Source organism: Camelina sativa, chromosome 7 (genome assembly GCF_030686135.1).
Source record: "Camelina sativa cultivar CO46 ecotype springtype chromosome 7, ASM3068613v1".
In the NCBI taxonomy this organism is placed as follows: Eukaryota; Viridiplantae; Streptophyta; class Magnoliopsida; order Brassicales; family Brassicaceae; genus Camelina; species Camelina sativa.
The window spans coordinates 12,350,008-12,422,096 of record NC_141886.1 but is presented as its reverse complement, the minus strand read 5'-3'; positions in this window follow the sequence as shown (position 1 = coordinate 12,422,096).

The window sequence follows — 72,089 nt, the reverse complement described above, 5'->3', positions numbered from 1 at the left end:
GTGTGCGACCATTGCAAGAAGAAGGGACACATGAAGGACAAGTGCTGGATCCTTCACCCTCATCTCAAACCGGCTAAGTTCAAGGCGCATATCTCGCAAGAAGGACCAAGCGGCCAAGGTTTCGGTGCAGCAAACCAAGGCAACGCGGCGGCTACGGCCATGGCGGCTTCTCTTGGAGATCTTGTGAGGAAATCAGACCTGGAGGCCCTCATCAAGTCCATCGCAGCCCTAAAGGAATCTGGTATCACCTTCTTCGCTTCACAACCTAGTAAAACGCTTGTTGTAGACTCGGGTGCTTCTCATCACATGATAAGTAACCCGAGCCTTATACACAACATAAAGCCGACTGTGGGAAATGTGATTATTGCAAATGGGGATAGGATACCAGTTAAAGGTGTAGGAGATTTAAAGTTGTTTGATAAGAACTCAAAGGCCTTCTTTATGCCTACTTTTACTTCTAACCTATTATCGGTTAAGAGAGCTACAACCGATTTGAATTGTTATACCATATTTGGTCCTAACAGTGTGCATTTTCAGGATATTGAGACTGGCAAGATTCTTGGAGGTGGAGATGCTAAGGGAGATCTCTATGTCCTAGAGAAAAACTCATCAAGTTCACCTAATATGTTTTCTTTTAAATCGGACCTTAGTAGTATTTCAAGTGAAGTGTGGCATGCTAGACTAGGCCACCCTCACTCTAGAGCTTTTCAATTAATGTTGCCTAAATTTTCTTTTGATAGTTCAAGTTGTGAACCTTGTATTCTTGGCAAACATTGCAAATCGGTTTTCCCTAAATCTACTACCATTTATGAACATTGTTTTGACTTAGTACATTCTGATGTTTGGACCTCACCATGCCTATCTAGAGACAATAACAAGTATTTTGTGACTTTTATTGATGAAAAATCAAAATATACTTGGCTCACATTGTTACCATCTAAAGATAGGGTTTATGATGCATTTGTTAATTTTCAGAATTATGTTACTAATCATTTCAATGCAAAAATAAAGGTACTAAGATCAGATAATGGGGGAGAGTACATCAGTCATAGACTCAAAGATCATTTGTCCAAACACGGCATTCTACAACAAACGAGTTGTCCATATACGCCCCAACAGAATGGCGTGGCCGAGAGGAAGAACCGGCACCTTATGGAAGTGGCGAGGTCGATGATGTTCCAAACCAATGTCACCAAACGATTCTGGGGAGATGCTGTCATGACGGCTTGCTACTTGATTAATAGGACTCCTACCAAAGTTCTACAAGACAAATCTCCATATGAGGTACTCAATCAATTTAAACCATCTTTGGATCACTTACGCGTTTTCGGGTGTGTATGCTTTGTTTTGGTTCCAGGGGAACAAAGGACTAAGCTCGACGCCAAAAGCACCAAATGTATGTTCATTGGTTACTCGACAAGTCAGAAGGGCTATAAGTGCTATGATCCAGCTGCTGGCCGCCTACATATCTCTCGAGAAGTGCGGTTCCTTGAACACCAAGGATACTATGCGACAAAGGATTGGGACAGTCTCAAGGATCTCTCTCGGTCCAACTCTGATCGTTCGGCCAACCTACGGTTCCTCCTCGATCACCTCGGCATCACCACTCCATCAAGCCCGTCGAGCCATGCTCAGCCTACTCCGACCTCACATGAACCGGATGTACCCGCTATCTCACCCGTAGAAGAAGAAGTTCAAGAAAATGCCTCCGTGCCGCTTGTTCCTCCTCCGGCTGAACCATGTGCCGAGCCTACTCATGAGGACAATGATCATCTCGTGACCTCAACCGATGCTCTCCCACGGGAATCTATGGTTGCTCTTCCCCGGCGAAGTCAACGTCTAAAGTTTCATCCTTCGACATGGAAAGATAAGCGGGTCTACTACAACAATCAGGCCGTGGCCCATCCTATCCAAGCGGTGTGTTCACTTGACCTGGTTCCTCAGGAACACGCTGCCTTCCTCACCAAGATTGATGCTCAATTCGTTCCTCAAACCTATGATGAAGCCAAAGAGCACAAAGAGTGGTTAGCGGCGGTTGATGCTGAGACCGATGCTATGATCCGGAACCACACTTGGGACGAAGCGGATCTTCCCAAGGGAAAGAAGGTGGTCAGCTCAAAATGGGTCTTCACAATTAAGTACCTGAGCAATGGCGACGTGGAGCGCTATAAGGCTCGCCTTGTGGCTCGCGGTTTCACACAAACATACGGTACCGACTATACGGACACGTTTGCCCCGGTCGCCAAGCTGCACACCGTTCGTGTCGTTCTCTCCTTGGCTACAAACCTCTCGTGGGACCTTTGGCAGATGGACGTCAAGAATGCCTTCCTTCAGGGGGAGCTTGAAGAAGAAGTGTATATGCACCCACCTCCGGGCTTCGAACATCTTGTGGCTCCGGGCAAAGTTCTCCGCCTTCGCAAGGCCATCTACGGCCTCAAACAATCCCCTCGGGCGTGGTACCACAAACTCAGCTCGACACTTCGCACCAATGGTTTTCGACGCTCGGAAGCCGACCACACATTGTTCACTCTACGGACTGCCGGCGGTCGCGTCGTGGTGCTCGTCTATGTCGATGATATAATCATCACTGGCGATGACAAGGAAGGTATTTCCACTACCAAGACTCTCCTTCACTCAGCCTTTGACATCAAGGACCTCGGCGAACTGAAATATTTTCTTGGGATTGAAATCTCCCGATCGCCGGAAGGACTCTTTCTCTCCCAACGGAAGTACACGCTGGACTTGCTCAAGGAAACTGGTAAGCTGGGGGCTAAACCGGTCTCTACGCCACTAGAAGAAGGCTACCAGGTCAAGCGAAAGGGGGAGATGAAGACGTTACCGAACAAGTTGGCTGAGCCATATGAGGACGTGGGCAGATATAGGCGGCTGGTTGGGAAGCTGATTTACCTCACCATCACACGGCCGGATCTGTGCTATGCTGTGAACCAAGTAAGCCAGCACATGAAAGCACCAACAAACTTTGATTGGAACACTGTTGAGAGGATCCTATGCTATCTAAAGGGAAGCCCTGGCCGCGGCATTTGGATGGGAACGAACAACAATACCGAGCTTGTTGGCTATTGCGACGCGGATTATGCGGGCGACACAACCGATAGAAGGTCTACAACAGGATACTGTACGTTTGTTGGTGGGAACCTAGTCACTTGGAAGTCGAAGAAACAGAAGGTGGTGTCTCAATCAAGTGCCGAGTCAGAATATAGGGCCATGAAGAAGCTCACAAACGAGCTAACTTGGCTCAAAGGTCTTCTCAAGGACCTTGGAGTGGAGATAGATGAACCCATCACTATGCACTGTGACAACAAGGCTGCAATACATATAGCAACCAACTCTGTTTTCCATGAGAGGACCAAGCATATCGAAGTAGACTGCCACACAGTGCGAGAGAAGATTGAAGAAGGGGTTGTCTTACCGTGTCACACGCCGAGCAAGGACCAACTGGCCGATATTTTCACAAAAGCCACTAGTCCACAGATTTGCGAGTATATCTCTAGCAAACTTGGACTAGTCGATCCTACACATCCATGAGAAGACTCCTCTAACCCGTGGAGAGCACACTCTTTTCCTTGATATGGTTTTGTCCCATGTGGTTTTCCATATTAAGGTTTTTAACGAGGTGGTCTTGTGCGGGTTCCAAGCTTAGCCGTTTCACTTGGCTAAGCTTGAGGGGGAGTATTGACCATGTTACTTAAGACTTGGAGGCTGTCCGTACGGACGTCCGTACGATCGTCCTAATGGCCACCCTTAAGGTTGAGGCCTATTGAGAGAAATGAGAAGGCTTGGGGTTGGAAACAATACCAAGCCCATTAGAAGGATCTCGAAGAAGAATGTGACCGTTGGAGGATAAGAGTCACGAGATAGCTTCCCTTAGGGAGACAAGGTCACGTCGCTTTCTATCTTGGGATCGCTCCCTTCTCTCTCTTCATGTCTCTATCTACAAGTTGTCGAGTTGGTGGGATTGTTAACCTAGTTTTCATTCTATTTAAGGCCTTTGGCCGACATTGTAAAAGCTATTCTAATACAAGCTCTCATTTTATCTCACATTCTCTCTAATTTGCTTCCGCATACTCAATTTAAACCAACATACGTGTTGTCTAAACACTCCAAATTAAACCCGAACACTTATAATTAGTCAAACGCATTAGATTGTTGAATATTTTCACCCTAGAAAGAGTAACATAGCTGTTTACTGCTTTAAATCAATGTTTTCTCGGGTTTAGCCTGTTTTGGGACAAAATGGGTATAATTGTTGTCTAAACACTCCAAATTCCTCCCGAACTCTTACAATTAGTTAAATTCATTGGATTGTCACACATTTTGACACTAGAAACACAAACAAAACTGTTTACTGCTTCGAAATAATGTTTTCTCGGTTTTAGCCTGTTTTCTCGTTTTAAGCCTATTTTGGAACAAAATAGGTATAAGTGTTGTCTAAACACTCCAAATTAAACCCAAACTCTTATAATTAGTCAAACGCATTAGATTGTTGCATACTTTCACCCTAGAAAGAGCAACATAGCTGTTTACTGCTTTAAATCAATGTTTTCTCTGGTTTAGCCTGTTTTGGGACAAAATGGGTATAATTGTTGTCTAAACACTCCAAATTCCTTCCGAACTCTTACAAATAGTGAAATGCATTGGATTGTCACACATTTTGACACTAGAAACAAAAACAAAACTGTTTACTGCTTCGAAATAATGTTTTCTCGGTTTTAGCCTGTTTTCTCGTTTTAAGCCTATTCTGGAACAAAATAGGTATAAGTGTTGTCTAAACACTCCAAATTAAACCCGACCTCTTATAATTAGTCAAACACATTAGATTGTTACATACTTTCACCCTAGAAAGAGTAACATAGCTGTTTACTGCTTTAAATCAATGTTTTCTCAGTTTTAGCTTGTTTTGGGATAAAATGGGTATAATTGTTGTCTAAACACTCCAAATTCCTCCCGAACCTTTACAATTAGTTAAATGCATTGGATTGTCACACATTTTGACACTAGAAACACAAACAAAGCTTTTTTCTGCTTTGAATTAATGTTTTCTCGATTTTAGCCTGTTTTCTCGTTTTAAGCCTATTTTGGAACAAAATAGGTATAAGTGTTGTCTAAACACTCCAAATTAAACCTGAACTCTTATAATTAGTCAAACGTATTAGATTGTTGCATACTTTCACCCTAGAAAGAGCAACATAGCTGTTTACTGCTTTAAATCAATGTTTTCTCTTGTTTAGCCTGTTTTGGGACAAAATGGGTATAACTGTTGTCTAAACACTCCAAATTCCTTCCGAACTCTTACAAATAGTTCAATGCATTGGATTGTCACACATTTTTACACTAGAAACACAAACAAATCTGTTTACTACTTCGAATTAATGTTTACTCGGTTTTAGCCTGTTTTCTCGTTTTATGCCTGTTTTGGAACAAAATAGGTATAAGTGTTGTCTAAACACTCCAAATTAAACCTGAACACTTATAATTAGTCAAACGCATTAGATTGTTGCATATTTTCACCCTAGAAAGAGTAACATAACTGTTTACTGCTTTAAATCAATGTTTTCTTGGGTTTAGCCTGTTTCGGGACAAAATGAGTATAATTGTTGTCTAAACACTCCAAATTCATCCCGAACTCTTACAATTAGTCAAATGCATTCGATTGTCACACATGTTGACCCCAGAAACACAAACAAAGCTGTTTACTGCTTTTAATCAATGTTTTCGCGGTTTTAGCCTGCTTTCTCGTTTTCAGCCTGTTTTGGAACAAAATAGGTATACGTGTTGTCTAAACACTCCAAATTAAACCCGAACACTTATAATTAGTCAAACGCATTAGATTGTTGAATATTTTCACCCTAGAAAGAGTAACATAGCTGTTTACTGCTTTAAATCAATGTTTTCTCGGGTTTAGCCTGTTTTGGGACAAAATGGGTATAATTGTTGTCTAAACACTCCAAATTCCTCCCGAACTCTTACAATTAGTTAAATTCATTGGATTGTCACACATTTTGACACTAGAAACACAAACAAAACTGTTTACTGCTTCGAAATAATGTTTTCTCGGTTTTAGCCTGTTTTCTCGTTTTAAGCCTATTTTGGAACAAAATAGGTATAAGTGTTGTCTAAACACTCCAAATTAAACCCAAACTCTTATAATTAGTCAAACGCATTAGATTGTTGCATACTTTCACCCTAGAAAGAGCAACATAGCTGTTTACTGCTTTAAATCAATGTTTTCTCTGGTTTAGCCTGTTTTGGGACAAAATGGGTATAATTGTTGTCTAAACACTCCAAATTCCTTCCGAACTCTTACAAATAGTGAAATGCATTGGATTGTCACACATTTTGACACTAGAAACAAAAACAAAACTGTTTACTGCTTCGAAATAATGTTTTCTCGGTTTTAGCCTGTTTTCTCGTTTTAAGCCTATTCTGGAACAAAATAGGTATAAGTGTTGTCTAAACACTCCAAATTAAACCCGACCTCTTATAATTAGTCAAACACATTAGATTGTTACATACTTTCACCCTAGAAAGAGTAACATAGCTGTTTACTGCTTTAAATCAATGTTTTCTCAGTTTTAGCTTGTTTTGGGATAAAATGGGTATAATTGTTGTCTAAACACTCCAAATTCCTCCCGAACCTTTACAATTAGTTAAATGCATTGGATTGTCACACATTTTGACACTAGAAACACAAACAAAGCTTTTTTCTGCTTTGAATTAATGTTTTCTCGATTTTAGCCTGTTTTCTCGTTTTAAGCCTATTTTGGAACAAAATAGGTATAAGTGTTGTCTAAACACTCCAAATTAAACCTGAACTCTTATAATTAGTCAAACGTATTAGATTGTTGCATACTTTCACCCTAGAAAGAGCAACATAGCTGTTTACTGCTTTAAATCAATGTTTTCTCTTGTTTAGCCTGTTTTGGGACAAAATGGGTATAACTGTTGTCTAAACACTCCAAATTCCTTCCGAACTCTTACAAATAGTTCAATGCATTGGATTGTCACACATTTTTACACTAGAAACACAAACAAATCTGTTTACTACTTCGAATTAATGTTTACTCGGTTTTAGCCTGTTTTCTCGTTTTATGCCTGTTTTGGAACAAAATAGGTATAAGTGTTGTCTAAACACTCCAAATTAAACCTGAACACTTATAATTAGTCAAACGCATTAGATTGTTGCATATTTTCACCCTAGAAAGAGTAACATAACTGTTTACTGCTTTAAATCAATGTTTTCTTGGGTTTAGCCTGTTTCGGGACAAAATGAGTATAATTGTTGTCTAAACACTCCAAATTCATCCCGAACTCTTACAATTAGTCAAATGCATTCGATTGTCACACATGTTGACCCCAGAAACACAAACAAAGCTGTTTACTGCTTTTAATCAATGTTTTCGCGGTTTTAGCCTGCTTTCTCGTTTTAAGCCTGTTTTGGAACAAAATAGGTATAAGTGTTGTCTAAACACTCCAAATTAAACCCGAACACTTATAATTAGTCAAACGCATTAGATTGTTGAATATTTTCACCCTAGAAAGAGTAACATAGCTGTTTACTGCTTTAAATCAATGTTTTCTCGGGTTTAGCCTGTTTTGGGACAAAATGGGTATAATTGTTGTCTAAACACTCCAAATTCCTCCCGAACTCTTACAATTAGTTAAATTCATTGGATTGTCACACATTTTGACACTAGAAACACAAACAAAACTGTTTACTGCTTCGAAATAATGTTTTCTCGGTTTTAGCCTGTTTTCTCGTTTTAAGCCTATTTTGGAACAAAATAGGTATAAGTGTTGTCTAAACACTCCAAATTAAACCCGAACACTTATAATTAGTCAAACGCATTAGATTGTTGCATATTTTCACCCTAGAAAGAGTAACATAACTGTTTACTGCTTTAAATCAATGTTTTCTTGGGTTTAGCCTGTTTCGGGACAAAATGAGTATAATTGTTGTCTAAACACTCCAAATTCATCCCGAACTCTTACAATTAGTCAAATGCATTCGATTGTCACACATGTTGACCCCAGAAACACAAACAAAGCTGTTTACTGCTTTTAATCAATGTTTTCGCGGTTTTAGCCTGCTTTCTCGTTTTCAGCCTGTTTTGGAACAAAATAGGTATAAGTGTTGTCTAAACACTCCAAATTAAACCCGAACACTTATAATTAGTCAAACGCATTAGATTGTTGAATATTTTCACCCTAGAAAGAGTAACATAGCTGTTTACTGCTTTAAATCAATGTTTTCTCGGGTTTAGCCTGTTTTGGGACAAAATGGGTATAATTGTTGTCTAAACACTCCAAATTCCTCCCGAACTCTTACAATTAGTTAAATTCATTGGATTGTCACACATTTTGACACTAGAAACACAAACAAAACTGTTTACTGCTTCGAAATAATGTTTTCTCGGTTTTAGCCTGTTTTCTCGTTTTAAGCCTATTTTGGAACAAAATAGGTATAAGTGTTGTCTAAACACTCCAAATTAAACCCAAACTCTTATAATTAGTCAAACGCATTAGATTGTTGCATACTTTCACCCTAGAAAGAGCAACATAGCTGTTTACTGCTTTAAATCAATGTTTTCTCTGGTTTAGCCTGTTTTGGGACAAAATGGGTATAATTGTTGTCTAAACACTCCAAATTCCTTCCGAACTCTTACAAATAGTGAAATGCATTGGATTGTCACACATTTTGACACTAGAAACACAAACAAAACTGTTTACTGCTTCGAAATAATGTTTTCTCGGTTTTAGCCTGTTTTCTCGTTTTAAGCCTATTCTGGAACAAAATAGGTATAAGTGTTGTCTAAACACTCTCAAATTAAACCCGACCTCTTATAATTAGTCAAACACATTAGATTGTTACATACTTTCACCCTAGAAAGAGTAACATAGCTGTTTACTGCTTTAAATCAATGTTTTCTCAGTTTTAGCTTGTTTTGGGATAAAATGGGTATAATTGTTGTCTAAACACTCCAAATTCCTCCCGAACCTTTACAATTAGTTAAATGCATTGGATTGTCACACATTTTGACACTAGAAACACAAACAAAGCTTTTTTCTGCTTTGAATTAATGTTTTCTCGATTTTAGCCTGTTTTCTCGTTTTAAGCCTATTTTGGAACAAAATAGGTATAAGTGTTGTCTAAACACTCCAAATTAAACCTGAACTCTTATAATTAGTCAAACGTATTAGATTGTTGCATACTTTCACCCTAGAAAGAGCAACATAGCTGTTTACTGCTTTAAATCAATGTTTTCTCTGGTTTAGCCTGTTTTGGGACAAAATGGGTATAACTGTTGTCTAAACACTCCAAATTCCTTCCGAACTCTTACAAATAGTTAAATGCATTGGATTGTCACACATTTTTACACTAGAAACACAAACAAATCTGTTTACTACTTCGAATTAATGTTTACTCGGTTTTAGCCTGTTTTCTCGTTTTATGCCTGTTTTGGAACAAAATAGGTATAAGTGTTGTCTAAACACTCCAAATTAAACCTGAACACTTATAATTAGTCAAACGCATTAGATTGTTGCATATTTTCACCCTAGAAAGAGTAACATAACTGTTTACTGCTTTAAATCAATGTTTTCTTGGGTTTAGCCTGTTTCGGGACAAAATGAGTATAATTGTTGTCTAAACACTCCAAACTCATCCCGAACTCTTACAATTAGTCAAATGCATTCGATTGTCACACATGTTGACCCCAGAAACACAAACAAAGCTGTTTACTGCTTTTAATCAATGTTTTCGCGGTTTTAGCCTGCTTTCTCGTTTTAAGCCTGTTTTGGAACAAAATAGGTATAAGTGTTGTCTAAACACTCCAAATTAAACCCGAACACTTATAATTAGTCAAACGCATTAGATTGTTGAATATTTTCACCCTAGAAAGAGTAACATAGCTGTTTACTGCTTTAAATCAATGTTTTCTCGGGTTTAGCCTGTTTTGGGACAAAATGGGTATAATTGTTGTCTAAACACTCCAAATTCCTCCCGAACTCTTACAATTAGTTAAATTCATTGGATTGTCACACATTTTGACACTAGAAACACAAACAAAACTGTTTACTGCTTCGAAATAATGTTTTCTCGGTTTTAGCCTGTTTTCTCGTTTTAAGCCTATTTTGGAACAAAATAGGTATAAGTGTTGTCTAAACACTCCAAATTAAACCCGAACACTTATAATTAGTCAAACGCATTAGATTGTTGCATATTTTCACCCTAGAAAGAGTAACATAACTGTTTACTGCTTTAAATCAATGTTTTCTTGGGTTTAGCCTGTTTCGGGACAAAATGAGTATAATTGTTGTCTAAACACTCCAAATTCATCCCGAACTCTTACAATTAGTCAAATGCATTCGATTGTCACACATGTTGACCCCAGAAACACAAACAAAGCTGTTTACTGCTTTTAATCAATGTTTTCGCGGTTTTAGCCTGCTTTCTCGTTTTCAGCCTGTTTTGGAACAAAATAGGTATAAGTGTTGTCTAAACACTCCAAATTAAACCCGAACACTTATAATTAGTCAAACGCATTAGATTGTTGAATATTTTCACCCTAGAAAGAGTAACATAGCTGTTTACTGCTTTAAATCAATGTTTTCTCGGGTTTAGCCTGTTTTGGGACAAAATGGGTATAATTGTTGTCTAAACACTCCAAATTCCTCCCGAACTCTTACAATTAGTTAAATTCATTGGATTGTCACACATTTTGACACTAGAAACACAAACAAAACTGTTTACTGCTTCGAAATAATGTTTTCTCGGTTTTAGCCTGTTTTCTCGTTTTAAGCCTATTTTGGAACAAAATAGGTATAAGTGTTGTCTAAACACTCCAAATTAAACCCAAACTCTTATAATTAGTCAAACGCATTAGATTGTTGCATACTTTCACCCTAGAAAGAGCAACATAGCTGTTTACTGCTTTAAATCAATGTTTTCTCCGGTTTAGCCTGTTTTGGGACAAAATGGGTATAATTGTTGTCTAAACACTCCAAATTCCTTCCGAACTCTTACAAATAGTGAAATGCATTGGATTGTCACACATTTTGACACTAGAAACACAAACAAAGCTTTTTTCTGCTTTGAATTAATGTTTTCTCGATTTTAGCCTGTTTTCTCGTTTTAAGCCTATTTTGGAACAAAATAGGTATAAGTGTTGTCTAAACACTCCAAATTAAACCTGAACTCTTATAATTAGTCAAACGCATTAGATTGTTGCATACTTTCACCCTAGAAAGAGCAACATAGCTGTTTACTGCTTTAAATCAATGTTTTCTCTGGTTTAGCCTGTTTTGGGACAAAATGGGTATAATTGTTGTCTAAACACTCCAAATTCCTTCCGAACTCTTACAAATAGTGAAATGCATTGGATTGTCACACATTTTGACACTAGAAACACAAACAAAGCTTTTTTCTGCTTTGAATTAATGTTTTCTCGATTTTAGCCTGTTTTCTCGTTTTAAGCCTATTTTGGAACAAAATAGGTATAAGTGTTGTCTAAACACTCCAAATTAAACCTGAACTCTTATAATTAGTCAAACGCATTAGATTGTTGCATACTTTCACCCTAGAAAGAGCATTATAGCTGTTTACTGCTTTAAATCAATGTTTTCTCTGGTTTAGCCTGTTTTGGGACAAAATGGGTATAACTGTTGTCTAAACACTCCAAGTTCCTTCCGAACTCTTACAAATAGTTAAATGCATTGGATTGTCACACATTTTTACACTAGAAACACAAACAAATCTGTTTACTACTTCGAATTAATGTTTACTCGGTTTTAGCCTGTTTTCTCGTTTTATGCCTGTTTTGGAACAAAATAGGTATAAGTGTTGTCTAAACACTCCAAATTAAACCCGAACACTTATAATTAGTCAAACGCATTAGATTGTTGCATATTTTCACCCTAGAAAGAGTAACATAACTGTTTACTGCTTTAAATCAATGTTTTCTTGGGTTTAGCCTGTTTCGGGACAAAATGAGTATAATTGTTGTCTAAACACTCCAAATTCATCCGGAACTCTTACAATTAGTCAAATGCATTCGATTGTCACACATGTTGACCCCAGAAACACAAACAAAGCTGTTTACTGCTTTTAATCAATGTTTTCGCGGTTTTAGCCTGCTTTCTCGTTTTAAGCCTGTTTTGGAACAAAATAGGTATAAGTGTTGTCTAAACACTCCAAATTAAACCCGAACACTTATAATTAGTCAAACGCATTAGATTGTTGAATATTTTCACCCTAGAAAGAGTAACATAGCTGTTTACTGCTTTAAATCAATGTTTTCTCGGGTTTAGCCTGTTTTGGGACAAAATGGGTATAATTGTTGTCTAAACACTCCAAATTCCTCCCGAACTCTTACAATTAGTTAAATTCATTGGATTGTCACACATTTTGACACTAGAAACACAAACAAAACTGTTTACTGCTTCGAAATAATGTTTTCTCGGTTTTAGCCTGTTTTCTCGTTTTAAGCCTATTTTGGAACAAAATAGGTATAAGTGTTGTCTAAACACTCCAAATTAAACCCGAACACTTATAATTAGTCAAACGCATTAGATTGTTGCATATTTTCACCCTAGAAAGAGTAACATAACTGTTTACTGCTTTAAATCAATGTTTTCTTGGGTTTAGCCTGTTTCGGGACAAAATGAGTATAATTGTTGTCTAAACACTCCAAATTCATCCCGAACTCTTACAATTAGTCAAATGCATTCGATTGTCACACATGTTGACCCCAGAAACACAAACAAAGCTGTTTACTGCTTTTAATCAATGTTTTCGCGGTTTTAGCCTGCTTTCTCGTTTTCAGCCTGTTTTGGAACAAAATAGGTATAAGTGTTGTCTAAACACTCCAAATTAAACCCGAACACTTATAATTAGTCAAACGCATTAGATTGTTGAATATTTTCACCCTAGAAAGAGTAACATAGCTGTTTACTGCTTTAAATCAATGTTTTCTCGGGTTTAGCCTGTTTTGGGACAAAATGGGTATAATTGTTGTCTAAACACTCCAAATTCCTCCCGAACTCTTACAATTAGTTAAATTCATTGGATTGTCACACATTTTGACACTAGAAACACAAACAAAACTGTTTACTGCTTCGAAATAATGTTTTCTCGGTTTTAGCCTGTTTTCTCGTTTTAAGCCTATTTTGGAACAAAATAGGTATAAGTGTTGTCTAAACACTCCAAATTAAACCCAAACTCTTATAATTAGTCAAACGCATTAGATTGTTGCATACTTTCACCCTAGAAAGAGCAACATAGCTGTTTACTGCTTTAAATCAATGTTTTCTCCGGTTTAGCCTGTTTTGGGACAAAATGGGTATAATTGTTGTCTAAACACTCCAAATTCCTTCCGAACTCTTACAAATAGTGAAATGAATTGGATTGTCACACATTTTGACACTAGAAACACAAACAAAGCTTTTTTCTGCTTTGAATTAATGTTTTCTCGATTTTAGCCTGTTTTCTCGTTTTAAGCCTATTTTGGAACAAAATAGGTATAAGTGTTGTCTAAACACTCCAAATTAAACCTGAACTCTTATAATTAGTCAAACGCATTAGATTGTTGCATACTTTCACCCTAGAAAGAGTAACATAGCTGTTTACTGCTTTAAATCAATGTTTTCTCTGGTTTAGCCTGTTTTGGGACAAAATGGGTATAATTGTTGTCTAAACACTCCAAATTCCTTCCGAACTCTTACAAATAGTGAAATGCATTGGATTGTCACACATTTTGACACTAGAAACACAAACAAAGCTTTTTTCTGCTTTGAATTAATGTTTTCTCGATTTTAGCCTGTTTTCTCGTTTTAAGCCTATTTTGGAACAAAATAGGTATAAGTGTTGTCTAAACACTCCAAATTAAACCTGAACTCTTATAATTAGTCAAACGCATTAGATTGTTGCATACTTTCACCCTAGAAAGAGCAACATAGCTGTTTACTGCTTTAAATCAATGTTTTCTCTGGTTTAGCCTGTTTTGGGACAAAATGGGTATAACTGTTGTCTAAACACTCCAAGTTCCTTCCGAACTCTTACAAATAGTTAAATGCATTGGATTGTCACACATTTTTACACTAGAAACACAAACAAATCTGTTTACTACTTCGAATTAATGTTTACTCGGTTTTAGCCTGTTTTCTCGTTTTATGCCTGTTTTGGAACAAAATAGGTATAAGTGTTGTCTAAACACTCCAAATTAAACCCGAACACTTATAATTAGTCAAACGCATTAGATTGTTGCATATTTTCACCCTAGAAAGAGTAACATAACTGTTTACTGCTTTAAATCAATGTTTTCTTGGGTTTAGCCTGTTTCGGGACAAAATGAGTATAATTGTTGTCTAAACACTCCAAATTCATCCCGAACTCTTACAATTAGTCAAATGCATTCGATTGTCACACATGTTGACCCCAGAAACACAAACAAAGCTGTTTACTGCTTTTAATCAATGTTTTCGCGGTTTTAGCCTGCTTTCTCGTTTTAAGCCTGTTTTGGAACAAAATAGGTATAAGTGTTGTCTAAACACTCCAAATTAAACCCGAACACTTATAATTAGTCAAACGCATTAGATTGTTGAATATTTTCACCCTAGAAAGAGTAACATAGCTGTTTACTGCTTTAAATCAATGTTTTCTCGGGTTTAGCCTGTTTTGGGACAAAATGGGTATAATTGTTGTCTAAACACTCCAAATTCCTCCCGAACTCTTACAATTAGTTAAATTCATTGGATTGTCACACATTTTGACACTAGAAACACAAACAAAACTGTTTACTGCTTCGAAATAATGTTTTCTCGGTTTTAGCCTGTTTTCTCGTTTTAAGCCTATTTTGGAACAAAATAGGTATAAGTGTTGTCTAAACACTCCAAATTAAACCCAAACTCTTATAATTAGTCAAACGCATTAGATTGTTGCATACTTTCACCCTAGAAAGAGCAACATAGCTGTTTACTGCTTTAAATCAATGTTTTCTCTGGTTTAGCCTGTTTTGGGACAAAATGGGTATAATTGTTGTCTAAACACTCCAAATTCCTTCCGAACTCTTACAAATAGTGAAATGCATTGGATTGTCACACATTTTTACACTAGAAACACAAACAAATCTGTTTACTACTTCGAATTACTGTTTACTCGGTTTTAGCCTGGTTTCTTGTTTTATGCCTGTTTTGGAACAAAATAGGTATAAGTGTTGTCTAAACACTCCAAATTAAACCCGAACACTTATAATTAGTCAAACGCATTAGATTGTTGCATATTTTCACCCTAGAAAGAGTAACATAGCTGTTTACTGCTTTAAATCAATGTTTTCTCGGGTTTAGCCTGTTTTGGGACAAAATGGGTATAATTGTTGTCTAAACACTCCAAATTCCTCCCGAACTCTTACAATTAGTTAAATTCATTGGATTGTCACACATTTTGACACTAGAAACACAAACAAAACTGTTTACTGCTTCGAAATAATGTTTTCTCGGTTTTAGCCTGTTTTCTCGTTTTAAGCCTATTTTGGAACAAAATAGGTATAAGTGTTGTCTAAACACTCCAAATTAAACCCAAACTCTTATAATTAGTCAAACGCATTAGATTGTTGCATACTTTCACCCTAGAAAGAGCTACATAGCTGTTTACTGCTTTAAATCAATGTTTTCTCTGGTTTAGCCTGTTTTGGGACAAAATGGGTATAATTGTTGTCTAAACACTCCAAATTCCTTCCGAACTCTTACAAATAGTGAAATGCATTGGATTGTCACACATTTTTACACTAGAAACACAAACAAAGCTGTTTACTGCTTTTAATCAATGTTTTCGCGGTTTTAGCCTGTTTTCTCGTTTTAAGCTTGTTTTGGAACAAAATAGGTATAAGTGTTGTCTAAACACTCCAAATTAAACCCGAACACTTATAATTAGTCAAACGCATTAGATTGTTGCATACTTTCACCCTAGAAAGAGTAACATAGCTATTTACTGCTTTAAATCAATGTTTTCTCAGTTTTAGCTTGTTTTGGGATAAAATGGGTATAATTGTTGTCTAAACACTCCAAATTCCTCCCGAACCTTTACAATTAGTTAAATGCATTGGATTGTCACACATTTTGACACTATAAACACAAACAAAGCTTTTTTCTGCTTTGAATTAATGTTTTCTCGATTTTAGCCTGTTTTCTCGTTTTAAGCCTATTTTGGAACAAAATAGGTATAAGTGTTGTCTAAACACTCCAAATTAAACCCGAACTCTTATAATTAGTCAAACGCATTAGATTGTTGCATACTTTCACCCAAGAAAGAGTAACATAGCTGTTTACTGCATTAAATCAATGTTTTCTCAGTTTTATAATTGTTGTCTAAACACTCCAAATTCCTTCCGAACTCTTACAAATAGTGAAATGCATTCGATTGTCACACATGTTGACCCCAGAAATACAAACAAAGCTGTTTACTGCTTTTAATCAATGTTTTCGCGGTTTTAGCCTGTTTTCTCGTTTTATGCCTGTTTTGGAACAAAATAGGTATAAGTGTTGTCTAAACACTCCAAATTAAACCCGAACACTTATAATTAGTCAAACGCATTAGATTGTTGCATATTTTCACCCTAGAAAGAGTAACATAGCTGTTTACTGCTTTAAATCAATGTTTTCTCGGGTTTAGCCTGTTTTGGGACAAAATGGGTATAATTGTTGTCTAAACACTCCAAATTCCTCCCGAACTCTTACAGTTAGTTAAATTCATTGGATTGTCACACATTTTGACACTAGAAACACAAACAAAACTGTTTACTGCTTCGAAATAATGTTTTCTCGGTTTTAGCCTGTTTTCTCGTTTTAAGCCTATTTTGGAACAAAATAGGTATAAGTGTTGTCTAAACACTCCAAATTAAACCCAAACTCTTATAATTAGTCAAACGCATTAGATTGTTGCATACTTTCACCCTAGAAAGAGCAACATAGCTGTTTACTGCTTTAAATCAATGTTTTCTCTGGTTTAGCCTGTTTTGGGACAAAATGGGTATAATTGTTGTCTAAACACTCCAAATTCCTTCCGAACTCTTACAAATAGTGAAATGCATTGGATTGTCACACATTTTTACACTAGAAACACAAACAAATCTGTTTACTACTTCGAATTACTGTTTACTCGGTTTTAGCCTGTTTTCTTGTTTTATGCCTGTTTTGGAACAAAATAGGTATAAGTGTTGTCTAAACACTCCAAATTAAACCCGAACACTTATAATTAGTCAAACGCATTAGATTGTTGCATATTTTCACCCTAGAAAGAGTAACATAGCTGTTTACTGCTTTAAATCAATGTTTTCTCGGGTTTAGCCTGTTTTGGGACAAAATGGGTATAATTGTTGTCTAAACACTCCAAATTCCTCCCAAACTCTTACAATTAGTTAAATTCATTGGATTGTCACACATTTTGACACTAGAAACACAAACAAAACTGTTTACTGCTTCGAAATAATGTTTTCTCGGTTTTAGCCTGTTTTCTCGTTTTAAGCCTATTTTGGAACAAAATAGGTATAAGTGTTGTCTAAACACTCCAAATTAAACCCAAACTCTTATAATTAGTCAAACGCATTAGATTGTTGCATACTTTCACCCTAGAAAGAGCAACATAGCTGTTTACTGCTTTAAATCAATGTTTTCTCTGGTTTAGCCTGTTTTGGGACAAAATGGGTATAATTGTTGTCTAAACACTCCAAATTCCTTCCGAACTCTTACAAATAGTGAAATGCATTGGATTGTCACACATTTTTACACTAGAAACACAAACAAATCTGTTTACTACTTCGAATTAATGTTTACTCGGTTTTAGCCTGTTTTCTCGTTTTAGGCCTGTTTTGGAACAAAATAGGTATAAGTGTTGTCTAAACACTCCAAATTAAACCCGACCTCTTATAATTAGTCAAACACATTAGATTGTTACATACTTTCACCCTAGAAAGAGTAACATAGCTGTTTACTGCTTTAAATCAATGTTTTCTCAGTTTTAGCTTGTTTTGGGATAAAATGGGTATAATTGTTGTCTAAACACTCCAAATTCATCCCGAACTCTTACAATTAGTCAAATGCATTGGATTGTCACACATGTTGACCCCAGAAACACAAACAAAGCTGTTTACTGCTTTTAATCAATGTTTTCGCGGTTTTAGCCTGTTTTCTCGTTTTAAGCCTATTTTGGAACAAAATAGGTATAAGTGTTGTCTAAACACTCCAAATTAAACCCGAACACTTATAATTAGTCAAACGCATTAGATTGTTGCATATTTTCACCCTAGAAAGAGTAACATAGCTGTTTACTGCTTTAAATCAATGTTTTCTCGGGTTTAGCCTGTTTTGGGACAAAATGGGTATAATTGTTGTCTAAACACTCCAAATTCCTCCCGAACTCTTACAATTAGTTAAATTCATTGGATTGTCACACATTTTGACACTAGAAACACAAACAAAACTGTTTACTGCTTCGAAATAATGTTTTCTCGGTTTTAGCCTGTTTTCTCGTTTTAAGCCTATTTTGGAACAAAATAGGTATAAGTGTTGTCTAAACACTCCAAATTAAACCCAAACTCTTATAATTAGTCAAACGCATTAGATTGTTGCATACTTTCACCCTAGAAAGAGCAACATAGCTGTTTACTGCTTTAAATCAATGTTTTCTCTGGTTTAGCCTGTTTTGGGACAAAATGGGTATAATTGTTGTCTAAACACTCCAAATTCCTTCCGAACTCTTACAAATAGTGAAATGCATTGGATTGTCACACATTTTTACACTAGAAACACAAACAAATCTGTTTACTACTTCGAATTACTGTTTACTCGGTTTTAGCCTGGTTTCTTGTTTTATGCCTGTTTTGGAACAAAATAGGTATAAGTGTTGTCTAAACACTCCAAATTAAACCCGAACACTTATAATTAGTCAAACGCATTAGATTGTTGCATATTTTCACCCTAGAAAGAGTAACATAGCTGTTTACTGCTTTAAATCAATGTTTTCTCGGGTTTAGCCTGTTTTGGGACAAAATGGGTATAATTGTTGTCTAAACACTCCAAATTCCTCCCGAACTCTTACAATTAGTTAAATTCATTGGATTGTCACACATTTTGACACTAGAAACACAAACAAAACTGTTTACTGCTTCGAAATAATGTTTTCTCGGTTTTAGCCTGTTTTCTCGTTTTAAGCCTATTTTGGAACAAAATAGGTATAAGTGTTGTCTAAACACTCCAAATTAAACCCAAACTCTTATAATTAGTCAAACGCATTAGATTGTTGCATACTTTCACCCTAGAAAGAGCAACATAGCTGTTTACTGCTTTAAATCAATGTTTTCTCTGGTTTAGCCTGTTTTGGGACAAAATGGGTATAATTGTTGTCTAAACACTCCAAATTCCTTCCGAACTCTTACAAATAGTGAAATGCATTGGATTGTCACACATTTTTACACTAGAAACACAAACAAAGCTGTTTACTGCTTTTAATCAATGTTTTCGCGGTTTTAGCCTGTTTTCTCGTTTTAAGCTTGTTTTGGAACAAAATAGGTATAAGTGTTGTCTAAACACTCCAAATTAAACCCGAACACTTATAATTAGTCAAACGCATTAGATTGTTGCATACTTTCACCCTAGAAAGAGTAACATAGCTGTTTACTGCTTTAAATCAATGTTTTCTCAGTTTTAGCTTGTTTTGGGATAAAATGGGTATAATTGTTGTCTAAACACTCCAAATTCCTCCCGAACCTTTACAATTAGTTAAATGCATTGGATTGTCACACATTTTGACACTAGAAACACAAACAAAGCTTTTTTCTGCTTTGAATTAATGTTTTCTCGATTTTAGCCTGTTTTCTCGTTTTAAGCCTATTTTGGAACAAAATAGGTATAAGTGTTGTCTAAACACTCCAAATTAAACCCGAACTCTTATAATTAGTCAAACGTATTAGATTGTTGCATACTTTCACCCAAGAAAGAGTAACATAGCTGTTTACTGCATTAAATCAATGTTTTCTCAGTTTTATAATTGTTGTCTAAACACTCCAAATTCCTTCCGAACTCTTACAAATAGTGAAATGCATTCGATTGTCACACATGTTGACCCCAGAAACACAAACAAAGCTGTTTACTGCTTTTAATCAATGTTTTCGCGGTTTTAGCCTGTTTTCTCGTTTTATGCCTGTTTTGGAACAAAATAGGTATAAGTGTTGTCTAAACACTCCAAATTAAACCCGAACACTTATAATTAGTCAAACGCATTAGATTGTTGCATATTTTCACCCTAGAAAGAGTAACATAGCTGTTTACTGCTTTAAATCAATGTTTTCTCGGGTTTAGCCTGTTTTGGGACAAAATGGGTATAATTGTTGTCTAAACACTCCAAATTCCTTCCGAACTCTTACAAATAGTGAAATGCATTGGATTGTCACACATTTTTACACTAGAAACACAAACAAATCTGTTTACTACTTCGAATTAATGTTTACTCGGTTTTAGCCTGTTTTCTCGTTTTATGCCTGTTTTGGAACAAAATAGGTATAAGTGTTGTCTAAACACTCCAAATTAAACCCGACCTCTTATAATTAGTCAAACACATTAGATTGTTACATACTTTCACCCTAGAAAGAGTAACATAGCTGTTTACTGCTTTAAATCAATGTTTTCTCAGTTTTAGCTTGTTTTGGGATAAAATGGGTATAATTGTTGTCTAAACACTCCAAATTCATCCCGAACTCTTACAATTAGTCAAATGCATTGGATTGTCACACATGTTGACCCCAGAAACACAAACAAAGCTGTTTACTGCTTTTAATCAATGTTTTCGCGGTTTTAGCCTGTTTTCTCGTTTTAAGCCTATTTTGGAACAAAATAGGTATAAGTGTTGTCTAAACACTCCAAATTAAACCCGAACACTTATAATTAGTCAAACGCATTAGATTGTTGCATATTTTCACCCTAGAAAGAGTAACATAGCTGTTTACTGCTTTAAATCAATGTTTTCTCGGGTTTAGCCTGTTTTGGGACAAAATGGGTATAATTGTTGTCTAAACACTCCAAATTCCTCCCGAACTCTTACAATTGTTGGGATTTATGAGACAAAGCTCACAAGAGAGGGTAGACAAACACTTGGTGAATGAATCCCCCTTTACCCACAACAAACTAACTCATTCTCAAGGGGGAGGAGAGAACATCAACTTGTGATGAACTCCCCATAAACCAGCTAGATAGAACCCAAATACTAGAGAGTAAGCGGATCCTAACTAGGAGAAGCACTAGTTTGAGACTTATCCTCTTCTAGTATCACAACACTTAGAGTTTGTGTACTTAGGAGAAGGAGGATTAAGAATCAGTAATCTAGGCTAAGTAAAGCAGTAAATAAGAAGAGTTTAGGTGGATTTGAGAAGAGAATAGGCTGCCTTAAGGGCAGCCTCTAACCGCTAATCTCCTAAACACTCTACATTGTTGATATGAACAAGAACACAAGTAGAGAGGGAAAACGGTTTCTCTTCTATTAGATAATGTTGTGATTGTATACCATATGAGAGTGTATACAAAGCTTAATATAGAGATACAAATGCCATATGACCGTTGGAGAGAAGAAGAGAGTGATGAAAGTGACATTCTCGATTTGGTGTTGGTGAGAGTGACCTTTCCTTCCTTCACCAACCAAGGGCACATGTGATCTTCCCATAAGCCTCTCTCTCTTGTAGGGCCTCGCTTTCCTCCTCTCAAACTCGGCCTCTCTATCTACTGGACCGAGCGCAGGCCTAAGGGCCGAGACCGTACGGACGGGCCTTCTCTTCATTGTACGGACGGGCCTTCTCTTCATCGTACGGACGGGCCTGTACGGACGGGCCTGTACGGATGGGCCTGTACGGACGGGCCTTCTCTTCAATGTGTTCACGGCCTAACTGGCCGCTCACCGGACATGGGTCCGTTCACGGACACGGTACATGGTACCGGACACGGTACATGGTCGCTCACGGACACGGACATGGCCTTACCGGCCTTTACATGGCCTTTCCGGCCTTTCTTCTCTTCTTCCAAGGCTCGGCCTTACCGGCCTCTCCTCTCTCCTCCTTGGTACATTCTAATACTCCCCCGCACGCTTGATCGGTGGGACACCATGGGGACCAAAGATCAAGGGTGGAGTAGTGTAGTCTACCTCATTAAAAACCTCAACAAAGAAAACCTCTTGGGATAAAACTTTGTTAAAGGGAAAAAGAGTATAGCCTCCACTATCCATGATGTCCCTTGACCTTGGTTTAAAAAGAACCAGCTCTCTTCTCTTCATTATTTGAACCGCTACTTCTCCTTAGCCCACCTTGCCTTTGGCACCTTCCTTATGATCTCCATCCTTGCACCTTTAGAATTTCTTTGAGGCTCTCATAGTCTCCTTTACCCTTTAAACAAGTGATAAAGAAGAAAAGTGTAAGTGTATGCTATGAGGAATATCAAAGACAATTTCTATAAGTGTGACAATTTAAGAAAAATCATATGGAAGTGTAAAGACTAGCAATGGAACTAAAAATAATTAGGAATTTAAAGAGAGTAGGGTTTAGAGCACAGCCTTTTGGTGTTTTTATGAATAGGAGGGAGAGAGTGTTGATCATTGTTGCGGTTTTGACCTCTCTTCTTGAGACCGCTACTGACTGATATATGCCCACTGAATCGGGCATAACTTTTGATCGGCTACTCGGAATGGTATGATTTCACTTCCACTGGCAAGATAATTCTGTGGTCTAGAACTTTGGTGAAGAACGCGGAAGCTGAATCGCAGTGGAAGGGTTTCGTCCGAGTCGATCTTTGAGACGTCTCGGCAGAGATTTGCTTGTTGCCGAGAACAGAGAATGTGAGGGGCGGTGAGTATAATGTCTATCTCCCCCGTACCCTTGACTTGATGATGAGCTGACATCTCATCATTTTCCTTGAAACCTTGTGCTTGACCTTCCTCAAAGTCTGGTGCACATCCGATCAACTACTTGGCGCTAACACACATGCTCTTGGGCTGATTCATCACCTTCCACCAGCTTAACAAAGACTTGGTGGCCCTTGGTTCTAACTCCAGGCATTGTGCTGCGCCTTCTCATGGCTTCTTTGTAGCCTTCAACCTCGCCATTTCTTCTTGAGATAGCAAGTGAGCTCCACACAATCTTCAAGGTTGAAACTGAAACCAAATTCAATGGAACAGATTCTAAACAAGAGATTGTTAGAGATTAGAGTATAGAGTGTAGAGTGTAGAGTGTAAATGGAGAATAGAGAATAAGTAACCAAGAGTATAAGAGAGTATGGGGGGGTAGTATAAGATGAGTGTAGAGTAGAATTGGGCTCAAGAGTTCCAATGGACAGAGTTATACTCTGTTTTCTTGAGTTTGAGACATCTTTGACAGCCAAGAACAACCAAGAAGACAATCTCTTTTGGTGCTTTAATGGCTGAAACACAATGGACCTTATGGAAAATTAGTTTCTCCAAAGGTTTAACAACAAAACTCCTTGTAGAATCACTTAAACAAGTGTTCTTCAAGAGATTAAGGCTTGAAGATCCACGAAGATAACATATAGAAGATGTTTTTCGTGGTCCCAAGCAAAGAAGAAACAACAAAAGCCTTTGGAACAACCTATTGTCCAACGGTTAAAAGAATGCATCTTGGACCAACTTGAATCTATTTGACCAAGCGGGCTCTACATGCTAAAATAAAGTCTCTCTCTTCCTCAAACTCGAACCTGGACACACCATATGACCAGAAACAAAGCTTTCTCAACCTTGAGAAGAAGAAGAAGAAGCGATTTAGTAATTAAGCCTTTAAAGGAAATTTAACAAAAGCAAAATTAAACCTTTAGAGGAAAATTAACTAAATCCTAAGAGAACTAAATCCTAAGAATTTCGTGGCTCATACAAGCACACAAGAACCGTGAATCCTCACCATGAACAACACAATTTGCTCAATGGTTCATCACTTCCCACACATCCCAAAATAAACAAAGCTATTACCAAATCGGTAAAGCTTAAGGATGGGGCTTGTAAAATCGATTTCTTTCCACACACTTGGTCTACAAATTCTAACAAGATAAGAGACCAAGCTTACTCAACAATGAGCTGCTAGAGAATCGATTTAATCAACAAAAGCAAAATTAAAGCTTTAAAGAAACTAAGCTAAGCGATTTAACACCTAAGCAAAGTCTAAACTTTAACTAAGCTAACTCCTAAGAAAACGACTTTGAGAATGAGTTTAAAACACCAAGAACAGAACCTGCTCTGATACCATGTTGGGATTTATGAGACAAAGCTCACAAGAGAGGGTAGACAAACACTTGGTGAATGAATCCCCCTTTACCCACAACAAACTAACTCATTCTCAAGGGGGAGGAGAGAACATCAACTTGTGATGAACTCCCCATAAACCAGCTAGATAGAACCCAAATACTAGAGAGTAAGCGGATCCTAACTAGGAGAAGCACTAGTTTGAGACTTATCCTCTTCTAGTATCACAACACTTAGAGTTTGTGTACTTAGGAGAAGGAGGATTAAGAATCAGTAATCTAGGCTAAGTAAAGCAGTAAATAAGAAGAGTTTAGGTGGATTTGAGAAGAGAATAGGCTGCCTTAAGGGCAGCCTCTAACCGCTAATCTCCTAAACACTCTACATTGTTGATATGAACAAGAACACAAGTAGAGAGGGAAAACGGTTTCTCTTCTATTAGATAATGTTGTGATTGTATACCATATGAGAGTGTATACAAAGCTTAATATAGAGATACAAATGCCATATGACCGTTGGAGAGAAGAAGAGAGTGATGAAAGTGACATTCTCGATTTGGTGTTGGTGAGAGTGACCTTTCCTTCCTTCACCAACCAAGGGCACATGTGATCTTCCCATAAGCCTCTCTCTCTTGTAGGGCCTCGCTTTCCTCCTCTCAAACTCGGCCTCTCTATCTACTGGACCGAGCGCAGGCCTAAGGGCCGAGACCGTACGGACGGGCCTTCTCTTCATTGTACGGACGGGCCTTCTCTTCATCGTACGGACGGGCCTGTACGGACGGGCCTGTACGGATGGGCCTGTACGGACGGGCCTTCTCTTCAATGTGTTCACGGCCTAACTGGCCGCTCACCGGACATGGGTCCGTTCACGGACACGGTACATGGTACCGGACACGGTACATGGTCGCTCACGGACACGGACATGGCCTTACCGGCCTTTACATGGCCTTTCCGGCCTTTCTTCTCTTCTTCCAAGGCTCGGCCTTACCGGCCTCTCCTCTCTCCTCCTTGGTACATTCTAATAACAATTAGTTAAATTCATTGGATTGTCACACATTTTGACACTAGAAACACAAACAAAACTGTTTACTGCTTCGAAATAATGTTTTCTCGGTTTTAGCATGTTTTCTCGTTTTAAGCCTATTTTGGAACAAAATAGGTATAAGTGTTGTCTAAACACTCCAAATTAAACCCAAACTCTTATAATTAGTCAAACGCATTAGATTGTTGCATACTTTCACCCTAGAAAGAGCAACATAGCTGTTTACTGCTTTAAATCAATGTTTTCTCTGGTTTAGCCTGTTTTGGGACAAAATGGGTATAATTGTTGTCTAAACACTCCAAATTCCTTCCGAACTCTTACAAATAGTGAAATGCATTGGATTGTCACACATTTTTACACTAGAAACACAAACAAATCTGTTTACTACTTCGAATTACTGTTTACTCGGTTTTAGCCTGGTTTCTTGTTTTATGCCTGTTTTGGAACAAAATAGGTATAAGTGTTGTCTAAACACTCCAAATTAAACCCGAACACTTATAATTAGTCAAACGCATTAGATTGTTGCATATTTTCACCCTAGAAAGAGTAACATAGCTGTTTACTGCTTTAAATCAATGTTTTCTCGGGTTTAGCCTGTTTTGGGACAAAATGGGTATAATTGTTGTCTAAACACTCCAAATTCCTCCCGAACTCTTACAATTAGTTAAATTCATTGGATTGTCACACATTTTGACACTAGAAACACAAACAAAACTGTTTACTGCTTCGAAATAATGTTTTCTCGGTTTTAGCCTGTTTTCTCGTTTTAAGCCTATTTTGGAACAAAATAGGTATAAGTGTTGTCTAAACACTCCAAATTAAACCCAAACTCTTATAATTAGTCAAACGCATTAGATTGTTGCATACTTTCACCCTAGAAAGAGCAACATAGCTGTTTACTGCTTTAAATCAATGTTTTCTCTGGTTTAGCCTGTTTTGGGACAAAATGGGTATAATTGTTGTCTAAACACTCCAAATTCCTTCCGAACTCTTACAAATAGTGAAATGCATTGGATTGTCACACATTTTTACACTAGAAACACAAACAAAGCTGTTTACTGCTTTTAATCAATGTTTTCGCGGTTTTAGCCTGTTTTCTCGTTTTAAGCTTGTTTTGGAACAAAATAGGTATAAGTGTTGTCTAAACACTCCAAATTAAACCCGAACACTTATAATTAGTCAAACGCATTAGATTGTTGCATACTTTCACCCTAGAAAGAGTAACATAGCTATTTACTGCTTTAAATCAATGTTTTCTCAGTTTTAGCTTGTTTTGGGATAAAATGGGTATAATTGTTGTCTAAACACTCCAAATTCCTCCCGAACCTTTACAATTAGTTAAATGCATTGGATTGTCACACATTTTGACACTATAAACACAAACAAAGCTTTTTTCTGCTTTGAATTAATGTTTTCTCGATTTTAGCCTGTTTTCTCGTTTTAAGCCTATTTTGGAACAAAATAGGTATAAGTGTTGTCTAAACACTCCAAATTAAACCCGAACTCTTATAATTAGTCAAACGCATTAGATTGTTGCATACTTTCACCCAAGAAAGAGTAACATAGCTGTTTACTGCATTAAATCAATGTTTTCTCAGTTTTATAATTGTTGTCTAAACACTCCAAATTCCTTCCGAACTCTTACAAATAGTGAAATGCATTCGATTGTCACACATGTTGACCCCAGAAATACAAACAAAGCTGTTTACTGCTTTTAATCAATGTTTTCGCGGTTTTAGCCTGTTTTCTCGTTTTATGCCTGTTTTGGAACAAAATAGGTATAAGTGTTGTCTAAACACTCCAAATTAAACCCGAACACTTATAATTAGTCAAACGCATTAGATTGTTGCATATTTTCACCCTAGAAAGAGTAACATAGCTGTTTACTGCTTTAAATCAATGTTTTCTCGGGTTTAGCCTGTTTTGGGACAAAATGGGTATAATTGTTGTCTAAACACTCCAAATTCCTCCCGAACTCTTACAGTTAGTTAAATTCATTGGATTGTCACACATTTTGACACTAGAAACACAAACAAAACTGTTTACTGCTTTGAATTAATGTTTTCTCGGTTTTAGCCTGTTTTCTCGTTTTAAGCCTATTTTGGAACAAAATAGGTATAAGTGTTGTCTAAACACTCCAAATTAAACCCGAACTCTTATAATTAGTTAAACGCATTAGATTGTTGCATACTTTCACCCTAGAAAGAGCAACATAGCTGTTTACTGCTTTAAATCAATGTTTTCTCTGGTTTAGCCTGTTTTGGGACAAAATGGGTATAATTGTTGTCTAAACACTCCAAATTCCTTCCGAACTCTTACAAATAGTTAAATGCATTGGATTGTCACACATTTTTACACTAGAAACACAAACAAATCTGTTTACTACTTCGAATTAATGTTTACTCGGTTTTAGCCTGTTTTCTCGTTTTATGCCTGTTTTGGAACAAAATAGGTATAAGTGTTGTCTAAACACTCCAAATTAAACCCGACCTCTTATAATTAGTCAAACACATTAGATTGTTACATACTTTCACCCTAGAAAGAGTAACATAGCTGTTTACTGCTTTAAATCAATGTTTTCTCAGTTTTAGCTTGTTTTGGGATAAAATGGGTATAATTGTTGTCTAAACACTCCAAATTCATCCCGAACTCTTACAATTAGTCAAATGCATTGGATTGTCACACATGTTGACCCCAGAAACACAAACAAAGCTGTTTACTGCTTTTAATCAATGTTTTCGCGGTTTTAGCCTGTTTTCTCGTTTTAAGCCTATTTTGGAACAAAATAGGTATAAGTGTTGTCTAAACACTCCAAATTAAACCCGAACACTTATAATTAGTCAAACGCATTAGATTGTTGCATATTTTCACCCTAGAAAGAGTAACATAGCTGTTTACTGCTTTAAATCAATGTTTTCTCGGGTTTAGCCTGTTTTGGGACAAAATGGGTATAATTGTTGTCTAAACACTCCAAATTCCTCCCGAACTCTTACAATTAGTTAAATTCATTGGATTGTCACACATTTTGACACTAGAAACACAAACAAAACTGTTTACTGCTTCGAAATAATGTTTTCTCGGTTTTAGCCTGTTTTCTCGTTTTAAGCCTATTTTGGAACAAAATAGGTATAAGTGTTGTCTAAACACTCCAAATTAAACCCAAACTCTTATAATTAGTCAAACGCATTAGATTGTTGCATACTTTCACCCTAGAAAGAGCAACATAGCTGTTTACTGCTTTAAATCAATGTTTTCTCTGGTTTAGCCTGTTTTGGGACAAAATGGGTATAATTGTTGTCTAAACACTCCAAATTCCTTCCGAACTCTTACAAATAGTGAAATGCATTGGATTGTCACACATTTTTACACTAGAAACACAAACAAATCTGTTTCCTACTTCGAATTACTGTTTACTCGGTTTTAGCCTGGTTTCTTGTTTTATGCCTGTTTTGGAACAAAATAGGTATAAGTGTTGTCTAAACACTCCAAATTAAACCCGAACACTTATAATTAGTCAAACGCATTAGATTGTTGCATATTTTCACCCTAGAAAGAGTAACATAGCTGTTTACTGCTTTAAATCAATGTTTTCTCGGGTTTAGCCTGTTTTGGGACAAAATGGGTATAATTGTTGTCTAAACACTCCAAATTCCTCCCGAACTCTTACAATTAGTTAAATTCATTGGATTGTCACACATTTTGACACTAGAAACACAAACAAAACTGTTTACTGCTTCGAAATAATGTTTTCTCGGTTTTAGCCTGTTTTCTCGTTTTAAGCCTATTTTGGAACAAAATAGGTATAAGTGTTGTCTAAACACTCCAAATTAAACCCAAACTCTTATAATTAGTCAAACGCATTAGATTGTTGCATACTTTCACCCTAGAAAGAGCAACATAGCTGTTTACTGCTTTAAATCAATGTTTTCTCTGGTTTAGCCTGTTTTGGGACAAAATGGGTATAATTGTTGTCTAAACACTCCAAATTCCTTCCGAACTCTTACAAATAGTGAAATGCATTGGATTGTCACACATTTTTACACTAGAAACACAAACAAAGCTGTTTACTGCTTTTAATCAATGTTTTCGCGGTTTTAGCCTGTTTTCTCGTTTTAAGCTTGTTTTGGAACAAAATAGGTATAAGTGTTGTCTAAACACTCCAAATTAAACCCGAACACTTATAATTAGTCAAACGCATTAGATTGTTGCATACTTTCACCCTAGAAAGAGTAACATAGCTATTTACTGCTTTAAATCAATGTTTTCTCAGTTTTAGCTTGTTTTGGGATAAAATGGGTATAATTGTTGTCTAAACACTCCAAATTCCTCCCGAACCTTTACAATTAGTTAAATGCATTGGATTGTCACACATTTTGACACTATAAACACAAACAAAGCTTTTTTCTGCTTTGAATTAATGTTTTCTCGATTTTAGCCTGTTTTCTCGTTTTAAGCCTATTTTGGAACAAAATAGGTATAAGTGTTGTCTAAACACTCCAAATTAAACCCGAACTCTTATAATTAGTCAAACGCATTAGATTGTTGCATACTTTCACCCAAGAAAGAGTAACATAGCTGTTTACTGCATTAAATCAATGTTTTCTCAGTTTTATAATTGTTGTCTAAACACTCCAAATTCCTTCCGAACTCTTACAAATAGTGAAATGCATTCGATTGTCACACATGTTGACCCCAGAAATACAAACAAAGCTGTTTACTGCTTTTAATCAATGTTTTCGCGGTTTTAGCCTGTTTTCTCGTTTTATGCCTGTTTTGGAACAAAATAGGTATAAGTGTTGTCTAAACACTCCAAATTAAACCCGAACACTTATAATTAGTCAAACGCATTAGATTGTTGCATATTTTCACCCTAGAAAGAGTAACATAGCTGTTTACTGCTTTAAATCAATGTTTTCTCGGGTTTAGCCTGTTTTGGGACAAAATGGGTATAATTGTTGTCTAAACACTCCAAATTCCTCCCGAACTCTTACAGTTAGTTAAATTCATTGGATTGTCACACATTTTGACACTAGAAACACAAACAAAACTGTTTACTGCTTTGAATTAATGTTTTCTCGGTTTTAGCCTGTTTTCTCGTTTTAAGCCTATTTTGGAACAAAATAGGTATAAGTGTTGTCTAAACACTCCAAATTAAACCCGAACTCTTATAATTAGTTAAACGCATTAGATTGTTGCATACTTTCACCCTAGAAAGAGCAACATAGCTGTTTACTGCTTTAAATCAATGTTTTCTCTGGTTTAGCCTGTTTTGGGACATAATGGGTATAATTGTTGTCTAAACACTCCAAATTCCTTCCGAACTCTTACAAATAGTTAAATGCATTGGATTGTCACACATTTTTACACTAGAAACACAAACAAATCTGTTTACTACTTCGAATTAATGTTTACTCGGTTTTAGCCTGTTTTCTCGTTTTATGCCTGTTTTGGAACAAAATAGGTATAAGTGTTGTCTAACCACTCCAAATTAAACCTGAACACTTATAATTAGTCAAACGCATTAGATTGTTGCATATTTTCACCCTAGAAAGAGTAACATAGCTGTTTACTGCATTAAATCAATGTTTTCTCGGGTTTAGCCTGTTTTGGGACAAAATGGGTATAATTGTTGTCTAAACACTCCAAATTCCTCCCGAACTCTTACAATTAGTTAAATTCATTGGATTGTCACACATTTTGACACTAGAAACACAAACAAAACTGTTTACTGCTTCGAATTAATGTTTTCTCGGTTTTAGCCTGTTTTCTCGTTTTAAGCCTGTTTTGGAACAAAATAGGTATAAGTGTTGTCTAAACACTCCAAATTAAACCCGAACTCTTATAATTAGTCAAACGCATTAGATTGTTGCATATTTTCACCCTAGAAAGAGTAACATAGCTGTTTACTGCTTTAAATCAATGTTTTCTTGGGTTTAGCCTGTTTTGGGACAAAATGAGTATAATTGTTGTCTAAACACTCCAAATTCATCCCGAACTCTTACAATTAGTCAAATGCATTCGATTGTCACACATGTTGACCCCAGAAACACAAACAAAACTGTTTACTGCTTCGAATCAATGTTTTCGCGGTTTTAGCCTGTTTTCTCGTTTTAAGCCTGTTTTGGAACAAAATAGGTATAAGTGTTGTCTAAACACTCCAAATTAAACCCGAACACTTATAATTAGTCAAACGCATTAGATTGTTGCATATTATCACCCTAGAAAGAGTAACATAGCTGTTTACTGCTTTAAATCAATGTTTTCTCGGGTTTAGCCAGTTTTGGGACAAAATGGGTATAATTGTTGTCTAAACACTCCAAATTCCTCCCGAACTCTTACAGTTAGTTGAATTCATTGGATTGTCACACATTTTGACACTAGAAACACAAACAAAACTGTTTACTGCTTTGAATTAATGTTTTCTCGGTTTTAGCCTGTTTTCTCGTTTTAAGCCTATTTTGGAACAAAATAGGTATAAGTGTTGTCTAAACACTCCAAATTAAACCCGAACTCTTATAATTAGTCAAACGCATTAGATTGTTGCATACTTTCACCCTAGAAAGAGCAACATAGCTGTTTACTGCTTTAAATCAATGTTTTCTCTGGTTTAGCCTGTTTTGGGACAAAATGGGTATAATTGTTGTCTAAACACTCCAAATTCCTTCCGAACTCTTACAAATAGTTAAATGCATTGGATTGTCACACATTTTTACACTAGAAACACAAACAAATCTGTTTACTACTTCGAATTAATGTTTACTCGGTTTTAGCCTGTTTTCTCGTTTTATGCCTGTTTTGGAACAAAATATTGACCATGTTACTTAAGACTTGGAGGTTGTCCGTACGGACGTCCGTACGATCGTCCTAATGGCCACCCTTAAGGTTGAGGCCTATTGAGAGAAATGAGAAGGCTTGGGGTTGGAAACAATACCAAGCCCATTAGAAGGATCTCGAAGAAGAATGTGACCGTTGGAGGATAAGAGTCACGAGATAGCTTCCCTTAGGGAGACAAGGTCACGTCGCTTTCTATCTTGGGATCGCTCCCTTCTCTCTCTTCATGTCTCTATCTACAAGTTGTCGAGTTGTTGGGATTGTTAACCTAGTTTTCATTCTATTTAAGGCCTTTGGCCGACATTGTAAAAGCTATTCTAATACAAGCTCTCATTTTATCTCACATTCTCTCTAATTTGCTTCCGCATACTCAATTTAAACCAACATGGTATCAGAGCAAGTTTATTGATCCATGGTTCTATAAACTTTCTCCTCTTCTTTTTCTTGTTCTTATTTGATTCTACTTTGCATTCTCTACTCGTATACTACTCCTTTACTCTATTCTTCATTCTACTCACTCATTCGCGCTTCATTCTATCCGCTACTCTATCGTTTTTCTCGCTACTCTACCTAACAATGGACAACAACAAGCCTATTGTTACCCCGGTGGTGCTCAAAGGAGCAAACTACCTGTTGTGGAAAAGAACCACAAAGACCGCTCTCAGTGGCCGAGGACTTTGGATCCATGTAGAAACGGACCAACTCCCCAAGAAAGCCACTAAGGAGGACGGTAAAGAAGGAACGGAAGAAGACAAGGAGGCTGATCTCGAGAAGGAAGTCAAGTGGTTCCAAGAAGATCAGACCGTGCTTGCCATTCTCCAAAACTCGCTAGATGCACCGATTCTTGAAGCCTACTCGTACTGCGAGACGGCCAAAGAACTATGGGAGACGCTAGCGAATGTGTATGGGAACGTGACCAACTTGACTCGGGTATTTGAGGTCAAGAAGGCTATCAACGGTCTCCATCAAGAAGACTTGGAGTTTACCAAGCATTTTGGGAAGTTCCGGTCATTGTGGGCCGAGTTGGAGATGCTCCGGCCAAGTACTATCGATCCGGCCATCCTCAATGAACGAAAGGAGCAAGACAAGGTGTTTGGTCTCCTGCTCACTCTCAATCCGGCGTTCAATGACCTGATTAAGCACATCCTCCGTGGAGACAAGCTACCTACTCTTGAAGACGTGTGTTCTCAAGTGCAAAAGGAACAAGGTTCACTTGGTCTCTTTTGTGGAAAGGACGACTTGGCTACCGCGAACAAAGGAGTCTACAAGCAAGATGACCGGAAAACAATGGTGTGCGACCATTGCAAGAAGAAGGGACACATGAAGGACAAGTGCTGGATCCTTCACCCTCATCTCAAACCGGCTAAGTTCAAGGCGCATATCTCGCAAGAAGGACCAAGCGGCCAAGGTTTCGGTGCAGCAAACCAAGGCAACGCGGCGGCTACGGCCATGGCGGCTTCTCTTGGAGATCTTGTGAGGAAATCAGACCTGGAGGCCCTCATCAAGTCCATCGCAGCCCTAAAGGAATCTGGTATCACCTTCTTCGCTTCACAACCTAGTAAAACGCTTGTTGTAGACTCGGGTGCTTCTCATCACATGATAAGTAACCCGAGCCTTATACACAACATAAAGCCGACTGTGGGAAATGTGATTATTGCAAATGGGGATAGGATACCAGTTAAAGGTGTAGGAGATTTAAAGTTGTTTGATAAGAACTCAAAGGCCTTCTTTATGCCTACTTTTACTTCTAACCTATTATCGGTTAAGAGAGCTACAACCGATTTGAATTGTTATACCATATTTGGTCCTAACAGTGTGCATTTTCAGGATATTGAGACTGGCAAGATTCTTGGAGGTGGAGATGCTAAGGGAGATCTCTATGTCCTAGAGAAAAACTCATCAAGTTCACCTAATATGTTTTCTTTTAAATCGGACCTTAGTAGTATTTCAAGTGAAGTGTGGCATGCTAGACTAGGCCACCCTCACTCTAGAGCTTTTCAATTAATGTTGCCTAAATTTTCTTTTGATAGTTCAAGTTGTGAACCTTGTATTCTTGGCAAACATTGCAAATCGGTTTTCCCTAAATCTACTACCATTTATGAACATTGTTTTGACTTAGTACATTCTGATGTTTGGACCTCACCATGCCTATCTAGAGACAATAACAAGTATTTTGTGACTTTTATTGATGAAAAATCAAAATATACTTGGCTCACATTGTTACCATCTAAAGATAGGGTTTATGATGCATTTGTTAATTTTCAGAATTATGTTACTAATCATTTCAATGCAAAAATAAAGGTACTAAGATCAGATAATGGGGGAGAGTACATCAGTCATAGACTCAAAGATCATTTGTCCAAACACGGCATTCTACAACAAACGAGTTGTCCATATACGCCCCAACAGAATGGCGTGGCCGAGAGGAAGAACCGGCACCTTATGGAAGTGGCGAGGTCGATGATGTTCCAAACCAATGTCACCAAACGATTCTGGGGAGATGCTGTCATGACGGCTTGCTACTTGATTAATAGGACTCCTACCAAAGTTCTACAAGACAAATCTCCATATGAGGTACTCAATCAATTTAAACCATCTTTGGATCACTTACGCGTTTTCGGGTGTGTATGCTTTGTTTTGGTTCCAGGGGAACAAAGGACTAAGCTCGACGCCAAAAGCACCAAATGTATGTTCATTGGTTACTCGACAAGTCAGAAGGGCTATAAGTGCTATGATCCAGCTGCTGGCCGCCTACATATCTCTCGAGAAGTGCGGTTCCTTGAACACCAAGGATACTATGCGACAAAGGATTGGGACAGTCTCAAGGATCTCTCTCGGTCCAACTCTGATCGTTCGGCCAACCTACGGTTCCTCCTCGATCACCTCGGCATCACCACTCCATCAAGCCCGTCGAGCCATGCTCAGCCTACTCCGACCTCACATGAACCGGATGTACCCGCTATCTCACCCGTAGAAGAAGAAGTTCAAGAAAATGCCTCCGTGCCGCTTGTTCCTCCTCCGGCTGAACCATGTGCCGAGCCTACTCATGAGGACAATGATCATCTCGTGACCTCAACCGATGCTCTCCCACGGGAATCTATGGTTGCTCTTCCCCGGCGAAGTCAACGTCTAAAGTTTCATCCTTCGACATGGAAAGATAAGCGGGTCTACAACAACAATCAGGCCGTGGCCCATCCTATCCAAGCGGTGTGTTCACTTGACCTGGTTCCTCAGGAACACGCTGCCTTCCTCACCAAGATTGATGCTCAATTCGTTCCTCAAACCTATGATGAAGCCAAAGAGCACAAAGAGTGGTTAGCGGCGGTTGATGCTGAGACCGATGCTATGATCCGGAACCACACTTGGGACGAAGCGGATCTTCCCAAGGGAAAGAAGGTGGTCAGCTCAAAATGGGTCTTCACAATTAAGTACCTGAGCAATGGCGACGTGGAGCGCTATAAGGCTCGCCTTGTGGCTCGCGGTTTCACACAAACATACGGTACCGACTATACGGACACGTTTGCCCCGGTCGCCAAGCTGCACACCGTTCGTGTCGTTCTCTCCTTGGCTACAAACCTCTCGTGGGACCTTTGGCAGATGGACGTCAAGAATGCCTTCCTTCAGGGGGAGCTTGAAGAAGAAGTGTATATGCACCCACCTCCGGGCTTCGAACATCTTGTGGCTCCGGGCAAAGTTCTCCGCCTTCGCAAGGCCATCTACGGCCTCAAACAATCCCCTCGGGCGTGGTACCACAAACTCAGCTCGACACTTCGCACCAATGGTTTTCGACGCTCGGAAGCCGACCACACATTGTTCACTCTACGGACTGCCGGCGGTCGCGTCGTGGTGCTCGTCTATGTCGATGATATAATCATCACTGGCGATGACAAGGAAGGTATTTCCACTACCAAGACTCTCCTTCACTCAGCCTTTGACATCAAGGACCTCGGCGAACTGAAATATTTTCTTGGGATTGAAATCTCCCGATCGCCGGAAGGACTCTTTCTCTCCCAACGGAAGTACACGCTGGACTTGCTCAAGGAAACTGGTAAGCTGGGGGCTAAACCGGTCTCTACGCCACTAGAAGAAGGCTACCAGGTCAAGCGAAAGGGGGAGATGAAGACGTTACCGAACAAGTTGGCTGAGCCATATGAGGACGTGGGCAGATATAGGCGGCTGGTTGGGAAGCTGATTTACCTCACCATCACACGGCCGGATCTGTGCTATGCTGTGAACCAAGTAAGCCAGCACATGAAAGCACCAACAAACTTTGATTGGAACACTGTTGAGAGGATCCTATGCTATCTAAAGGGAAGCCCTGGCCGCGGCATTTGGATGGGAACGAACAACAATACCGAGCTTGTTGGCTATTGCGACGCGGATTATGCGGGCGACACAACCGATAGAAGGTCTACAACAGGATACTGTACGTTTGTTGGTGGGAACCTAGTCACTTGGAAGTCGAAGAAACAGAAGGTGGTGTCTCAATCAAGTGCCGAGTCAGAATATAGGGCCATGAAGAAGCTCACAAACGAGCTAACTTGGCTCAAAGGTCTTCTCAAGGACCTTGGAGTGGAGATAGATGAACCCATCACTATGCACTGTGACAACAAGGCTGCAATACATATAGCAACCAACTCTGTTTTCCATGAGAGGACCAAGCATATCGAAGTAGACTGCCACACAGTGCGAGAGAAGATTGAAGAAGGGGTTGTCTTACCGTGTCACACGCCGAGCAAGGACCAACTGGCCGATATTTTCACAAAAGCCACTAGTCCACAGATTTGCGAGTATATCTCTAGCAAACTTGGACTAGTCGATCCTACACATCCATGAGAAGACTCCTCTAACCCGTGGAGAGCACACTCTTTTCCTTGATATGGTTTTGTCCCATGTGGTTTTCCATATTAAGGTTTTTAACGAGGTGGTCTTGTGCGGGTTCCAAGCTTAGCCGTTTCACTTGGCTAAGCTTGAGGGGGAGTATTGACCATGTTACTTAAGACTTGGAGGTTGTCCGTACGGACGTCCGTACGATCGTCCTAATGGCCACCCTTAAGGTTGAGGCCTATTGAGAGAAATGAGAAGGCTTGGGGTTGGAAACAATACCAAGCCCATTAGAAGGATCTCGAAGAAGAATGTGACCGTTGGAGGATAAGAGTCACGAGATAGCTTCCCTTAGGGAGACAAGGTCACGTCGCTTTCTATCTTGGGATCGCTCCCTTCTCTCTCTTCATGTCTCTATCTACAAGTTGTCGAGTTGGTGGGATTGTTAACCTAGTTTTCATTCTATTTAAGGCCTTTGGCCGACATTGTAAAAGCTATTCTAATACAAGCTCTCATTTTATCTCACATTCTCTCTAATTTGCTTCCGCATACTCAATTTAAACCAACACAAAATAGGTATAAGTGTTGTCTAAACACTCCAAATTAAACCTGAACACTTATAATTAGTCAAACGCATTAGATTGTTGCATATTTTCACCCTAGAAAGAGTAACATAACTGTTTACTGCTTTAAATCAATGTTTTCTTGGGTTTAGCCTGTTTCGGGACGAAATGAGTATAATTGTTGTCTAAACACTCCAAATTCATCCCGAACTCTTACAATTAGTCAAATGCATTCGATTGTCACACATGTTGACCCCAGAAACACAAACAAAGCTGTTTACTGCTTTTAATCAATGTTTTCGCGGTTTTAGCCTGCTTTCTCGTTTTAAGCCTGTTTTGGAACAAAATAGGTATAAGTGTTGTCTAAACACTCCAAATTAAACCCGAACACTTATAATTAGTCAAACGCATTAGATTGTTGCATATTTTCACCCTAGAAAGAGTAACATAGCTGATTGCTGCTTTAAATCAATGTTTTCTCGGGTTTAGCCTGTTTTGGGACAAAATGGGTATAATTGTTGTCTAAACACTCCAAATTCCTCCCGAACTCTTACAGTTAGTTAAATTCATTGGATTGTCACACATTTTTACACTAGAAACACAAACAAAACTGTTTACTGCTTCGAATTAATGTTTTCTCGGTTTTAGCATGTTTTCTCGCTTTAAGCCTATTTTGGAACAAAATAGGTATAAGTGTTGTCTAAACACTCCAAATTAAACCCGAACTCTTATAATTAGTCAAACGCATTAGATTGTTGCATACTTTCACCCTAGAAAGAGCAACATAGCTGTTTACTGCTTTAAATCAATGTTTTCTCTGGTTTAGCCTGTTTTGGGACAAAATGGGTATAATTGTTGTCTAAACACTCCAAATTCATCCCGAACTCTTACAATTAGTCAAATGCATTCGATTGTCACACATGTTGACCCCAGAAACACAAACAAAGGTGTTTACTGCTTTTAATCAATGTTTTCTCGGTTTTAGCCTGTTTTCTCGTTTTAAGCCTGTTTTGGAACAAAATAGGTATAAGTGTTGTCTAACCACTCCAAATTAAACCTGAACACTTATAATTAGTCAAACGCATTAGATTGTTGCATATTTTCACCCTAGAAAGAGTAACATAGCTGTTTACTGCATTAAATCAATGTTTTCTCGGGTTTAGCCTGTTTTGGGACAAAATGGGTATAATTGTTGTCTAAACACTCCAAATTCCTCCCGAACTCTTACAATTAGTTAAATTCATTGGATTGTCACACATTTTGACACTAGAAACACAAACAAAACTGTTTACTGCTTCGAATTAATGTTTTCTCGGTTTTAGCCTGTTTTCTCGTTTTAAGCCTGTTTTGGAACAAAATAGGTATAAGTGTTGTCTAAACACTCCAAATTAAACCCGAACTCTTATAATTAGTCAAACGCATTACATTGCTGCATACTTTCACCCTAGAAAGAGCAACATAGCTGTTTACTGCTTTAAATCAATGTTTTCTCTGGTTTAGCCTGTTTTGGGACAAAATGGGTATAATTGTTGTCTAAACACTCTAAATTCCTTCCGAACTCTTACAAATAGTTAAATGCATTGGATTGTCACACATTTTTACACTAGAAACACAAACAAATCTGTTTACTACTTTGAATTAATGTTTACTCGGTTTTAGCCTGTTTTCTCGTTTTATGCCTGTTTTGGAACAAAATAGGTATAAGTGTTGTCTAAACACTCCAAATTAAACCCGAACTCTTATAATTAGTCAAACACATTAGATTGTTACATACTTTCACCCCAGAAAGAGTAACATAGCTGTTTACTGCTTTAAATCAATGTTTTCTCAGTTTTAGCTTGTTTTGGGATAAAATGGGTATAATTGTTGTCTAAACAATCCAAATTCCTCCCGAACCTTTACAATTAGTTAAATGCATTGGATCGTCACACATTTTGACACTAGAAACACAAACAAAGCTTTTTTCTGCTTTGAATTAATGTTTTCTCGATTTTAGCCTGTTTTCTCGTTTTAAGCCTATTTTGGAACAAAATAGGTATAAGTGTTGTCTAAACACTCCAAATTAAACCCGAACTCTTATAATTAGTCAAACGCATTAGATTGTTGCATATTTTCACCCTAGAAAGAGTAACATAGCTGTTTACCGCTTTAAATCAATGTTTTCTTGGGTTTAGCCTGTTTTGGGACAAAATGAGTATAATTGTTGTCTAAACACTCCAAATTCATCCCGAACTCTTACAATTAGTCAAATGCATTCGATTGTCACACATGTTGACCCCAGAAACACAAACAAAGCTGTTTACTGCTTTTAATCAATGTTTTCGCGGTTTTAGCCTGTTTTCTCGTTTTAAGCCTGTTTTGGAACAAAATAGGTATAAGTGTTGTCTAAACACTCCAAATTAAACCCGAACACTTATAATTAGTCAAACGCATTAGATTGTTGCATATTTTCACCCTAGAAAGAGTAACATAGCTGTTTGCTGCTTTAAATCAATGTTTTCTCGGGTTTAGCCTGTTTTGGGACAAAATGGGTATAATTGTTGTCTAAACACTCCAAATTCCTCCCGAACTCTTACAGTTAGTTAAATTCATTGGATTGTCACACATTTTGACACTAGAAACACAAACAAAACTGTTTACTGCTTCGAATTAATGTTTTCTCGGTTTTAGCATGTTTTCTCGTTTTAAGCCTATTTTGGAACAAAATAGGTATAAGTGTTGTCTAAGCACTCCAAATTAAACCCGAACTCTTATAATTAGTCAAACGCATTAGATTGTTGCATACTTTCACCCTAGAAAGAGCAACATAGCTGTTTACTGCTTTAAATCAATGTTTTCTCTGGTTTAGCCTGTTTTGGGACAAAATGGGTATAATTGTTGTCTAAACACTCCAAATTCCTTCCGAACTCTTACAAATAGTTAAATGCATTGGATTGTCACACATTTTTACACTAGAAACACAAACAAATCTGTTTACTACTTCGAATTAATGTTTACTCGGTTTTAGCCTGTTTTCTCGTTTTATGCCTGTTTTGGAACAAAATAGGTATAAGTGTTGTCTAAACACTCCAAATTAAACCCGAACTCTTATAATTAGTCAAACGCATTACATTGTTGCATACTTTCACCCTAGAAAGAGCAACATAGCTGTTTACTGCTTTAAATCAATGTTTTCTCAGTTTTAGCTTGTTTTGGGATAAAATGGGTATAATTGTTGTCTAAACACTCTAAATTCCTTCCGAACTCTTACAAATAGTTAAATGCATTGGATTGTCACACATTTTTACACTAGAAACACAAACAAATCTGTTTACTACTTTGAATTAATGTTTTCTCGGTTTTAGCCTGTTTTCTCGTTTTATGCCTGTTTTGGAACAAAATAGGTATAAGTGTTGTCTAAACACTCCAAATTAAACCCGAACTCTTATAATTAGTCAAACACATTAGATTGTTACATACTTTCACCCTAGAAAGAGTAACATAGCTGTTTACTTCTTTAAATCAATGTTTTCTCAGTTTTAGCTTGTTTTGGGATAAAATAGGTATAATTGTTGTCTAAACAATCCAAATTCCTCCCGAACCTTTACAATTAGTTAAATGCATTGGATCGTCACACATTTTGACACTAGAAACACAAACAAAGCTTTTTTCTGCTTTGAATTAATGTTTTCTCGATTTTAGCCTGTTTTCTCGTTTTAAGCCTATTTTGGAACAAAATAGGTATAAGTGTTGTCTAAACACTCCAAATTAAACCCGAACTCTTATAATTAGTCAAACGCATTAGATTGTTGCATATTTTCACCCTAGAAAGAGTAACATAGCTGTTTACCGCTTTAAATCAATGTTTTCTTGGGTTTAGCCTGTTTTGGGACAAAATGAGTATAATTGTTGTCTAAACACTCCAAATTCATCCCGAACTCTTACAATTAGTCAAATGCATTCGATTGTCACACATGTTGACCCCAGAAACACAAACAAAGCTGTTTACTGCTTTTAATCAATGTTTTCGCGGTTTTAGCCTGTTTTCTCGTTTTAAGCCTGTTTTGGAACAAAATAGGTATAAGTGTTGTCTAAACACTCCAAATTAAACCCGAACACTTATAATTAGTCAAACGCATTAGATTGTTGCATATTTTCACCCTAGAAAGAGTAACATAGCTGATTGCTGCTTTAAATCAATGTTTTCTCGGGTTTAGCCTGTTTTGGGACAAAATGGGTATAATTGTTGTCTAAACACTCCAAATTCCTCCCGAACTCTTACAGTTAGTTAAATTCATTGGATTGTCACACATTTTGACACTAGAAACACAAACAAAACTGTTTACTGCTTCGAATTAATGTTTTCTCGGTTTTAGCATGTTTTCTCGTTTTAAGCCTATTTTGGAACAAAATAGGTATAAGTGTTGTCTAAACACTCCAAATTAAACCCGAACACTTATAATTAGTCAAACGCATTAGTTTGTTGCATACTTTCACCCTAGAAAGAGCAACATAGCTGTTTACTGCTTTAAATCAATGTTTTCTCTGGTTTAGCCTGTTTTGGGACAAAATGGGTATAACTGTTGTCTAAACACTCCAAATTCCTTCCGAACTCTTACAAATAGTTAAATGCATTGGATTGTCACACATTTTTACACTAGAAACACAAACAAATCTGTTTACTACTTCGAATTAATGTTTACTCAGTTTTAGCCTGTTTTCTCGTTTTATGCCTGTTTTGGAACAAAATAGGTATAAGTGTTGTCTAACCACTCCAAATTAAACCTGAACACTTATAATTAGTCAAACGCATTAGATTGTTGCATATTTTCACCCTAGAAAGAGTAACATAGCTGTTTACTGCATTAAATCAATGTTTTCTCGGGTTTAGCCTGTTTTGGGACAAAATGGGTATAATTGTTGTCTAAACACTCCAAATTCCTCCCGAACTCTTACAATTAGTTAAATTCATTGGATTGTCACACATTTTGACACTAGAAACACAAACAAAACTGTTTACTGCTTCGAATTAATGTTTTCTCGGTTTTAGCCTGTTTTCTCGTTTTAAGCCTGTTTTGGAACAAAATAGGTATAAGTGTTGTCTAAACACTCCAAATTAAACCCGAACTCTTATAATTAGTCAAACGCATTACATTGTTGCATACTTTCACCCTAGAAAGAGCAACATAGCTGTTTACTGCTTTAAATCAATGTTTTCTCTGGTTTAGCCTGTTTTGGGACAAAATGGGTATAATTGTTGTCTAAACACTCTAAATTCCTTCCGAACTCTTACAAATAGTTAAATGCATTGGATTGTCACACATTTTTACACTAGAAACACAAACAAATCTGTTTACTACTTTGAATTAATGTTTACTCAGTTTTAGCCTGTTTTCTCGTTTTATGCCTGTTTTGGAACAAAATAGGTATAAGTGTTGTCTAAACACTCCAAATTAAACCCGAACTCTTATAATTAGTCAAACACATTAGATTGTTACATACTTTCACCCTAGAAAGAGTAACATAGCTGTTTACTGCTTTAAATCAATGTTTTCTCAGTTTTAGCTTGTTTTGGGATAAAATGGATATAATTGTTGTCTAAACAATCCAAATTCCTCCCGAACCTTTACAATTAGTTAAATGCATTGGATTGTCACACATTTTGACACTAGAAACACAAACAAAGCTTTTTTCTGCTTTGAATTAATGTTTTCTCGATTTTAGCCTGTTTTCTCGTTTTAAGCCTATTTTGGAACAAAATAGGTATAAGTGTTGTCTAAACACTCCAAATTAAACCCGAACTCTTATAATTAGTCAAACGCATTAGATTGTTGCATATTTTCACCCTAGAAAGAGTAACATAGCTGTTTACCGCTTTAAATCAATGTTTTCTTGGGTTTAGCCTGTTTTGGGACAAAATGAGTATAATTGTTGTCTAAACACTCCAAATTCATCCCGAACTCTTACAATTAGTCAAATGCATTCGATTGTCACACATGTTGACCCCAGAAACACAAACAAAGCTGTTTACTGCTTTTAATCAATGTTTTCGCGGTTTTAGCCTGTTTTCTCGTTTTAAGCCTATTTTGGAACAAAATAGGTATAAGTGTTGTCTAAACACTCCAAATTAAACCCGAACACTTATAATTAGTCAAACGCATTAGATTGTTGCATATTTTCACCCTAGAAAGAGTAACATAGCTGTTTACTGCTTTAAATCAATGTTTTCTCGGGTTTAGCCTGTTTTGGGACAAAATGGGTATAATTGTTGTCTAAACACTCCAAATTCCTCCCGAACTCTTACAGTTAGTTAAATTCATTGGATTGTCACACATTTTGACACTAGAAACACAAACAAAACTGTTTACTGCTTCGAATTAATGTTTTCTCGGTTTTAGCCTGTTTTCTCGTTTTAAGCCTATTTTGGAACAAAATAGGTATAAGTGTTGTCTAAACACTCCAAATTAAACCCGAACTCTTATAATTAGTCAAACGCATTAGATTGTTGCATACTTTCACCCTAGAAAGAGCAACATAGCTGTTTACTGCTTTAAATCAATGTTTTCTCTGGTTTAGCCTGTTTTGGGACAAAATGGGTATAACTGTTGTCTAAACACTCCAAATTCCTTCCGAACTCTTACAAATAGTTAAATGCATTGGATTGTCACACATTTTTACACTAGAAACACAAACAAATCTGTTTACTACTTCGAATTAATGTTTACTCGGTTTTAGCCTGTTTTCTCGTTTTATGCCTGTTTTGGAACAAAATAGGTATAAGTGTTGTCTAAACACTCCAAATTAAACCCAAACACTTATAATTAGTCAAACGCATTAGATTGTTGCATATTTTCACCCTAGAAAGAGTAACATAACTGTTTACTGCTTTAAATCAATGTTTTCTTGGGTTTAGCCTGTTTCGGGACAAAATGAGTATAATTGTTGTCTAAACACTCCAAATTCATCCCGAACTCTTACAATTAGTCAAATGCATTCGATTGTCACACATGTTGACCCCAGAAACACAAACAAAGCTGTTTACTGCTTTTAATCAATGTTTTCGCGGTTTTAGCCTGTTTTCTCGTTTTAAGCCTATTTTGGAACAAAATAGGTATAAGTGTTGTCTAAACACTCCAAATTAAACCCGAACTCTTATAATTAGTCAAACGCATTAGATTGTTGCATACTTTCACCCTAGAAAGAGCAACATAGCTGTTTACTGCTTTAAATCAATGTTTTCTCTGGTTTAGCCTGTTTTGGGACAAAATGGGTATAATTGTTGTCTAAACACTCCAAATTCCTTCCGAACTCTTACAAATAGTTAAATGCATTGGATTGTCACACATTTTTACACTAGAAACACAAACAAATCTGTTTACTACTTTGAATTAATGTTTACTCAGTTTTAGCCTGTTTTCTCGTTTTATGCCTGTTTTGGAACAAAATAGGTATAAGTGTTGTCTAAACACTCCAAATTAAACCCGAACTCTTATAATTAGTCAAACACATTAGATTGTTACATACTTTCACCCTAGAAAGAGTAACATAGCTGTTTACTGCTTTAAATCAATGTTTTCTCAGTTTTAGCTTGTTTTGGGATAAAATGGGCATAATTGTTGTCTAAACAATCCAAATTCCTCCCGAACATTTACAATTAGTTAAATGCATTGGATTGTCACACATTTTGACACTAGAAACACAAACAAAGCTTTTTTCTGCTTTGAATTAATGTTTTCTCGATTTTAGCCTGTTTTCTCGTTTTAAGCCTATTTTGGAACAAAATAGGTATAAGTGTTGTCTAAACACTCCAAATTAAACCCGAACACTTATAATTAGTCAAATGCATTAGATTGTTGCATATTTTCACCCTAGAAAGAGTAACATAACTGTTTACTGCTTTAAATCAATGTTTTCTTGGGTTTAGCCTGTTTCGGGACAAAATGAGTATAATTGTTGTCTAAACACTCCAAATTCATCCCGAACTCTTACAATTAGTCAAATGCATTCGATTGTCACACATGTTGACCCCAGAAACACAAACAAAGCTGTTTACTGCTTTTAATCAATGTTTTCGCGGTTTTAGCCTGTTTTCTCGTTTTAAGCCTATTTTGGAACAAAATAGGTATAAGTGTTGTCTAAACACTCCAAATTAAACCCGAACTCTTATAATTAGTCAAACGCATTAGATTGTTGCATACTTTCACCCTAGAAAGAGCAACATAGCTGTTTACTGCTTTAAATCAATGTTTTCTCTGGTTTAGCCTGTTTTGGGACAAAATGGGTATAATTGTTGTCTAAACACTCCAAATTCCTTCCGAACTCTTACAAATAGTTAAATGCATTGGATTGTCACACATTTTTACACTAGAAACACAAACAAATCTGTTTACTACTTTGAATTAATGTTTACTCAGTTTTAGCCTGTTTTCTCGTTTTATGCCTGTTTTGGAACAAAATAGGTATAAGTGTTGTCTAAACACTCCAAATTAAACCCGAACTCTTATAATTAGTCAAACACATTAGATTGTTACATACTTTCACCCTAGAAAGAGTAACATAGCTGTTTACTGCTTTAAATCAATGTTTTCTCAGTTTTAGCTTGTTTTGGGATAAAATGGGCATAATTGTTGTCTAAACAATCCAAATTCCTCCCGAACATTTACAATTAGTTAAATGCATTGGATTGTCACACATTTTGACACTAGAAACACAAACAAAGCTTTTTTCTGCTTTGAATTAATGTTTTCTCGATTTTAGCCTGTTTTCTCGTTTTAAGCCTATTTTGGAACAAAATAGGTATAAGTGTTGTCTAAACACTCCAAATTAAACCCGAACACTTATAATTAGTCAAATGCATTAGATTGTTGCATATTTTCACCCTAGAAAGAGTAACATAGCTGTTTACCGCTTTAAATCAATGTTTTCTTGGGTTTAGCCTGTTTTGGGACAAAATGAGTATAATTGTTGTCTAAACACTCCAAATTCATCCCGAACTCTTACAATTAGTCAAATGCATTCGATTGTCACACATGTTGACCCCAGAAACACAAACAAAGCTGTTTACTGCTTTTAATCAATGTTTTCGCGGTTTTAGCCTGTTTTCTCGTTTTAAGCCTATTTTGGAACAAAATAGGTATAAGTGTTGTCTAAACACTCCAAATTAAACCCGAACTCTTATAATTAGTCAAACGCATTAGATTGTTGCATACTTTCACCCTAGAAAGAGTAACATAGCTGTTTACCGCTTTAAATCAATGTTTTCTTGGGTTTAGCCTGTTTTGGGACAAAATGAGTATAATTGTTGTCTAAACACTCCAAATTCATCCCGAACTCTTACAATTAGTCAAATGCATTCGATTGTCACACATGTTGACCCCAGAAACACAAACAAAGCTGTTTACTGCTTTTAATCAATGTTTTCGCGGTTTTAGCCTGTTTTCTCGTTTTAAGCCTGTTTTGGAACAAAATAGGTATAAGTGTTGTCTAAACACTCCAAATTAAACCCGAACACTTATAATTAGTCAAACGCATTAGATTGTTGCATATTTTCACCCTAGAAAGAGTAACATAGCTGATTGCTGCTTTAAATCAATGTTTTCTCGGGTTTAGCCTGTTTTGGGACAAAATGGGTATAATTGTTGTCTAAACACTCCAAATTCCTCCCGAACTCTTACAGTTAGTTAAATTCATTGGATTGTCACACATTTTGACACTAGAAACACAAACCAAACTGTTTACTGCTTCAAATTAATTTTTTCTCGGTTTTAGCATGTTTTCTCGTTTTAAGCCTATTTTGGAACAAAATAGGTATAAGTGTTGTCTAAACACTCCAAATTAAACCCGAACTCTTATAATTAGTCAAACGCATTAGATTGTTGCATACTTTCACCCTAGAAAGAGCAACATAGCTGTTTACTGCTTTAAATCAATGTTTTCTCTGGTTTAGCCTGTTTTGGGACAAAATGGGTATAACTGTTGTCTAAACACTCCAAATTCCTTCCGAACTCTTACAAATAGTTAAATGCATTGGATTGTCACACATTTTTACACTAGAAACACAAACAAATCTGTTTACTACTTCGAATTAATGTTTACTCAGTTTTAGCCTGTTTTCTCGTTTTATGCCTGTTTTGGAACAAAATAGGTATAAGTGTTGTCTAAACACTCCAAATTAAACCCGAACTCTTATAATTAGTCAAACACATTAGATTGTTACATACTTTCACCCTAGAAAGAGTAACATAGCTGTTTACTGCTTTAAATCAATGTTTTCTCAGTTTTAGCTTGTTTTGGGATAAAATGGGTATAATTGTTGTCTAAACACTCCAAATTCCTCCCGAACCTTTACAATTAGTTAAATGGATTGGATTGTCACACATTTTGACACTAGAAACACAAACAAAGCTTTTTTCTGCTTTGAATTAATGTTTTCTCGATTTTAGCCTGTTTTCTCGTTTTAAGCCTATTTTGGAACAAAATAGGTATAAGTGTTGTCTAAACACTCCAAATTAAACCCGAACTCTTATAATTAGTCAAACGCATTACATTGTTGCATACTTTCACCCTAGAAAGAGCAACATAGCTGTTTACTGCTTTAAATCAATGTTTTCTCTGGTTTAGCCTGTTTTGGGACAAAATGGGTATAATTGTTGTCTAAACACTCTAAATTCCTTCCGAACTCTTACAAATAGTTAAATGCATTGGATTGTCACACATTTTTACACTAGAAACACAAACAAATCTGTTTACTACTTTGAATTAATGTTTACTCAGTTTTAGCCTGTTTTCTCGTTTTATGCCTGTTTTGGAACAAAATAGGTATAAGTGTTGTCTAAACACTCCAAATTAAACCCAAACTCTTATAATTAGTCAAACGCATTAGATTGTTGCATACTTTCACCCTAGAAAGAGCAACATAGCTGTTTACTGCTTTAAATCAATGTTTTCTCTGGTTTAGCCTGTTTTGGGACAAAATGGGTATAATTGTTGTCTAAACACTCCAAATTCCTTCCGAACTCTTACAAATAGTGAAATGCATTGGATTGTCACACATTTTTACACTAGAAACACAAACAAATCTGTTTACTACTTCGAATTACTGTTTACTCGGTTTTAGCCTGGTTTCTTGTTTTATGCCTGTTTTGGAACAAAATAGGTATAAGTGTTGTCTAAACACTCCAAATTAAACCCGAACACTTATAATTAGTCAAACGCATTAGATTGTTGCATATTTTCACCCTAGAAAGAGTAACATAGCTGTTTACTGCTTTAAATCAATGTTTTCTCGGGTTTAGCCTGTTTTGGGACAAAATGGGTATAATTGTTGTCTAAACACTCCAAATTCCTCCCGAACTCTTACAATTAGTTAAATTCATTGGATTGTCACACATTTTGACACTAGAAACACAAACAAAACTGTTTACTGCTTCGAAATAATGTTTTCTCGGTTTTAGCCTGTTTTCTCGTTTTAAGCCTATTTTGGAACAAAATAGGTATAAGTGTTGTCTAAACACTCCAAATTAAACCCAAACTCTTATAATTAGTCAAACGCATTAGATTGTTGCATACTTTCACCCTAGAAAGAGCAACATAGCTGTTTACTGCTTTAAATCAATGTTTTCTCTGGTTTAGCCTGTTTTGGGACAAAATGGGTATAATTGTTGTCTAAACACTCCAAATTCCTTCCGAACTCTTACAAATAGTGAAATGCATTGGATTGTCACACATTTTTACACTAGAAACACAAACAAAGCTGTTTACTGCTTTTAATCAATGTTTTCGCGGTTTTAGCCTGTTTTCTCGTTTTAAGCTTGTTTTGGAACAAAATAGGTATAAGTGTTGTCTAAACACTCCAAATTAAACCCGAACACTTATAATTAGTCAAACGCATTAGATTGTTGCATACTTTCACCCTAGAAAGAGTAACATAGCTATTTACTGCTTTAAATCAATGTTTTCTCAGTTTTAGCTTGTTTTGGGATAAAATGGGTATAATTGTTGTCTAAACACTCCAAATTCCTCCCGAACCTTTACAATTAGTTAAATGCATTGGATTGTCACACATTTTGACACTATAAACACAAACAAAGCTTTTTTCTGCTTTGAATTAATGTTTTCTCGATTTTAGCCTGTTTTCTCGTTTTAAGCCTATTTTGGAACAAAATAGGTATAAGTGTTGTCTAAACACTCCAAATTAAACCCGAACTCTTATAATTAGTCAAACGCATTAGATTGTTGCATACTTTCACCCAAGAAAGAGTAACATAGCTGTTTACTGCATTAAATCAATGTTTTCTCAGTTTTATAATTGTTGTCTAAACACTCCAAATTCCTTCCGAACTCTTACAAATAGTGAAATGCATTCGATTGTCACACATGTTGACCCCAGAAATACAAACAAAGCTGTTTACTGCTTTTAATCAATGTTTTCGCGGTTTTAGCCTGTTTTCTCGTTTTATGCCTGTTTTGGAACAAAATAGGTATAAGTGTTGTCTAAACACTCCAAATTAAACCCGAACACTTATAATTAGTCAAACGCATTAGATTGTTGCATATTTTCACCCTAGAAAGAGTAACATAGCTGTTTACTGCTTTAAATCAATGTTTTCTCGGGTTTAGCCTGTTTTGGGACAAAATGGGTATAATTGTTGTCTAAACACTCCAAATTCCTCCCGAACTCTTACAGTTAGTTAAATTCATTGGATTGTCACACATTTTGACACTAGAAACACAAACAAAACTGTTTACTGCTTTGAATTAATGTTTTCTCGGTTTTAGCCTGTTTTCTCGTTTTAAGCCTATTTTGGAACAAAATAGGTATAAGTGTTGTCTAAACACTCCAAATTAAACCCGAACTCTTATAATTAGTTAAACGCATTAGATTGTTGCATACTTTCACCCTAGAAAGAGCAACATAGCTGTTTACTGCTTTAAATCAATGTTTTCTCTGGTTTAGCCTGTTTTGGGACATAATGGGTATAATTGTTGTCTAAACACTCCAAATTCCTTCCGAACTCTTACAAATAGTTAAATGCATTGGATTGTCACACATTTTTACACTAGAAACACAAACAAATCTGTTTACTACTTCGAATTAATGTTTACTCGGTTTTAGCCTGTTTTCTCGTTTTATGCCTGTTTTGGAACAAAATAGGTATAAGTGTTGTCTAACCACTCCAAATTAAACCTGAACACTTATAATTAGTCAAACGCATTAGATTGTTGCATATTTTCACCCTAGAAAGAGTAACATAGCTGTTTACTGCATTAAATCAATGTTTTCTCGGGTTTAGCCTGTTTTGGGACAAAATGGGTATAATTGTTGTCTAAACACTCCAAATTCCTCCCGAACTCTTACAATTAGTTAAATTCATTGGATTGTCACACATTTTGACACTAGAAACACAAACAAAACTGTTTACTGCTTCGAATTAATGTTTTCTCGGTTTTAGCCTGTTTTCTCGTTTTAAGCCTGTTTTGGAACAAAATAGGTATAAGTGTTGTCTAAACACTCCAAATTAAACCCGAACTCTTATAATTAGTCAAACGCATTAGATTGTTGCATATTTTCACCCTAGAAAGAGTAACATAGCTGTTTACTGCTTTAAATCAATGTTTTCTTGGGTTTAGCCTGTTTTGGGACAAAATGAGTATAATTGTTGTCTAAACACTCCAAATTCATCCCGAACTCTTACAATTAGTCAAATGCATTCGATTGTCACACATGTTGACCCCAGAAACACAAACAAAACTGTTTACTGCTTCGAATCAATGTTTTCGCGGTTTTAGCCTGTTTTCTCGTTTTAAGCCTGTTTTGGAACAAAATAGGTATAAGTGTTGTCTAAACACTCCAAATTAAACCCGAACACTTATAATTAGTCAAACGCATTAGATTGTTGCATATTATCACCCTAGAAAGAGTAACATAGCTGTTTACTGCTTTAAATCAATGTTTTCTCGGGTTTAGCCAGTTTTGGGACAAAATGGGTATAATTGTTGTCTAAACACTCCAAATTCCTCCCGAACTCTTACAGTTAGTTGAATTCATTGGATTGTCACACATTTTGACACTAGAAACACAAACAAAACTGTTTACTGCTTTGAATTAATGTTTTCTCGGTTTTAGCCTGTTTTCTCGTTTTAAGCCTATTTTGGAACAAAATAGGTATAAGTGTTGTCTAAACACTCCAAATTAAACCCGAACTCTTATAATTAGTCAAACGCATTAGATTGTTGCATACTTTCACCCTAGAAAGAGCAACATAGCTGTTTACTGCTTTAAATCAATGTTTTCTCTGGTTTAGCCTGTTTTGGGACAAAATGGGTATAATTGTTGTCTAAACACTCCAAATTCCTTCCGAACTCTTACAAATAGTTAAATGCATTGGATTGTCACACATTTTTACACTAGAAACACAAACAAATCTGTTTACTACTTCGAATTAATGTTTACTCGGTTTTAGCCTGTTTTCTCGTTTTATGCCTGTTTTGGAACAAAATAGGTATAAGTGTTGTCTAAACACTCCAAATTAAACCTGAACACTTATAATTAGTCAAACGCATTAGATTGTTGCATATTTTCACCCTAGAAAGAGTAACATAACTGTTTACTGCTTTAAATCAATGTTTTCTTGGGTTTAGCCTGTTTCGGGACGAAATGAGTATAATTGTTGTCTAAACACTCCAAATTCATCCCGAACTCTTACAATTAGTCAAATGCATTCGATTGTCACACATGTTGACCCCAGAAACACAAACAAAGCTGTTTACTGCTTTTAATCAATGTTTTCGCGGTTTTAGCCTGCTTTCTCGTTTTAAGCCTGTTTTGGAACAAAATAGGTATAAGTGTTGTCTAAACACTCCAAATTAAACCCGAACACTTATAATTAGTCAAACGCATTAGATTGTTGCATATTTTCACCCTAGAAAGAGTAACATAGCTGATTGCTGCTTTAAATCAATGTTTTCTCGGGTTTAGCCTGTTTTGGGACAAAATGGGTATAATTGTTGTCTAAACACTCCAAATTCCTCCCGAACTCTTACAGTTAGTTAAATTCATTGGATTGTCACACATTTTTACACTAGAAACACAAACAAAACTGTTTACTGCTTCGAATTAATGTTTTCTCGGTTTTAGCATGTTTTCTCGCTTTAAGCCTATTTTGGAACAAAATAGGTATAAGTGTTGTCTAAACACTCCAAATTAAACCCGAACTCTTATAATTAGTCAAACGCATTAGATTGTTGCATACTTTCACCCTAGAAAGAGCAACATAGCTGTTTACTGCTTTAAATCAATGTTTTCTCTGGTTTAGCCTGTTTTGGGACAAAATGGGTATAATTGTTGTCTAAACACTCCAAATTCATCCCGAACTCTTACAATTAGTCAAATGCATTCGATTGTCACACATGTTGACCCCAGAAACACAAACAAAGGTGTTTACTGCTTTTAATCAATGTTTTCTCGGTTTTAGCCTGTTTTCTCGTTTTAAGCCTGTTTTGGAACAAAATAGGTATAAGTGTTGTCTAACCACTCCAAATTAAACCTGAACACTTATAATTAGTCAAACGCATTAGATTGTTGCATATTTTCACCCTAGAAAGAGTAACATAGCTGTTTACTGCATTAAATCAATGTTTTCTCGGGTTTAGCCTGTTTTGGGACAAAATGGGTATAATTGTTGTCTAAACACTCCAAATTCCTCGCGAACTCTTACAATTAGTTAAATTCATTGGATTTTCACACATTTTGACACTAGAAACACAAACAAAACTGTTTACTGCTTCGAATTAATGTTTTCTCGGTTTTAGCCTGTTTTCTCGTTTTAAGCCTGTTTTGGAACAAAATAGGTATAAGTGTTGTCTAAACACTCCAAATTAAACCCGAACTCTTATAATTAGTCAAACGCATTACATTGCTGCATACTTTCACCCTAGAAAGAGCAACATAGCTGTTTACTGCTTTAAATCAATGTTTTCTCTGGTTTAGCCTGTTTTGGGACAAAATGGGTATAATTGTTGTCTAAACACTCTAAATTCCTTCCGAACTCTTACAAATAGTTAAATGCATTGGATTGTCACACATTTTTACACTAGAAACACAAACAAATCTGTTTACTACTTTGAATTAATGTTTACTCGGTTTTAGCCTGTTTTCTCGTTTTATGCCTGTTTTGGAACAAAATAGGTATAAGTGTTGTCTAAACACTCCAAATTAAACCCGAACTCTTATAATTAGTCAAACACATTAGATTGTTACATACTTTCACCCCAGAAAGAGTAACATAGCTGTTTACTGCTTTAAATCAATGTTTTCTCAGTTTTAGCTTGTTTTGGGATAAAATGGGTATAATTGTTGTCTAAACAATCCAAATTCCTCCCGAACCTTTACAATTAGTTAAATGCATTGGATCGTCACACATTTTGACACTAGAAACACAAACAAAGCTTTTTTCTGCTTTGAATTAATGTTTTCTCGATTTTAGCCTGGTTTCTCGTTTTAAGCCTATTTTGGAACAAAATAGGTATAAGTGTTGTCTAAACACTCCAAATTAAACCCGAACTCTTATAATTAGTCAAACGCATTAGATTGTTGCATATTTTCACCCTAGAAAGAGTAACATAGCTGTTTACCGCTTTAAATCAATGTTTTCTTGGGTTTAGCCTGTTTTGGGACAAAATGAGTATAATTGTTGTCTAAACACTCCAAATTCATCCCGAACTCTTACAATTAGTCAAATGCATTCGATTGTCACACATGTTGACCCCAGAAACACAAACAAAGCTGTTTACTGCTTTTAATCAATGTTTTCGCGGTTTTAGCCTGTTTTCTCGTTTTAAGCCTGTTTTGGAACAAAATAGGTATAAGTGTTGTCTAAACACTCCAAATTAAACCCGAACACTTATAATTAGTCAAACGCATTAGATTGTTGCATATTTTCACCCTAGAAAGAGTAACATAGCTGTTTGCTGCTTTAAATCAATGTTTTCTCGGGTTTAGCCTGTTTTGGGACAAAATGGGTATAATTGTTGTCTAAACACTCCAAATTCCTCCCGAACTCTTACAGTTAGTTAAATTCATTGGATTGTCACACATTTTGACACTAGAAACACAAACAAAACTGTTTACTGCTTCGAATTAATGTTTTCTCGGTTTTAGCATGTTTTCTCGTTTTAAGCCTATTTTGGAACAAAATAGGTATAAGTGTTGTCTAAGCACTCCAAATTAAACCCGAACTCTTATAATTAGTCAAACGCATTAGATTGTTGCATACTTTCACCCTAGAAAGAGCAACATAGCTGTTTACTGCTTTAAATCAATGTTTTCTCTGGTTTAGCCTGTTTTGGGACAAAATGGGTATAATTGTTGTCTAAACACTCCAAATTCCTTCCGAACTCTTACAAATAGTTAAATGCATTGGATTGTCACACATTTTTACACTAGAAACACAAACAAATCTGTTTACTACTTCGAATTAATGTTTACTCGGTTTTAGCCTGTTTTCTCGTTTTATGCCTGTTTTGGAACAAAATAGGTATAAGTGTTGTCTAAACACTCCAAATTAAACCCGAACTCTTATAATTAGTCAAACGCATTACATTGTTGCATACTTTCACCCTAGAAAGAGCAACATAGCTGTTTACTGCTTTAAATCAATGTTTTCTCAGTTTTAGCTTGTTTTGGGATAAAATGGGTATAATTGTTGTCTAAACACTCTAAATTCCTTCCGAACTCTTACAAATAGTTAAATGCATTGGATTGTCACACATTTTTACACTAGAAACACAAACAAATCTGTTTACTACTTTGAATTAATGTTTTCTCGGTTTTAGCCTGTTTTCTCGTTTTATGCCTGTTTTGGAACAAAATAGGTATAAGTGTTGTCTAAACACTCCAAATTAAACCCGAACTCTTATAATTAGTCAAACACATTAGATTGTTACATACTTTCACCCTAGAAAGAGTAACATAGCTGTTTACTTCTTTAAATCAATGTTTTCTCAGTTTTAGCTTGTTTTGGGATAAAATAGGTATAATTGTTGTCTAAACAATCCAAATTCCTCCCGAACCTTTACAATTAGTTAAATGCATTGGATCGTCACACATTTTGACACTAGAAACACAAACAAAGTATTGACCATGTTACTTAAGACTTGGAGGTTGTCCGTACGGACGTCCGTACGATCGTCCTAATGGCCACCCTTAAGGTTGAGGCCTATTGAGAGAAATGAGAAGGCTTGGGGTTGGAAACAATACCAAGCCCATTAGAAGGATCTCGAAGAAGAATGTGACCGTTGGAGGATAAGAGTCACGAGATAGCTTCCCTTAGGGAGACAAGGTCACGTCGCTTTCTATCTTGGGATCGCTCCCTTCTCTCTCTTCATGTCTCTATCTACAAGTTGTCGAGTTGGTGGGATTGTTAACCTAGTTTTCATTCTATTTAAGGCCTTTGGCCGACATTGTAAAAGCTATTCTAATACAAGCTCTCATTTTATCTCACATTCTCTCTAATTTGCTTCCGCATACTCAATTTAAACCAACATGGTATCAGAGCAAGTTTATTGATCCATGGTTCTATAAACTTTCTCCTCTTCTTTTTCTTGTTCTTATTTGATTCTACTTTGCATTCTCTACTCGTATACTACTCCTTTACTCTATTCTTCATTCTACTCACTCATTCGCGCTTCATTCTATCCGCTACTCTATCGTTTTTCTCGCTACTCTACCTAACAATGGACAACAACAAGCCTATTGTTACCCCGGTGGTGCTCAAAGGAGCAAACTACCTGTTGTGGAAAAGAACCACAAAGACCGCTCTCAGTGGCCGAGGACTTTGGATCCATGTAGAAACGGACCAACTCCCCAAGAAAGCCACTAAGGAGGACGGTAAAGAAGGAACGGAAGAAGACAAGGAGGCTGATCTCGAGAAGGAAGTCAAGTGGTTCCAAGAAGATCAGACCGTGCTTGCCATTCTCCAAAACTCGCTAGATGCACCGATTCTTGAAGCCTACTCGTACTGCGAGACGGCCAAAGAACTATGGGAGACGCTAGCGAATGTGTATGGGAACGTGACCAACTTGACTCGGGTATTTGAGGTCAAGAAGGCTATCAACGGTCTCCATCAAGAAGACTTGGAGTTTACCAAGCATTTTGGGAAGTTCCGGTCATTGTGGGCCGAGTTGGAGATGCTCCGGCCAAGTACTATCGATCCGGCCATCCTCAATGAACGAAAGGAGCAAGACAAGGTGTTTGGTCTCCTGCTCACTCTCAATCCGGCGTTCAATGACCTGATTAAGCACATCCTCCGTGGAGACAAGCTACCTACTCTTGAAGACGTGTGTTCTCAAGTGCAAAAGGAACAAGGTTCACTTGGTCTCTTTTGTGGAAAGGACGACTTGGCTACCGCGAACAAAGGAGTCTACAAGCAAGATGACCGGAAAACAATGGTGTGCGACCATTGCAAGAAGAAGGGACACATGAAGGACAAGTGCTGGATCCTTCACCCTCATCTCAAACCGGCTAAGTTCAAGGCGCATATCTCGCAAGAAGGACCAAGCGGCCAAGGTTTCGGTGCAGCAAACCAAGGCAACGCGGCGGCTACGGCCATGGCGGCTTCTCTTGGAGATCTTGTGAGGAAATCAGACCTGGAGGCCCTCATCAAGTCCATCGCAGCCCTAAAGGAATCTGGTATCACCTTCTTCGCTTCACAACCTAGTAAAACGCTTGTTGTAGACTCGGGTGCTTCTCATCACATGATAAGTAACCCGAGCCTTATACACAACATAAAGCCGACTGTGGGAAATGTGATTATTGCAAATGGGGATAGGATACCAGTTAAAGGTGTAGGAGATTTAAAGTTGTTTGATAAGAACTCAAAGGCCTTCTTTATGCCTACTTTTACTTCTAACCTATTATCGGTTAAGAGAGCTACAACCGATTTGAATTGTTATACCATATTTGGTCCTAACAGTGTGCATTTTCAGGATATTGAGACTGGCAAGATTCTTGGAGGTGGAGATGCTAAGGGAGATCTCTATGTCCTAGAGAAAAACTCATCAAGTTCACCTAATATGTTTTCTTTTAAATCGGACCTTAGTAGTATTTCAAGTGAAGTGTGGCATGCTAGACTAGGCCACCCTCACTCTAGAGCTTTTCAATTAATGTTGCCTAAATTTTCTTTTGATAGTTCAAGTTGTGAACCTTGTATTCTTGGCAAACATTGCAAATCGGTTTTCCCTAAATCTACTACCATTTATGAACATTGTTTTGACTTAGTACATTCTGATGTTTGGACCTCACCATGCCTATCTAGAGACAATAACAAGTATTTTGTGACTTTTATTGATGAAAAATCAAAATATACTTGGCTCACATTGTTACCATCTAAAGATAGGGTTTATGATGCATTTGTTAATTTTCAGAATTATGTTACTAATCATTTCAATGCAAAAATAAAGGTACTAAGATCAGATAATGGGGGAGAGTACATCAGTCATAGACTCAAAGATCATTTGTCCAAACACGGCATTCTACAACAAACGAGTTGTCCATATACGCCCCAACAGAATGGCGTGGCCGAGAGGAAGAACCGGCACCTTATGGAAGTGGCGAGGTCGATGATGTTCCAAACCAATGTCACCAAACGATTCTGGGGAGATGCTGTCATGACGGCTTGCTACTTGATTAATAGGACTCCTACCAAAGTTCTACAAGACAAATCTCCATATGAGGTACTCAATCAATTTAAACCATCTTTGGATCACTTACGCGTTTTCGGGTGTGTATGCTTTGTTTTGGTTCCAGGGGAACAAAGGACTAAGCTCGACGCCAAAAGCACCAAATGTATGTTCATTGGTTACTCGACAAGTCAGAAGGGCTATAAGTGCTATGATCCAGCTGCTGGCCGCCTACATATCTCTCGAGAAGTGCGGTTCCTTGAACACCAAGGATACTATGCGACAAAGGATTGGGACAGTCTCAAGGATCTCTCTCGGTCCAACTCTGATCGTTCGGCCAACCTACGGTTCCTCCTCGATCACCTCGGCATCACCACTCCATCAAGCCCGTCGAGCCATGCTCAGCCTACTCCGACCTCACATGAACCGGATGTACCCGCTATCTCACCCGTAGAAGAAGAAGTTCAAGAAAATGCCTCCGTGCCGCTTGTTCCTCCTCCGGCTGAACCATGTGCCGAGCCTACTCATGAGGACAATGATCATCTCGTGACCTCAACCGATGCTCTCCCACGGGAATCTATGGTTGCTCTTCCCCGGCGAAGTCAACGTCTAAAGTTTCATCCTTCGACATGGAAAGATAAGCGGGTCTACTACAACAATCAGGCCGTGGCCCATCCTATCCAAGCGGTGTGTTCACTTGACCTGGTTCCTCAGGAACACGCTGCCTTCCTCACCAAGATTGATGCTCAATTCGTTCCTCAAACCTATGATGAAGCCAAAGAGCACAAAGAGTGGTTAGCGGCGGTTGATGCTGAGACCGATGCTATGATCCGGAACCACACTTGGGACGAAGCGGATCTTCCCAAGGGAAAGAAGGTGGTCAGCTCAAAATGGGTCTTCACAATTAAGTACCTGAGCAATGGCGACGTGGAGCGCTATAAGGCTCGCCTTGTGGCTCGCGGTTTCACACAAACATACGGTACCGACTATACGGACACGTTTGCCCCGGTCGCCAAGCTGCACACCGTTCGTGTCGTTCTCTCCTTGGCTACAAACCTCTCGTGGGACCTTTGGCAGATGGACGTCAAGAATGCCTTCCTTCAGGGGGAGCTTGAAGAAGAAGTGTATATGCACCCACCTCCGGGCTTCGAACATCTTGTGGCTCCGGGCAAAGTTCTCCGCCTTCGCAAGGCCATCTACGGCCTCAAACAATCCCCTCGGGCGTGGTACCACAAACTCAGCTCGACACTTCGCACCAATGGTTTTCGACGCTCGGAAGCCGACCACACATTGTTCACTCTACGGACTGCCGGCGGTCGCGTCGTGGTGCTCGTCTATGTCGATGATATAATCATCACTGGCGATGACAAGGAAGGTATTTCCACTACCAAGACTCTCCTTCACTCAGCCTTTGACATCAAGGACCTCGGCGAACTGAAATATTTTCTTGGGATTGAAATCTCCCGATCGCCGGAAGGACTCTTTCTCTCCCAACGGAAGTACACGCTGGACTTGCTCAAGGAAACTGGTAAGCTGGGGGCTAAACCGGTCTCTACGCCACTAGAAGAAGGCTACCAGGTCAAGCGAAAGGGGGAGATGAAGACGTTACCGAACAAGTTGGCTGAGCCATATGAGGACGTGGGCAGATATAGGCGGCTGGTTGGGAAGCTGATTTACCTCACCATCACACGGCCGGATCTGTGCTATGCTGTGAACCAAGTAAGCCAGCACATGAAAGCACCAACAAACTTTGATTGGAACACTGTTGAGAGGATCCTATGCTATCTAAAGGGAAGCCCTGGCCGCGGCATTTGGATGGGAACGAACAACAATACCGAGCTTGTTGGCTATTGCGACGCGGATTATGCGGGCGACACAACCGATAGAAGGTCTACAACAGGATACTGTACGTTTGTTGGTGGGAACCTAGTCACTTGGAAGTCGAAGAAACAGAAGGTGGTGTCTCAATCAAGTGCCGAGTCAGAATATAGGGCCATGAAGAAGCTCACAAACGAGCTAACTTGGCTCAAAGGTCTTCTCAAGGACCTTGGAGTGGAGATAGATGAACCCATCACTATGCACTGTGACAACAAGGCTGCAATACATATAGCAACCAACTCTGTTTTCCATGAGAGGACCAAGCATATCGAAGTAGACTGCCACACAGTGCGAGAGAAGATTGAAGAAGGGGTTGTCTTACCGTGTCACACGCCGAGCAAGGACCAACTGGCCGATATTTTCACAAAAGCCACTAGTCCACAGATTTGCGAGTATATCTCTAGCAAACTTGGACTAGTCGATCCTACACATCCATGAGAAGACTCCTCTAACCCGTGGAGAGCACACTCTTTTCCTTGATATGGTTTTGTCCCATGTGGTTTTCCATATTAAGGTTTTTAACGAGGTGGTCTTGTGCGGGTTCCAAGCTTAGCCGTTTCACTTGGCTAAGCTTGAGGGGGAGTATTGACCATGTTACTTAAGACTTGGAGGTTGTCCGTACGGACGTCCGTACGATCGTCCTAATGGCCACCCTTAAGGTTGAGGCCTATTGAGAGAAATGAGAAGGCTTGGGGTTGGAAACAATACCAAGCCCATTAGAAGGATCTCGAAGAAGAATGTGACCGTTGGAGGATAAGAGTCACGAGATAGCTTCCCTTAGGGAGACAAGGTCACGTCGCTTTCTATCTTGGGATCGCTCCCTTCTCTCTCTTCATGTCTCTATCTACAAGTTGTCGAGTTGGTGGGATTGTTAACCTAGTTTTCATTCTATTTAAGGCCTTTGGCCGACATTGTAAAAGCTATTCTAATACAAGCTCTCATTTTATCTCACATTCTCTCTAATTTGCTTCCGCATACTCAATTTAAACCAACACAAAGCTTTTTTCTGCTTTGAATTAATGTTTTCTCGATTTTAGCCTGTTTTCTCGTTTTAAGCCTATTTTGGAACAAAATAGGTATAAGTGTTGTCTAAACACTCCAAATTAAACCCGAACTCTTATAATTAGTCAAACGCATTAGATTGTTGCATATTTTCACCCTAGAAAGAGTAACATAGCTGTTTACCGCTTTAAATCAATGTTTTCTTGGGTTTAGCCTGTTTTGGGACAAAATGAGTATAATTGTTGTCTAAACACTCCAAATTCATCCCGAACTCTTACAATTAGTCAAATGCATTCGATTGTCACACATGTTGACCCCAGAAACACAAACAAAGCTGTTTACTGCTTTTAATCAATGTTTTCGCGGTTTTAGCCTGTTTTCTCGTTTTAAGCCTGTTTTGGAACAAAATAGGTATAAGTGTTGTCTAAACACTCCAAATTAAACCCGAACACTTATAATTAGTCAAACGCATTAGATTGTTGCATATTTTCACCCTAGAAAGAGTAACATAGCTGATTGCTGCTTTAAATCAATGTTTTCTCGGGTTTAGCCTGTTTTGGGACAAAATGGGTATAATTGTTGTCTAAACACTCCAAATTCCTCCCGAACTCTTACAGTTAGTTAAATTCATTGGATTGTCACACATTTTGACACTAGAAACACAAACAAAACTGTTTACTGCTTCGAATTAATGTTTTCTCGGTTTTAGCATGTTTTCTCGTTTTAAGCCTATTTTGGAACAAAATAGGTATAAGTGTTGTCTAAACACTCCAAATTAAACCCGAACACTTATAATTAGTCAAACGCATTAGTTTGTTGCATACTTTCACCCTAGAAAGAGCAACATAGCTGTTTACTGCTTTAAATCAATGTTTTCTCTGGTTTAGCCTGTTTTGGGACAAAATGGGTATAACTGTTGTCTAAACACTCCAAATTCCTTCCGAACTCTTACAAATAGTTAAATGCATTGGATTGTCACACATTTTTACACTAGAAACACAAACAAATCTGTTTACTACTTCGAATTAATGTTTACTCAGTTTTAGCCTGTTTTCTCGTTTTATGCCTGTTTTGGAACAAAATAGGTATAAGTGTTGTCTAACCACTCCAAATTAAACCTGAACACTTATAATTAGTCAAACGCATTAGATTGTTGCATATTTTCACCCTAGAAAGAGTAACATAGCTGTTTACTGCATTAAATCAATGTTTTCTCGGGTTTAGCCTGTTTTGGGACAAAATGGGTATAATTGTTGTCTAAACACTCCAAATTCCTCCCGAACTCTTACAATTAGTTAAATTCATTGGATTGTCACACATTTTGACACTAGAAACACAAACAAAACTGTTTACTGCTTCGAATTAATGTTTTCTCGGTTTTAGCCTGTTTTCTCGTTTTAAGCCTGTTTTGGAACAAAATAGGTATAAGTGTTGTCTAAACACTCCAAATTAAACCCGAACTCTTATAATTAGTCAAACGCATTACATTGTTGCATACTTTCACCCTAGAAAGAGCAACATAGCTGTTTACTGCTTTAAATCAATGTTTTCTCTGGTTTAGCCTGTTTTGGGACAAAATGGGTATAATTGTTGTCTAAACACTCTAAATTCCTTCCGAACTCTTACAAATAGTTAAATGCATTGGATTGTCACACATTTTTACACTAGAAACACAAACAAATCTGTTTACTACTTTGAATTAATGTTTACTCAGTTTTAGCCTGTTTTCTCGTTTTATGCCTGTTTTGGAACAAAATAGGTATAAGTGTTGTCTAAACACTCCAAATTAAACCCGAACTCTTATAATTAGTCAAACACATTAGATTGTTACATACTTTCACCCTAGAAAGAGTAACATAGCTGTTTACTGCTTTAAATCAATGTTTTCTCAGTTTTAGCTTGTTTTGGGATAAAATGGATATAATTGTTGTCTAAACAATCCAAATTCCTCCCGAACCTTTACAATTAGTTAAATGCATTGGATTGTCACACATTTTGACACTAGAAACACAAACAAAGCTTTTTTCTGCTTTGAATTAATGTTTTCTCGATTTTAGCCTGTTTTCTCGTTTTAAGCCTATTTTGGAACAAAATAGGTATAAGTGTTGTCTAAACACTCCAAATTAAACCCGAACTCTTATAATTAGTCAAACGCATTAGATTGTTGCATATTTTCACCCTAGAAAGAGTAACATAGCTGTTTACCGCTTTAAATCAATGTTTTCTTGGGTTTAGCCTGTTTTGGGACAAAATGAGTATAATTGTTGTCTAAACACTCCAAATTCATCCCGAACTCTTACAATTAGTCAAATGCATTCGATTGTCACACATGTTGACCCCAGAAACACAAACAAAGCTGTTTACTGCTTTTAATCAATGTTTTCGCGGTTTTAGCCTGTTTTCTCGTTTTAAGCCTATTTTGGAACAAAATAGGTATAAGTGTTGTCTAAACACTCCAAATTAAACCCGAACACTTATAATTAGTCAAACGCATTAGATTGTTGCATATTTTCACCCTAGAAAGAGTAACATAGCTGTTTACTGCTTTAAATCAATGTTTTCTCGGGTTTAGCCTGTTTTGGGACAAAATGGGTATAATTGTTGTCTAAACACTCCAAATTCCTTCCGAACTCTTACAAATAGTTAAATGCATTGGATTGTCACACATTTTTACACTAGAAACACAAACAAATCTGTTTACTACTTTGAATTAATGTTTACTCAGTTTTAGCCTGTTTTCTCGTTTTATGCCTGTTTTGGAACAAAATAGGTATAAGTGTTGTCTAAACACTCCAAATTAAACCCGAACTCTTATAATTAGTCAAACACATTAGATTGTTACATACTTTCACCCTAGAAAGAGTAACATAGCTGTTTACTGCTTTAAATCAATGTTTTCTCAGTTTTAGCTTGTTTTGGGATAAAATGGATATAATTGTTGTCTAAACAATCCAAATTCCTCCCGAACCTTTACAATTAGTTAAATGCATTGGATTGTCACACATTTTGACACTAGAAACACAAACAAAGCTTTTTTCTGCTTTGAATTAATGTTTTCTCGATTTTAGCCTGTTTTCTCGTTTTAAGCCTATTTTGGAACAAAATAGGTATAAGTGTTGTCTAAACACTCCAAATTAAACCCGAACTCTTATAATTAGTCAAACGCATTAGATTGTTGCATATTTTCACCCTAGAAAGAGTAACATAGCTGTTTACCGCTTTAAATCAATGTTTTCTTGGGTTTAGCCTGTTTTGGGACAAAATGAGTATAATTGTTGTCTAAACACTCCAAATTCATCCCGAACTCTTACAATTAGTCAAATGCATTCGATTGTCACACATGTTGACCCCAGAAACACAAACAAAGCTGTTTACTGCTTTTAATCAATGTTTTCGCGGTTTTAGCCTGTTTTCTCGTTTTAAGCCTATTTTGGAACAAAATAGGTATAAGTGTTGTCTAAACACTCCAAATTAAACCCGAACACTTATAATTAGTCAAACGCATTAGATTGTTGCATATTTTCACCCTAGAAAGAGTAACATAGCTGTTTACTGCTTTAAATCAATGTTTTCTCGGGTTTAGCCTGTTTTGGGACAAAATGGGTATAATTGTTGTCTAAACACTCCAAATTCCTCCCGAACTCTTACAGTTAGTTAAATTCATTGGATTGTCACACATTTTGACACTAGAAACACAAACAAAACTGTTTACTGCTTCGAATTAATGTTTTCTCGGTTTTAGCCTGTTTTCTCGTTTTAAGCCTATTTTGGAACAAAATAGGTATAAGTGTTGTCTAAACACTCCAAATTAAACCCGAACTCTTATAATTAGTCAAACGCATTAGATTGTTGCATACTTTCACCCTAGAAAGAGCAACATAGCTGTTTACTGCTTTAAATCAATGTTTTCTCTGGTTTAGCCTGTTTTGGGACAAAATGGGTATAACTGTTGTCTAAACACTCCAAATTCCTTCCGAACTCTTACAAATAGTTAAATGCATTGGATTGTCACACATTTTTACACTAGAAACACAAACAAATCTGTTTACTACTTCGAATTAATGTTTACTCGGTTTTAGCCTGTTTTCTCGTTTTATGCCTGTTTTGGAACAAAATAGGTATAAGTGTTGTCTAAACACTCCAAATTAAACCCAAACACTTATAATTAGTCAAACGCATTAGATTGTTGCATATTTTCACCCTAGAAAGAGTAACATAACTGTTTACTGCTTTAAATCAATGTTTTCTTGGGTTTAGCCTGTTTCGGGACAAAATGAGTATAATTGTTGTCTAAACACTCCAAATTCATCCCGAACTCTTACAATTAGTCAAATGCATTCGATTGTCACACATGTTGACCCCAGAAACACAAACAAAGCTGTTTACTGCTTTTAATCAATGTTTTCGCGGTTTTAGCCTGTTTTCTCGTTTTAAGCCTGTTTTGGAACAAAATAGGTATAAGTGTTGTCTAAACACTCCAAATTAAACCCGAACTCTTATAATTAGTCAAACGCATTAGATTGTTGCATACTTTCACCCTAGAAAGAGCAACATAGCTGTTTACTGCTTTAAATCAATGTTTTCTCTGGTTTAGCCTGTTTTGGGACAAAATGGGTATAATTGTTGTCTAAACACTCCAAATTCCTTCCGAACTCTTACAAATAGTTAAATGCATTGGATTGTCACACATTTTTACACTAGAAACACAAACAAATCTGTTTACTACTTTGAATTAATGTTTACTCAGTTTTAGCCTGTTTTCTCGTTTTATGCCTGTTTTGGAACAAAATAGGTATAAGTGTTGTCTAAACACTCCAAATTAAACCCGAACTCTTATAATTAGTCAAACACATTAGATTGTTACATACTTTCACCCTAGAAAGAGTAACATAGCTGTTTACTGCTTTAAATCAATGTTTTCTCAGTTTTAGCTTGTTTTGGGATAAAATGGATATAATTGTTGTCTAAACAATCCAAATTCCTCCCGAACCTTTACAATTAGTTAAATGCATTGGATTGTCACACATTTTGACACTAGAAACACAAACAAAGCTTTTTTCTGCTTTGAATTAATGTTTTCTCGATTTTAGCCTGTTTTCTCGTTTTAAGCCTATTTTGGAACAAAATAGGTATAAGTGTTGTCTAAACACTCCAAATTAAACCCGAACTCTTATAATTAGTCAAACGCATTAGATTGTTGCATATTTTCACCCTAGAAAGAGTAACATAGCTGTTTACCGCTTTAAATCAATGTTTTCTTGGGTTTAGCCTGTTTTGGGACAAAATGAGTATAATTGTTGTCTAAACACTCCAAATTCATCCCGAACTCTTACAATTAGTCAAATGCATTCGATTGTCACACATGTTGACCCCAGAAACACAAACAAAGCTGTTTACTGCTTTTAATCAATGTTTTCGCGGTTTTAGCCTGTTTTCTCGTTTTAAGCCTATTTTGGAACAAAATAGGTATAAGTGTTGTCTAAACACTCCAAATTAAACCCGAACACTTATAATTAGTCAAACGCATTAGATTGTTGCATATTTTCACCCTAGAAAGAGTAACATAGCTGTTTACTGCTTTAAATCAATGTTTTCTCGGGTTTAGCCTGTTTTGGGACAAAATGGGTATAATTGTTGTCTAAACACTCCAAATTCCTCCCGAACTCTTACAGTTAGTTAAATTCATTGGATTGTCACACATTTTGACACTAGAAACACAAACAAAACTGTTTACTGCTTCGAATTAATGTTTTCTCGGTTTTAGCCTGTTTTCTCGTTTTAAGCCTATTTTGGAACAAAATAGGTATAAGTGTTGTCTAAACACTCCAAATTAAACCCGAACTCTTATAATTAGTCAAACGCATTAGATTGTTGCATACTTTCACCCTAGAAAGAGCAACATAGCTGTTTACTGCTTTAAATCAATGTTTTCTCTGGTTTAGCCTGTTTTGGGACAAAATGGGTATAACTGTTGTCTAAACACTCCAAATTCCTTCCGAACTCTTACAAATAGTTAAATGCATTGGATTGTCACACATTTTTACACTAGAAACACAAACAAATCTGTTTACTACTTCGAATTAATGTTTACTCGGTTTTAGCCTGTTTTCTCGTTTTATGCCTGTTTTGGAACAAAATAGGTATAAGTGTTGTCTAAACACTCCAAATTAAACCCAAACACTTATAATTAGTCAAACGCATTAGATTGTTGCATATTTTCACCCTAGAAAGAGTAACATAACTGTTTACTGCTTTAAATCAATGTTTTCTTGGGTTTAGCCTGTTTCGGGACAAAATGAGTATAATTGTTGTCTAAACACTCCAAATTCATCCCGAACTCTTACAATTAGTCAAATGCATTCGATTGTCACACATGTTGACCCCAGAAACACAAACAAAGCTGTTTACTGCTTTTAATCAATGTTTTCGCGGTTTTAGCCTGTTTTCTCGTTTTAAGCCTATTTTGGAACAAAATAGGTATAAGTGTTGTCTAAACACTCCAAATTAAACCCGAACTCTTATAATTAGTCAAACGCATTAGATTGTTGCATACTTTCACCCTAGAAAGAGCAACATAGCTGTTTACTGCTTTAAATCAATGTTTTCTCTGGTTTAGCCTGTTTTGGGACAAAATGGGTATAATTGTTGTCTAAACACTCCAAATTCCTTCCGAACTCTTACAAATAGTTAAATGCATTGGATTGTCACACATTTTTACACTAGAAACACAAACAAATCTGTTTACTACTTTGAATTAATGTTTACTCAGTTTTAGCCTGTTTTCTCGTTTTATGCCTGTTTTGGAACAAAATAGGTATAAGTGTTGTCTAAACACTCCAAATTAAACCCGAACTCTTATAATTAGTCAAACACATTAGATTGTTACATACTTTCACCCTAGAAAGAGTAACATAGCTGTTTACTGCTTTAAATCAATGTTTTCTCAGTTTTAGCTTGTTTTGGGATAAAATGGGCATAATTGTTGTCTAAACAATCCAAATTCCTCCCGAACATTTACAATTAGTTAAATGCATTGGATTGTCACACATTTTGACACTAGAAACACAAACAAAGCTTTTTTCTGCTTTGAATTAATGTTTTCTCGATTTTAGCCTGTTTTCTCGTTTTAAGCCTATTTTGGAACAAAATAGGTATAAGTGTTGTCTAAACACTCCAAATTAAACCCGAACACTTATAATTAGTCAAATGCATTAGATTGTTGCATATTTTCACCCTAGAAAGAGTAACATAACTGTTTACTGCTTTAAATCAATGTTTTCTTGGGTTTAGCCTGTTTCGGGACAAAATGAGTATAATTGTTGTCTAAACACTCCAAATTCATCCCGAACTCTTACAATTAGTCAAATGCATTCGATTGTCACACATGTTGACCCCAGAAACACAAACAAAGCTGTTTACTGCTTTTAATCAATGTTTTCGCGGTTTTAGCCTGTTTTCTCGTTTTAAGCCTATTTTGGAACAAAATAGGTATAAGTGTTGTCTAAACACTCCAAATTAAACCCGAACTCTTATAATTAGTCAAACGCATTAGATTGTTGCATACTTTCACCCTAGAAAGAGCAACATAGCTGTTTACTGCTTTAAATCAATGTTTTCTCTGGTTTAGCCTGTTTTGGGACAAAATGGGTATAATTGTTGTCTAAACACTCCAAATTCCTTCCGAACTCTTACAAATAGTTAAATGCATTGGATTGTCACACATTTTTACACTAGAAACACAAACAAATCTGTTTACTACTTTGAATTAATGTTTACTCAGTTTTAGCCTGTTTTCTCGTTTTATGCCTGTTTTGGAACAAAATAGGTATAAGTGTTGTCTAAACACTCCAAATTAAACCCGAACTCTTATAATTAGTCAAACACATTAGATTGTTACATACTTTCACCCTAGAAAGAGTAACATAGCTGTTTACTGCTTTAAATCAATGTTTTCTCAGTTTTAGCTTGTTTTGGGATAAAATGGGCATAATTGTTGTCTAAACAATCCAAATTCCTCCCGAACATTTACAATTAGTTAAATGCATTGGATTGTCACACATTTTGACACTAGAAACACAAACAAAGCTTTTTTCTGCTTTGAATTAATGTTTTCTCGATTTTAGCCTGTTTTCTCGTTTTAAGCCTATTTTGGAACAAAATAGGTATAAGTGTTGTCTAAACACTCCAAATTAAACCCGAACACTTATAATTAGTCAAATGCATTAGATTGTTGCATATTTTCACCCTAGAAAGAGTAACATAACTGTTTACTGCTTTAAATCAATGTTTTCTTGGGTTTAGCCTGTTTCGGGACAAAATGAGTATAATTGTTGTCTAAACACTCCAAATTCATCCCGAACTCTTACAATTAGTCAAATGCATTCGATTGTCACACATGTTGACCCCAGAAACACAAACAAAGCTGTTTACTGCTTTTAATCAATGTTTTCGCGGTTTTAGCCTGTTTTCTCGTTTTAAGCCTATTTTGGAACAAAATAGGTATAAGTGTTGTCTAAACACTCCAAATTAAACCCGAACTCTTATAATTAGTCAAACGCATTAGATTGTTGCATACTTTCACCCTAGAAAGAGCAATATAGCTGTTTACTGCTTTAAATCAATGTTTTCTCTGGTTTAGCCTGTTTTGGGACAAAATGGGTATAATTGTTGTCTAAACACTCCAAATTCCTTCCGAACTCTTACAAATAGTTAAATGCATTGGATTGTCACACATTTTTACACTAGAAACACAAACAAATCTGTTTACTACTTTGAATTAATGTTTACTCAGTTTTAGCCTGTTTTCTCGTTTTATGCCTGTTTTGGAACAAAATAGGTATAAGTGTTGTCTAAACACTCCAAATTAAACCCGAACTCTTATAATTAGTCAAACACATTAGATTGTTACATACTTTCACCCTAGAAAGAGTAACATAGCTGTTTACTGCTTTAAATCAATGTTTTCTCAGTTTTAGCTTGTTTTGGGATAAAATGGGCATAATTGTTGTCTAAACAATCCAAATTCCTCCCGAACATTTACAATTAGTTAAATGCATTGGATTGTCACACATTTTGACACTAGAAACACAAACAAAGCTTTTTTCTGCTTTGAATTAATGTTTTCTCGATTTTAGCCTGTTTTCTCGTTTTAAGCCTATTTTGGAACAAAATAGGTATAAGTGTTGTCTAAACACTCCAAATTAAACCCGAACACTTATAATTAGTCAAATGCATTAGATTGTTGCATATTTTCACCCTAGAAAGAGTAACATAGCTGTTTACCGCTTTAAATCAATGTTTTCTTGGGTTTAGCCTGTTTTGGGACAAAATGAGTATAATTGTTGTCTAAACACTCCAAATTCATCCCGAACTCTTACAATTAGTCAAATGCATTCGATTGTCACACATGTTGACCCCAGAAACACAAACAAAGCTGTTTACTGCTTTTAATCAATGTTTTCGCGGTTTTAGCCTGTTTTCTCGTTTTAAGCCTATTTTGGAACAAAATAGGTATAAGTGTTGTCTAAACACTCCAAATTAAACCCGAACTCTTATAATTAGTCAAACGCATTAGATTGTTGCATACTTTCACCCTAGAAAGAGTAACATAGCTGTTTACCGCTTTAAATCAATGTTTTCTTGGGTTTAGCCTGTTTTGGGACAAAATGAGTATAATTGTTGTCTAAACACTCCAAATTCATCCCGAACTCTTACAATTAGTCAAATGCATTCGATTGTCACACATGTTGACCCCAGAAACACAAACAAAGCTGTTTACTGCTTTTAATCAATGTTTTCGCGGTTTTAGCCTGTTTTCTCGTTTTAAGCCTGTTTTGGAACAAAATAGGTATAAGTGTTGTCTAAACACTCCAAATTAAACCCGAACACTTATAATTAGTCAAACGCATTAGATTGTTGCATATTTTCACCCTAGAAAGAGTAACATAGCTGATTGCTGCTTTAAATCAATGTTTTCTCGGGTTTAGCCTGTTTTGGGACAAAATGGGTATAATTGTTGTCTAAACACTCCAAATTCCTCCCGAACTCTTACAGTTAGTTAAATTCATTGGATTGTCACACATTTTGACACTAGAAACACAAACCAAACTGTTTACTGCTTCAAATTAATGTTTTCTCGGTTTTAGCATGTTTTCTCGTTTTAAGCCTATTTTGGAACAAAATAGGTATAAGTGTTGTCTAAACACTCCAAATTAAACCCGAACTCTTATAATTAGTCAAACGCATTAGATTGTTGCATACTTTCACCCTAGAAAGAGCAACATAGCTGTTTACTGCTTTAAATCAATGTTTTCTCTGGTTTAGCCTGTTTTGGGACAAAATGGGTATAACTGTTGTCTAAACACTCCAAATTCCTTCCGAACTCTTACAAATAGTTAAATGCATTGGATTGTCACACATTTTTACACTAGAAACACAAACAAATCTGTTTACTACTTCGAATTAATGTTTACTCAGTTTTAGCCTGTTTTCTCGTTTTATGCCTGTTTTGGAACAAAATAGGTATAAGTGTTGTCTAAACACTCCAAATTAAACCCGAACTCTTATAATTAGTCAAACACATTAGATTGTTACATACTTTCACCCTAGAAAGAGTAACATAGCTGTTTACTGCTTTAAATCAATGTTTTCTCAGTTTTAGCTTGTTTTGGGATAAAATGGGTATAATTGTTGTCTAAACACTCCAAATTCCTCCCGAACCTTTACAATTAGTTAAATGGATTGGATTGTCACACATTTTGACACTAGAAACACAAACAAAGCTTTTTTCTGCTTTGAATTAATGTTTTCTCGATTTTAGCCTGTTTTCTCGTTTTAAGCCTATTTTGGAACAAAATAGGTATAAGTGTTGTCTAAACACTCCAAATTAAACCCGAACTCTTATAATTAGTCAAACGCATTACATTGTTGCATACTTTCACCCTAGAAAGAGCAACATAGCTGTTTACTGCTTTAAATCAATGTTTTCTCTGGTTTAGCCTGTTTTG